This window comes from Asparagus officinalis, chromosome 9, assembly GCF_001876935.1.
Source record: "Asparagus officinalis chromosome 9, Aspof.V1, whole genome shotgun sequence".
NCBI classification, from domain to species: domain Eukaryota; kingdom Viridiplantae; phylum Streptophyta; class Magnoliopsida; order Asparagales; family Asparagaceae; genus Asparagus; species Asparagus officinalis.
This window is the reverse complement of record NC_033802.1, coordinates 10095852-10167940: the sequence shown is the minus strand read 5'-3', so window position 1 is coordinate 10167940 and position 72089 is coordinate 10095852. Positions and strand designations below refer to the sequence as shown.

Sequence of the window (72089 nt, the reverse complement as noted above, 5' to 3'; positions counted from 1 at the left end):
ATATAGTACAGAAGATGTGGAAAAAATTAAGCATCATATTTTGAATAAGTCTCAAAATTTTGAATTATAAATGAAATTATATTCTTTCGCTTAGAATCATACTCCCTTTAAAATAGGAAGTTGTAGAAAAACTGTCTATAGACTATATTACTCATATTTTTGATACGAATCGCTGAGCGAGCACCTTTGATCGTAGAATTATCAAAGGTGGGTTTGAGAAGAAGAAAGTAAAACACACAAAAATAATTCAATTGGTGAAGGAAAATACTTTCACTAGATTATGAAGAATTAAAAGATTATAAAATCTCTCCCTCACAATCTCACTAGAATAAAGAACAATCTCTATTCTCTCTAAACCCTAATCTCTTGATTAGAATCTCTCTTCTGTTAATCTGATGATTAGAAACCCTAAACAATCCCCATTTATAGGTTAAACAACGTGGATGGTAAAATCGTAAATAACTAAGTCAAAACCTAATTAGGATTCGTCTCAAGACAGAGTCCTACTCGGCCTAGGAAATTGATTCGGTCGATCGATGTACCAATACTGGTCGATCGGTCTCCCGCTGTCGGTTGACTGACAAGTGTGTCTCGGTCGACCAACCAGAGAACACGTTCTCGTCCTGTAGTGTGCACTAATCCGGTCGATCGGTGCTGAGTGTTTGGTCGACCGGTCAGAGACTTGTTGCCAGATTCCTAATTTTGTCGTTTTTCTACTTTTGACCGCTTTCGCCACCATCAACAGCTCCACTCACACCTCTATTCTCAAAGTCCCATGAGAATTATCTATCCTCAAGCTCCCATGAGGATCGCTAAGTTCCCAAAGTAGAGAAGAAGATACACACGTATCATGGCTCCCCCCTTTAGAAACTTGAAGTCCCGTTTAAGTTAGAACTTCAGATGAGGAAACTCTGGAGCTCCTCTTCTTTGTTGAACCACCTAGAGTTGCTTGGAACCTGATATTGACGTTCAACCAGAAATGACTCTATCGTCCCCCGTCTAGTCGTAGTCACATTCTGCTCTGATATGCAATCCTCTTTTAGTGGCTCATCGAAAGGCCTAATGAGCAGCGAGACAAACTTCTTGCTTGCATTCACTAGCCTCTTCGTTCGGTTCTGTAGGCGTCAAAAAATGCTGAAAGATATCCAAATACAGCTCAAGAGGAAATCATCCAAAAAGGCAAAAGAACACAAGTATAGACTGTCTCACAGGCGAGACAGTCTTTACTGTCTCACCTGGCGAGACAGTCTTTACTGTCTCGCCCGGCGAGACAGACTTTTACTGTCTCGCCCAGGCGAGACAGTTTTCACTGTCTCGCCCCCGCGAGACAGTTTTCACTGTCTCGCCCCTGCGAGACAGTATTTACTGTCTCGCCGTGCGAGACAGAATTTACTGTCTCGCACACGAGACAGTTATCAGTGGTTCAAGAAACTGTTTTGCAACCGTCGACACGTGGCCACTAACTGTTCAAGAACGTGGGAAACGTCGTGGGCGAGAATCACGTTGATAACTGCTAGAATAACGGAATTTAAAACGTGGGAGAGCGGTTACAATGAGAAACTGTATTTTCCGAGACAGTATTTACTGTCTCGCTGGGCGAGACAGCAAATTTACTGTCTGTCTCGCCCAGCGAGACAGCAAACTCCGCCCCCCCCGCCGAGACAGCAAATGCTGTCTCGCGAGCACTGTTCATCCAGAGGGTTATAAATACCCCCGAAGGCCATTTTCACAGGGGCGGCCAGCAGAGATCCAAGGCTGATCATTTTTGAGCACTTCAGAGCAATTCAGAGCAGAGAGAGGGCAGAGTACTCGAGCTTCAGCAACTCCTTGATATTCAGGCTTTGACTTTGTCTCGCGGGCCGAGACAGCAAACACTGTCTCGCCCGTCGAGACAGCAAAAGCTGTCTCGCGAACCTGTTTTCTGCCAACTGTTCTTGGAGGTTATAAATACCCTCCTAAGGCCATTTTTCCAGAGGCTGATCATTGTGAGTACTTCAGAGCAATCCAGAGCAATCCAGAGCAGAGAGAGAGCAGAGGTGCTGATCTTACGGCCAATCCTTGATAATCAGGCTTTGACTTGATTTCAAGAAGAACGACTATCTTACATCGATAAGATATCGTTTCAATTTCTCACTTCGATAAACGAAGTCAGAATCATAAACCCCTCACGGTTCAATCAGAATCTGTGATTTGGTGGTCCACGAGTCAAAGCGCTCCCGGCACAGGCAAAGATCCCACGAAAGCAGTGATCCAAACAACGATCCTGCGTTTATTTTCTCAAGAGTTGTAATTTTCTTTTTGTTGTGTAAAAGAGTCTTATAAAAAGGCTGTTTTCTTTGAATTTATTGTAATCGACCGAAGATATAATGAATTCCACAACGAAACCAACTTTTGACGCAAACAAGCTGGCGACCACAGTGGGAGCCAACGGTCTCGCTGCCGAGACCGTCGTGTCGCAGCCGATCAAGATTCCAGTTGAATCCATGGTCGAATACGAATTCGACCAAACCAAGTTTGAGGAATATTTCTCATCATCCTCTTCAAGATCTTCAGTATCTCGCAAGTACAAGAGGATCTCACAATTGAGGAAGACTTACATGCCAAAGAAGGCACAAAATGAAGACTCTCGCTTGATTGTTGCTGAGAATTTCACTCGCAATACTTCTGCTCACAATGGCTCTTATCTAGTTAAAGAGTCATCGAATCAAAGCCCGCCGGCATTGACGAAAAGAGCTCGTCAGAGACAACGCCAACGCTGTGCTCGCCAAATGGCTAAAGCCTTGGAACAAACCGACGGGGTTCGTTACCACGCGGACCTAGAGTCGAGGAGACATCGAGTGGTTCAGTTGTCTCAACAACCAATCACTCGTATCTCTGCTAAAACAACGACGGATGAATGGACTATTGTCAAAAAGACTCGTTCGACCCTCAAAGAACGTATACAAAAACGTCGTGCAAAAGCTGCTAATGCCCATGCTCTCTCACAACAAAGACGAGAAAAGAGAAAGGAAATGGTGACCAAAGAATCACCAAAACTTCGTCAAGTTTGGATTCCAAAGTCTGGACTTATGCAAAATCAGCATTCGGAGCCCGTTAAGACTCCATACCCACAAGGGGGTGGTTCTAAACGTGCGACTCCCGACATAACCTTGGATCGCTTAAAGACAAAAATAAATTGTCCTGAGAATGCCAACAAGGTTTTATACCCCCAGAAGAAGACGCATTCACCAAATGATATCGTCATACCTGGGAGATCATACCAACAGACGATACGATTTTTTGGCAATCATACCGATGAATCGTATTATCAAGTTGAAGTTGTGAATAATTTTCGAAAGAGAGTTATTCGAGAGATAAACTCTCGTTGTTCCTGTGCGCGACTCGTTAAAACAGCATTATCAGAATGTGACTGTTTCAAACGAGAAGTCATCCCACGAAAAGTCTCTGTATTATCGAAACCTAAGCCGAGACATTTCCGCAAAAGAAGAGCAGCTGTCCAAAATGATGAATTCCCTGAAGTCACCATCAACGTGGCTGATAGAAGAAAGTCTAAACAGCATTCAAGTGACTCAAATCCCGACTTTTCCCCGAAAGGAAAAGTCAATCCAAGAATTGCTCAAAGGATGTCTCGACTCCAATTAGGAGCTATCAGACGCAGAGACTACAAGAGAATGCAAGAAGGAATGTCCTCGGAGGATGAATTCTCGGACACTTATTCTGCAATCGCTTCTGATGATACAATGTCTAGCACAGGACAAATCAGAGAAGTATTCACAATCACTGCTGATCAGTTCACTCAAATACTTCAGGAAGCTCTAGCCAAACAACGTGAAGAAATTAGAGCTGAAGTGAAGACAGAAATGAAGTTGGCTATCCAACAAATGAGAGAACTGTTAACTCAACAGCCTCAACCTCCTGAGTCCAATCAGCGACTTGAATCCAGCCACCACACTCGGAATGTTGTAGAGGACAGTGATCCAGAGGTGGATGAAGTCATTATGGCTGATACACCTCCCAATGACAATAACGCTGGGGGTGGTTTAACGGATCCTCCCAATAACGATATTGGGGGTGGTTCAATAGCACCTCTCACTGGGGGTGGTCCAATTATCTTTACTCGACATCATTCAGAAAGAAATGAAGACGATGACGGGAAAATGCAAAAACTTGAAGACAAAATCAATGCTTTGATGACGGCTCAAGAAGTTAAGAAGACGGGTATTCCATGTCCTTATCCGAGGGAATGGGATTCAATACCATACCCGACCAAATTCAATCTGATTAACTTCACACCGTTTGAAGGGAAGAGTTCGCCGATTCAACACTTGATTTATTTCAAGTCTCATTTGGGCATAATCTCTGGAAACGAGGCCTTAATGATCCGGTCATTCGTTGGCACCCTTCGTGGGCCCGCCTTCGATTGGTACCGACGGCTCAAGCCAGGGAGCATCAATTGCTGGGATGACATGGAAAGTTTGTTCCTCAGCAATTTCTTCGATGATGACACCGAAGTGTCAATCGGAATCCTTTTGGATGAGAAGCAAAAAGACGGAGAGTCAGTCGACAATTTTGTCAAGCGTTTCCGTAACATGGCGATGAATTGCAGAGATCCTATTACAGAGGAGTTCATCCTGCAAACATGCCACAATAACCTCTCCATCGATGTCTTGGAAGCTCTGGGGGTTGAGCCGTCCACAACTTGGAAGGAGTTAAAATTTCGTGGCGAACAAGCTGAACACTTTCTTAAAAGAAAGGAAGCTGAGAAAGGCCAACAAATGACATCTGCAATCATTGGGAACGCAACTTTCGATCCGAAGTTTCAAAAAGAATATTCATTCGAAGAGGATGAAGCTCCAGCCATATTGGAATACCTCCTCGCTAATGACAAAATCGAGCTACCACCTATTAAAGATCAGGATGGTGCTAAAATGATTACGGATCCAAATTACTGTGCGTACCACAGAAGGATTCTTCATCCCACCGAAATTTGCTTTGGACTCAAAAACAAAATCCAAGCCTTAATTGACTCCGGCGTCATAACGGCGAAAGAAGTCGAGTAAAGACGACCATAATACTCCATCGGATACACGAGTTTAAACTGTTTTCCCTAACTCCATTGGGTACACGAGTATAAACTGTTTCCCCTCACTCCGAAAAGTATACGAGTATAAACTGCTCCTCGATACTCCAAAAGGTATATGAGTCTAAACTATTTCCTTTCCTTAACGGGAAGTTCCTGGAGAATCCTATATTCTTAAGGATAACCCGAACATATGACTGAGGTTAACGTACTCCTCGTTATACCCAGTTTTACAAAGAAAGCTGGGGGTCGATAATTCATGTAATGGGAAGTTCCTGGAAGAATGTTAAATATAATATTCTTAGGGATAACCCGATTATTATGGACAGAATGATAAATACTAAGCTCCTATTATGATTTTCGAACACTCTTTTGCTGAGATGAGATTCGATCACTTCGTTAGATCAATCTTCCCTCACAAAACCTATTTGGTCAAACCTTTAAACAGTTAGGACCGAAGCCAAAATCCCCTCTCGATTCGTTCCATGAACGAGAGGTCCACAAATTGAACGATCAAACCTTTAAAACAGTTAGGATCGTTTCAAATTCCCATTTGGTCAAACCTTTAAACAGTTAGGACCAAAGCTAAATTCCCCTCTCGATTCGTTCCATGAACTAGAGGTCCACAAATTGAACGATCAAACCTTTAAACAGTTAGGATCGTCTCAAATTCCCATTTGGTCAAACCTTTAAACAGTTAGGACCAAAGCTAAAATCCCCTCTCGATTCATCCCATGAACGAGAGGTCCACAAATTGGATGATCAAACCTTTAAACAGTTAGGATCATCTCAGAACTCCCACTTGGTCAAACCTTACTACAGTTAGGACCAAAACCAAAATCCCCTTTCGATTCCTTCCATGAACGAGAGGTCCAGCTTCGATTTGTGCAATCAAAACTATAAAAGTTAAGATTGCTTCCAATCTCAATTGATCAAACCTTATTCAGATTCTCTGAATAGAAATCCCAATTTAAATTTCCTTTGTACCAGGAGATAGAATATAAAATTCTTCCTCTCCATCATCGAGTTTATCTCTACCAACAAACAAGAGACCAGGAGATAGAATATAAAATTCTTCCTCTCCGATTCTGGGTTCATCTCTACCAACAAAAAAGAGACCTGATTACTCCAATAGGAATTCTTCCTCTCCATCATCGGGTTTATCTCTACCAACAAACAAGAGACCAGGAGATAGAATATAAAATTCTTCCTCTCCATCATCGGGTTCATCTCTACCAACAAACAAGAGACCAGGAGATAGAATATAAAATTCTTCCTCTCCATCATCGGGTTCATCTCTACCAACAAACAAGAGACCAGGAGATAGAATATAAAATTCTTCCTCTCCATCATCGGGTTCATCTCTACCAACAAACAAGAGACCAGGAGATAGAATATAAAATTCTTCCTCTCCATCATCGGGTTCATCTCTACCAACAAACAAGAGACCAGGAGATAGAATATAAAATTCTTCCTCTCCATCATCGGGTTCATCTCTACCAACAAACAAGAGACCAGGAGATAGAATATAAAATTCTTCCTCTCCGATTCCGGGTTTATCTCTACCAACAAACAAGAGACCAGGAGATAGAATATAAAATTCTTCCTCTCCGATTCCGGGTTCATCTCTACCAACAAACAAGAGACCAGAATACTCCAATAGGTATACGAGTCTAAACTATTTCCCTAATCTCAACAGGAAGTTTCTGGAGAATATTACTCAGAATATTCTTAAGAATAACCTGACTACCCCCAACACGGTATATTGCAGTATCAACTTGATGACACAAGTGATTTCACAAGCTACAAGTTCCCGCAGGGCTTTAATTCAAATGATCTCGACAATGGCTAAGCGATACAACGCGACGCCGGAAGAATCTTAGCTAATTCTAAGACAAAATAACTGAATAGATTGAGAGACAAAGAGGTATCAAGAGTTGAAGCCATCTACGGGTTCCATCTATATAATCCTACTAAGCAGCATTGAAGGGACTCGTAAGTACAAAGACTTATCTTATCAAAGTTCACCAGAACTCCTCTATAAGAATGAGTCTGGAATACTTTGGAGGGGGTATCTGTAAGGCGTCAAAAAATCTGAAAGATATCCAAATAAGCTCAAGAGGAAATATCAAAAAGGCAAAAGAACCACAAGTATAGACTGTCCTCACCTGGCGAGCACAGTCTTTACTGTCTCGCCCGGAGCGAGACAGACTTTTCTGTCTCGCCCAGGCAAGACACGTTTTCACTGTCATCGCCACCGTGAAGACAGTTTTCACCTGTCTCGCCCTGCCGAGAACGTATTTACTGTCTCGGCCGTGGCGGACAGAATTTACTGAGTCTCGCACACGAGACAAGTTATCTAGTGGTTCAAGAAACATGTTTTGGCAAACTCGTCGACACGTGCCACCTACTGTTCAAGAACGTGGAAAACGTCGTGGGCGAGAATCACGTTGATAACTGCTAAGAATAACGGAATTTAAAAACGTGGGAGAGCGGTTACAATGAGAAACTGGCCATTTGTCCGAGACAGGTATTTACATGTCTCTGCTCGGCGAGACAGCCAAATTTACTGTCTCGCTGGGCGAGACAGCAAACACTGTCTCGGCCAGCGAGACAGCAAACACTGTCTCGCCCGCCGAGACAGCAAATGCTGTCTCGCGAGCACTGTTCATCCAGAGGGTTATAAATACCCCCGAAGGCCATTTTCACAGGGGCGGCCAGCAGAGATCCAAGGCTGATCATTTTTGAGCACTTCAGAGCAATTCAGAGCAGAGAGAGGGCAGAGTACTCGAGCTTCAGCAACTCCTTGATATTCAGGCTTTGACTTGATTTCAAGAAGAACGACTATCTTACCTTGATAAGATATCGTTTCAAATTCTCACTTCGATAAACGAAGTCAGAATCATAAACCCCTCACGATTCAATCAGAATCTGTGATTTGGTGGTCCACGGGCTAACGCACCCCCGGCACAGGCAAAGATCCCACGCAAGCAGCGATCCAAACAACGATCCTGCGTTTGTTTCTCAAGAGTTGTAATTTTTATTTTGTTGTGTAAAAGAGGTCTTATAAAAAGGCTATCTCTTTTTTTTTGAATTTATTGTAATCGACCGAAGATATAATGAATTCCATGACAAAACTAACTTTTGACTCAAACAGGTTCACCATCACCAAGTTTGTCTCCTACGGAAGAGATGTCGAACAAAATATGAACTTCTCGCCGTCTTTGGTGAATGTGTACTTATGAGCCCGTCTTTCGTAGATTGTGTATCTACCCCACAAATACAGATTGCCCAATATAACCTGACAAACATCCAATAGAACTACATCGCATGTGACCTCGTTAATACATGACTCGTAAAGTGCAAATCTGAAAGTGCATTGATTAACCACGCATAGTACTGTCTCCTTCTAAATCCACCCTAATAGATAGGGCTTTGGATGCTTGACCGTCTTCAGACCCAGCTTCTGAACCAAGACCTCAGATATCAAATTCTTCTTGTTGTTTGAATCAACTATGGTATGAACCAAGCCGGTCTTCACCTACAACTTAAGAACAAAGAGCTGCTCTCTGGGGTCTTTGTCCTCCTTCGCGGCCTGCTTCCTTGCCGTAAGATTGAGACTGTTGTTGGGCTCCATCATCCCAGGAACTTCTTTCAGACCTTGTGCTATTACATATGGCTTTTTCTTCTCCTCCTTCTTCAACCCCTTCGGTTTGAGATGATAATAATTCTCCCAGCACCGATAGCAACATGTTCTGTCTTCTCGTAATGACTACAAATCAATCACACTTTCCCTGGATCACCCTTATCCGCCATCTTCTTCTTCCTTGATTTTTGGACCTCTCTTTCAAAGAAATAAGGATCTCGTCTAGCTTTTTGTATTACGATCGAGTAAGGACCATACACAGGACACCCCCTTCATAGTATCTGAAGGCTCTGATACCAACTTGATACGAGTCGCTGAGCGAGCACATTTGATCACGAAATTATCAAATGTGGGTTTGAGAAGAAGACAGTAAAACACACAAAAACAATTCAATTGGCGAAGGAAAATACCTTCTCTAGATTATGAAGAATTAAAAGATCACAAAATCTCTCCCTCACAATCTCACTAGAATACATAACAATCTCTTTATTCTCTAAACACTAATCTCTTAATTGGAATCTCTCTTCAGGTAATCTGATGATTAGAAACCTAAACAATCCCTATTTATAGGTTAAACAATGTGGATGACAAAATTATAAATAACCAAGTAAAAACCCAATCAGGATTCATCTCAAGATAGAGTCCAACTTGACCTAGGAAACTGATCCGATCGACCGATGTACCAATACCGGTCGACTGGTCTCCCACTATCGGCCGACAGGTCTCCCACTATCGATCGATCGAAAAAGTGTGTCTCGATCAACCGACCAGAGAACACGTTCTTGTCCTGTAGTGTGCACTAATCCGGTCGACCGGTGTTGAGTGTTCGATCGATCGGTGCTGAGTGTTCGGTTGACCGGCCAGAGACTTGTTGCTAGATTCCCGATTTCGCCATTTTCCTGCTTTTGATTGCTTTCGCCACCACCAACGACTCCACCCATGCCTCTATTCTCAAACTCTCATGAAAATCATCTATCCTTAAGCTCCCATGAGGATCATTATGCTCCCAAAGCAAAGAAGAAGATACACCCGTATTAATTTTTTAAAATATTAAATTTTAATCCTAACTAAACTAAATTAATTATTATTGTTAATTAATCATATTATATGCCACTTCAAGTTTGTCTAGCTTAGTCCCTAAATCTTTTAATATTATTGTAAAACTCTCTTATTAATTATTAGTAATGTTTAATAATATATTAATAGATTAATAAATTATTAATAGAAAGAGTAGAAAATATAGAATTATCCTAAAATTATATCATTATCTTCATATAGTAAAATTACAAATATCATTCTTACGTATAGAAGGTACAAACATGCAATTTTAAAAATATTAGGATATTTAAGTGAAGCAAGATACAAGTGGAGGTATGTAATTGAGACTTTTATAAACTATAAGGTATTTACTTTAATTAAGCCAATAAATTTTTAAAGCCTTTGTTAACCACAAGCAATAGTATGCGATCCCTTTGATAAATAATATTCATCATATAATATGAGACCAGAGGGTTACCTTATATTTATATACTAGAGGAGATGTGCGAAAATTAAATCATCATATTTTGGATAATCTTAAGATTTTGAATTATTTCTGAATTTATATACTTTGTTTAGAAAACTTTAGAAGAGACTTTCAAAGTACTACTACAAAGTGTTGGGTATCATATAAATACTGGACAAATAAAATCCATGACATTGAATTACAATAATCGGGCTTATGTAAAAAATATCTGGGTGTCACATGAGATAATCCTCATACATAATATAACATTGTAATCTATAATCTCAGATATTGATGAATTTTCAACATAAGAATTTTCGTCAAGATATATGCTTAAGATCTGGGAGAGCTGAGAGTGGAGAAATTTGAGATATGAATTGTGGCTTTTGTGACTTTTGCTTTAGTTTTGGTTTCCAAACATGACCCAATACCAAGCCCACAATCAAATTAAAAATGATCTAATTTTTTTATACTAGCCAATATTTTCGATAATGATCGATTTATGAAAATAATCCCCAAAAAAAACAATATAAAACCATAGTATTATCAAGATAAAGTATTTAACCTTTTATATCGGTCGATATAGCAATATATCGACCGATATTTCATATATTGCCTATAAGAGCAATATTTAAAGGTAATTTAGATATCATTTTCTTGATTTTAAATCTCCAATAAATTCTACATTATTCTCTTAAAATTTTGAAATTGCTTATAATTTAGGGACTAATATTGAATTATAAAACATTTGAGGGACAAATATGTAAATAAGCTTTAGGGACTAATATTGAATTATAAAACATTTGAGGGACAAATATGTAAATAAGCTAAATTTAAAAGAATAGTTAATTTTTAAAAAGAATTATAAAACATTTGAGGGACAAATATGTAAATAAGCTAAATTTAAAAGAATAGTTAATTTTTAAAAAACTCTCTCAACTATGGCACTACACGAAATTATATCTTTAACGAAGGGATTTTTCTTCGTTAAAGTGCTGAAAACCTTCGTTATTATATGCTAACGACAAGAAAAAATCCCTTTGTCACCAGTCGTTGAAGCCTTCTTCGCTAACGTGTCACGAAGGTTATAATACCTATAGTTATAGAGTCTACAACGATGAAACATATTACCGTTGTTCATATCTGCGATGGTAATTATCACCGTCGTTACCATCAGTAACGGGGATTTTTCCTGTTGTTACTGTAAAATGATGGTTTTTCATTCTCGTTGTTGTTATGTAATGATGATTTTGTGCGCCCGTTATTATTGTGTAACAATGGGTGACAACGACATCGTTGAAGGCTAATTAATGACGGTTGGATATCGTTGTAAAAATCCTCACTATGGGTAATTAGTAACCCATCAACGATGATGCTTTTCCTTGATTGATGTACTAAATACTGTTTATAAAATCGTCATTGTAGACTACAAATTTCTAATATACATTAATGATAATTTTTCTATTCATAAGCAACTATCATAGAAAACCTTCATATTATTCATAACATGACATAGAGATTCACAACACAAATATATTAAAAATACCCAATAATGAATAAAAGGAAAACAAAAACTTCATTCATTAATAACATCAATAAATAAAATTTCACCATCCTCAAATATTTAATACTAATAACAAGAGTTAATATCCCAACTATTCCAAAGAAAAATACGTGAAACTATCTAAAGCAAATTAAAGTAAAAGTCTGAGAAAGACACATCCTTTCATCTCTAATCATTGTCAAAAAGAAAACTCGAGCTATCCCCTATCCTAATCTTACATGGATAGCCTGAAAAATTAAAAAAATCACATAATTAATTACAAAATATTAATTAAGCAAATATTATCTTATTAAGTAAAAATACCACCATATGGCATTTGCAGGAAAATACCAACGCAAATATTATCAGCTAATAGGAAGGTCAAATACCACAATAGCATGTATAATTACATCTGAATACTATATAAGAAAATGTTCGAGAGCCGGACATACTTTAATTTGTTCAACTGCCTTGGGAACATCATCAATATCACCAACCAAGTACAATATGGCATTTGCAGGAAAATACCAACACTCATGAAATTTACGAATATTATCTGCATCCCATTTCTTAATTAATCTGCTCCTCTAGTCCAATTGAGAATCTTTTACTCAATTTGTTTTCTGAATGTAAGTGTTGTAGCAGCTAGTAGAAATGAAAATTTCACAAATCATTGAAGGCGCAATGAGGGACACCGGAGATAATTCAGTTGTGTTCATTATATGTAGTTCATAAAAGCATGGTTTTACCTGGCAATCAATACGATATTCAATTGCGTTCAACATCTACAGTTCAGAAAGTATAGCCAGTGTTTGTGGAAAATTTTGTAGTAAAAAGAATGAAAGAAATTTGATTTATATTCTCTCGATCTCGATTACAATTGGATTTCCTGGTTACAAAAGAGAGGAGAATTAATCTAGATTCTTCTCTTTGTTTAATTCTGGGTTCTTCACGGTAGCGATAAGATGCCTCCCTCGAATGCTCGCGTCGAGTTTGCTTCTCATTGACGATCCGACGTCTTGTTTCACTGGAACGATGTCTTCTCCTCACGATTTGACGTTGTGGAGAACTTGCGTGGCAAGTTGGAAACTTTGTACGAGTTGATTGATCTTAACCGTAATTGGTTAGACAAGCCAAGGATTTCTTCTTTGCTGCCAAGGAGAAGGATCTGAGCTCCAGGTCCCCAAAGATTCAACCTCAAAGATTCAGGATCCGCCCCCGAACTAAGCTGATTTCTTAGTTATTTATAAGGGATTAAGGGGTATAACCGCCCCCTTAATTCGCTCCTAAATGGGGCTAATAGGATGTAACCTCCCCTAAAATCACTCCTGAGTAGAGTTGTGATTCCCTCAGATCGTGGGAAACGGTTTTGAAACCGTTCAGCTCGTGTTTGAACGAGTCAAACGCAACTCCTGCATTCTGGAATGAAATCTGCGTTTGAACGCAGTGTTTGCGAGCTGCGTTGGGCAACAAATGGAACCTGTGTTGGCAGCTGTTAGGAGCTGCGTTGGCAGCTGTTAGAAGCTACGTTGGCAGCAATTAGAAGCTGTGTTGGCATCTTGTTGGAAGCTGCGTTTGACAGCTTAGAATCTGCGTTTGGCAACGGATGGAAGCTGCGTTTGCAGCTTTCGGAGGCTACGTTTGGCAACGGATGGAAGCTGCGTTTGCAGCTTTCGGAGGCTGCATTTGGCAACGGATGGAAGCTGCGTTTACAGCTTTCGGAGGCTACATTTGCAGCCGAACATGAGCTGCGTCCGTGGCTGTGAACGCGGTGCGTCTTGGTGCTGGTACGCGGGGAGGACTTCCACGTCTTGGTTTTAAGAGACCGTCGATTTGTAGTCTCTTTCTGTCAGAACGTTGCAAAGATCGTCGTTTTGTAATCTTTGTTTTAGCTCTTTGATATGTGAGAGTCGTCAGATTGTAACTCCCGATGTTGATTGTGGAGGCTGTTGATTAGAGCTTTCATCAGTTGTTGCGAAGGTCGTCAGATTGTAACCTTCATCAATCTACGTGAAAGTCTTCAAATTGTAACCTTCTGGAAAGCGTTAGAGTGTAACTTCCATCATCGGTGTTTTGATGGGGATCAGCTATCTATTGTGATTTTTAGACAGCCTACAGTCCGCCTCTCCTTCTCAACTCGAGATGCAAGAAACTTGGGGTGCAAGGCTATTTGGAATCATAAATATTTTTCAAACAATAATTCTCCTATAACTTAGCATGAAGATCTGAAAAGTATAAGTCTACAAGATAATCAAGAAGGACTGCATAAGTATTCCATAAACGTTACGATTTGTTGCTCATATGTGAAACCAACTGGCAATCTATTCTCATCTCCTCCCAGTTACACTCATACACACACATTCATGACTACATGAATCCAAGCATAAGATTGACTAATCAATCATTCACTATTCAAAATAATAGACAACTATAGGCACCCACACATGAGAATGCCTACACACTCATAAAGTGGTTCATCCCCAAATGTTATGGTTTGTTGCTCATATGTGAAACCAGTTGGCAATCTATTCTCATCTCCTCGGTCACATCCATTCATATACATGTTAGAAATATTAGCTGTTTAGACAATAACGAAAATCAGTTTAAGCAATTTAATAATTAATAGATAATCACTATTATAACACAGATATAAGAAATATATCAAATGAAAAGTAAATAAAGTTAGAAATACGGCCTGATGGTCGAGGCGTGCAAGCACTGTCCCAAGAATCTAATTTCCCCCTCTCGTACAGGGCTACGTGGCAAAAGTTCCCGGAGATACAACGACCCTCGGTCAGGTGACCTCCTTCTCGTCGGCACGAGCTTCAAGAAGGCTTTGCGAACTCTTGTAGACTTTCAGGGAACCAACAGAATATAATAGCAAATATTTTGAAAGAGAAGAAGAGGAGAAATTCGTTTGTAAATCTGTGTCTTTAGCCTTCGGCAGGTGTTGGTTTTTATAGGGGAAAAAACAGCCGTTACAAATCCCGCGGATTTAATTCTCATAAAAACTCGATTCGGTTTTAATTACCGATTTAATAAAAATCCATTTTTATTTTAATTACCGATTAATTCTCATAAAAATTCTTTTTCCGTTTTGATTCTGATTTAAATCTCATGAATATTACCGTTTCAAAATTTAATTCTCTTAACCGTTACAAAACGTTTATCACATGTTAATTGTTCAAAAATAAATATTACATTTTAATTATTATTTTAATTATTTAAAAATAAAAATGTAGCAGATTAAAGGCCCATTAATCCGGAGCGGCATTCGTGTCCGCAGGTCGTGTGCGCGCGCCACCCGACCCGAACCCAAGCCCGAGCCCGGCCCGGCCGGCGCGCGCGTGTGTGGTGTGGAGCATAACCTTTGTTTTCTTCTAGGCATAGAAGAGAAATGGAAGGCTTATAAAGAGTCTATCTTCCCATCTCTTTTCCAATGTGGGACTAAAGTTTTCCTTTTTTCCTCTACAAACCCAAGTTTTAAGTTACAACTCCAACAATCCCCCACATAAATTAAAACTTAAAATAACTCAGAAATAAGAATAAAAGAAGAACTTAAAAATAAATAAGATTGTTGGTTCCCTTATACTATGTAATAGGTGGAGGTACCTTTCGGTTTGAACCTTCACTTAGTGACAGTTGTATAGATCCGTGAGAGCTTGGTGGACTACGCCTTGAACCAGTCCCAATAAAAATAAATAAGATTGTTGGTTCCCTTATACTATGTAATAGGTGGAGGTACCTTTCGGTTTGAACCTTCACTTAGTGACAGTTGTATAGATCCGTGAGAGCTTGGTGGACTACGCCTTGAACCAGTCCCATTTATCAGATTTCTACAGAAAGCACACATAGTACAGTTTTGAAGAATTCTAAACGGGTTGCGCTATTATCGGCCTTGCGCAGGTATCTTTCATGTGTGTTACTAGGGAGCAGCCCTGATCCCATAGTCGTGGCCTCACAACTACACACATATAGGTGAATCCTAATAAGGATGCGAGCAAGTAAGCATCCTGCCTCATGGGTCTTGGATTCATTAAGAGTTAGACTCAACCTTTCACTTGCTTTTTATGAGCACTGATCACCCTAGGGATGGGAGCAAATAAATTCAGTGCTCCTCACAATTAATCACTCATTCAGTTTGTTTCTACCCATTGAACCTCTGCGAGGTTGGGTTGCCACTGCAGTGATTTTTCTTATGGGCTTAACCCCATCCCCCTCGATGATTCTAGGACCACTGCCCTAGATAAGCCTTTAGTTAAATGATCTGCAAGATTTTTCTCTGATCTTACAAAATCTAAGGCTATTATATGGTTTTTCATCTTATATCTCAAGGACTTATGTCGCACTTTCAAGTGTCGATTCATCTTCACATTTGCATTCTCTTGATGGCATTTGTCAATCGCTGACCTGCAATCACAATGAATAGAAATGGCTGGTAATGGTTTTTGCATTAGTGGAATTTCAGTTAGTAAATCTTTCAACCATTCAGCTTCTATACTAGTAGTATCAAGAGCTATCATTTCTGATTCCATTGTACTTCTAGCCATTACAGTTTGTTTAGTAGATTTCCAGGACACAGCTCCTCCTCCTAAAAGGAACACAAATCCTGTGGTGGATTTTACATCTACTGAGTCACTAATCCAATTTGCATCTGAATAACCTTCTAGTACAGATGGATAACCTTTATAGTGTAAACCATAATTCATAGTTCCTTTTAGGTATCTCAAAACTCTTTCTAGAGCATCCCAGTGACTCTTATCAGGATTTGATGTATATCTACTAAGTCTATTTACTGCATAAGCAATGTCAGGTCTGGTGTAGTTTGTTAGGAATCCTAGTGATCCAATTATTTGTGCATATTCTCTTTGTAATTGAGGATGACCTGTATTTTTCTTTAGATGTACATTAGGATCATATGGAGTGGAAACAGGTTGACAGTTTGGATCATAAAAATTCTTAAGGATTTTCTCTATGTAGTGTGATTGTGATAGCACATATCCATTCTCATTTTTCATGATTTTAGTATTAAGAATTAGGTCAGCTTGACCTAAATCTTTCATGTCAAAATTTTGTGATAAAAAGTGTTTGATATCATTTATGATTTGTATGTCAGAACCAAAAATAAGAATGTCATCAACATATAGGCATAATATCACAATTTTGTTGTTTTTATCTATTTTATGATATACACACTCATCTGTTTGATTAATTACAAATCCATAAGATAGTATAATTTCATCAAATTTCATATGCCATTGTTTTGGGGCTTGTTTGAGACCATATAGTGATCTAATAAGCTTGCATACTTTCTTTTCTTGTCCAGAAGCTATAAATCCCTCAGGTTGATCCATATAAATTTCTTCATCTAAGTCTCCATTTAAAAATGCAGTTTTAACATCCATTTGATGTATTATTAATTTGTGAATGGATGCTAGAGCTATGAGGACTCTAATGGTAGTAATCCTAGCTACTGGAGAATAGACATCAAAATAATCAATACCAGACTTTTGGGTATATCCTTTAGCTACTAATCTGGCTTTATATTTATCTATTGTTCCATCAGGTCTAAGTTTCTTCTTAAACACCCATTTACATCCTATGGTTTTACATCCTGAAGGAAGATCAGTTAGTTCCCAAGTATGATTTTGAACTATAGATTGTATCTCATTATTTATAGCTTCCTTCCAAAATGGAGCATCTACTGATTTCATTGCATCTTCAAATGTAACTGGAGAATCTTCTACAAGTAATGCATAGAAATCTTCATGGACCTTTTCTATTCTAGTTCTTTTACTTCTCCTAGGCTCCTCTGGACTTTCTAGTGGTCTAATTTGTTTAGAACTAGTTTCACCTTGATTAGAACTAGGATCTGAATTATTAGAGCTAGGGCCTGTGTTGTTTATTCTGGTCTTGTAAGGAAAAATATTTTCAAAGTAATGTGCATCCCTAGCTTCAATTATGGTGTTGTTGGCTATCTCATTAATGTCAGAGTTGATTATTAAAAATCTATTTGCATTACTATCAGAAGCATAGCCAATAAAAATTCCATCTACAGTTTTAGGTCCAATTTTCTTTCTCTTATTCTCAGGTATTTTAACTTTTGCTAAGCACCCCCACACTTTCAGGTGATCCAAATTAGGGTTTCTATTTTTCCAAATTGTGTAAGGGGTTTTATCAGATTTCTTGAATGGAATTCTATTTAGTATATGACATGCAGTCATGAGAGCTTCTCCCCATAAATTTTCTGGCACACCAGAATTAATTAACATTGAGTTTACCATGTCCATTAGTGTTCTATTCTTTCTCTCAGCTACTCCATTAGATTGAGATGTATATGGAGCAGTTATTTCATGAATAATTCCATTCTCTTCATAAAATTGTTTTAGTTCATTAGAAGTGTACTCACCACCTCTATCTAATCTTAGTATTTTAATTTTCTTATCCAATTGATTTTCAACTTCTGCTTTATTCCTATCCAACTGATTCTCAACTTCTGCTTTGTATATTTTGAATTTGTTTATGACTTCATCTTTAGTCTTAATTAAGTAGAGGTAACAATATTTAGAGCAATCGTCTATAAAAGTTACAAAATATTTGTTACCCCCTCTAGTTGTTCTTCCTGAATCACAAACATCACTATGGATGAGTTCTAATATCTCAGAATCTCTATCAATAGTTTTAAATGGTTTCTTAGGAAGTTTGGCTTCTACACATATTTCACATTTTTCATCATCTTTTATATTAAGCTTTGGAATTATATTGAGATGCATCAATCTTTTAATTGAATTATAATTCACATGTCCTAATCTTTGATGCCAAGTGATGGAAGGTTCAATATTCAAAGCTATTGGAGATGCAAGAGTAGAATTCTTAACATTCAATTTAAAAAGACCATCACATAAGAAACCTTTTCCAATGAAGTTCAAACCCTTAGTTATTACAACTTTATTTGATTCAAAAACAAGCTTATAGCCTTGTTGCACTAACAAAGATCCACTAATTAAGTTTCTCCTAATGTCTGGTACATGATGGACATCCTGCAGGATCAAAGTCTTATCAGAAATCAGCTTTAGGTTGATCCGACCTATTCCGGATACAGGAGCTACATTATTATTTCCCATTGTCACAGTTCCTCTACTTGAGACCTGATAGGTGGAAAACAAAGATTGATTAGATCAAACGTGAATATTAGCTCCAGTGTCAATCCACCAATCATTTGCTTGAAAGGGCATGTTTACTTCAGGAGTGAAGAGAACAGACCTGAAAGCAGCCTCAGCTGGACTGGAAGTCACCATGTTTACTTGTGACTTATTAGGTGGAGGTCCTCCCTTCCTAGGCTTGGGTGGTTCAGTTTTCTTGAAAAAGCAGTCCTTAGCAAGATGGTTGGTTCTTCCACAAACGAAGCAGGCTCGACGTTCAGCTCCTTCCTTCTTTTGAAAGTGGACAGAGTTCTTATTTTGATGAAAGGATTTCTTCTTAAATGTTTTATTTTGATTTTGGTGGAAGGGACGTTTCTTGTGTTGGGGAAAGGGTTTGGATTCAACATTGTTTACTTTGGGTTCTTTGGGTTCGGATTTTGTCACATTTTTCTCCCTGAGTCTATGTTGCTCTTCAATTCTAATGGAATTCAACACTTGTTCTAGTGTAAGATCTCCTTGGGTATGGTTAAGGTTTTTGGCAAAATCTGACCAGGACTCGGGAAGTTTGTCTATAAGACAGGCTATCTGAAATGTTTCATCTAGGATAGATCCATTTACTTTTAATTGGTGAACTATATGTTCGAATTCATGAATTTGCTCATTCATTGGTTTAGAATCTACCATTTTAAATTTGTTAAAATCAGAAGCTTTAAATCTTTTAATTCCCATATCATCTAAACCATACTTTTTCTCTAGGGTTTCCCACAGAACTTTAGCATTAGTGATAGTATAATATATATCATATAACCTATCAGATAAAGCTCCTAAGATTCTGTGTAGACAATGATACTCTATTTCTTGAGGTGTTCTTGGGATAGGAATGGAATCTGTGGAGGAAGATGAGGAAGATTGCCTAGTAACTGGTCTAGATGAAGATGGGTGTTCTGGTTCTATGGCAGTTATTAGATTTAGAGTTGTTAACCAAAATCTCATTTGGTTTTGCCAACGACGGAAATTGTTCCCATCAAACTTCTCTGGTTTAGCAGACATAATTTCACTTGTAGCCATAATCTGATGATGAATGAATAGTTTTGTTATTATAATGCAACAGAAATATATAAAGCATTCATTCAACAGAATTATCATGCAGTGTAATATTTCGTTTTTAAGAATTGCAGACAACATTAACATAAAAAGCAGAATGCTAATCATGATACTATTCTAAACAGCACTAATTAGATTCTTGGATTGTTAGGAATATTAGCTGTTTAGACAATAACGAAAATCAGTTTAAGCAATTTAATAATTAACAGATAATCACTATTATAACACAGATATAAGAAATATATCAAATGAAAAGTAAATAAAGTTAGAAATACGGCCTGATGATCGAGGCGTGTAAGCACTGTCCCAAGAATCTAATTGCCCCCTCTCGTACAGGGCTACGTGGCAAAAGTTCCCGGAGATACAACGACCCTCGGTCAGGCGACCTCCTTCTCGTCGGCACGAGCTTCAAGAAGGCTTTGCGAACTCTTCTAGACTTTCAGGGAACCAACAGAATATAATAGCAAATATTTTGAAATAGAAGAAGAGAAGAGAAATTCGTTTGTAAATCTGTATCTTTAGCCTTCGGCAGGTGTTGGTTTTTATAGGGGAAAAAAACAACCGTTACAAATCCCGCGGATTTAATTCTCATAAAAACTCGATTCGGTTTTAATTACCGATTTAATAAAAATCCGTTTTCATTTTAATTACCGATTTAATTCTCATAAAAATTCTTTTTCCATTTTGATTCTGATTTAAATCTCATGAATATTACCGTTTCAAAATTTAATTCTCTTAACCGTTACAAAACGTTTATCACATGTTAATTGTTCAAAAATAAATATTACATTTTAATTATTAATAAATATTACATTTTAATTATTCAAAAATAAAAATGTATCAGATTAAAGGCCTATTAATCCGGAGCGGCATTCGTGTCCGCAGGTCGTGTGCGCGCGCCACCCGACCCGACCCGAACCCGAGCCCGGCCCAGCCGGCGCGCGCGTGTGTGGTGTGGAGCATAACCTTTGTTTTCTTCTAGGCATAGGAGAGAAAAGGAAGGCTTATAAAGAGTCTATCTTCCCATCTCTTTTCCAATGTGGGACTAAAGTTTTCCTCTTTTCCTCTACAAACCCAAGTTTTAAGTTACAATTCTAACAATACACGCGAACATCTACAACTGCATGTGTCCAAGCATAAGATTTACTATACACTCATTTGGAGTATGCCTCGATAGTGAATCTAACAAAATTATTACAAACAGATTACCATAGGCTGACTACAAAGTATTTCAGCATGCACTTTGCATGAATTAGCAACAATTTCAGTGAACAAAAGTTATACCACAAAAATCCTGATAAAAGCTTCCTGCATCATCTGGCCATGAACTGTGAGCTAAAAAATGACGACTAATAGTTACTGTAGGCTATCTAAAAATTACTACAGATAGCTGATCCTCATCAAATACTAATAATGAAAGTTACAATTTGACGGCTTCCAGAAGGTTATAATTTAAAAACTTTCACGTAGATCGATGAAGGTTACAATCTGACAACCTTTACAACAACCGATGAAATCTCTAATTCAACAGCCTTCACAATCAACATCAGAAGTTATAATCTGACGACTCTCATATTTTTAAGGAGCCAAGATGAAGGCTACAAGATGTCGATTTTTGCAACACTCTAATAAAAGAGACTACAAATTGACGGTCTCTTCAAATCAAAACGCAGATATCTCTCAAACCGTAAAGAATTTGGCAAAATAGACGGGAGCAAACCAAACCCTTAGGGTCAGTTTGGGCGGCTCCGTCTCATCAAGATAGTCAATTTTTATATATAATTCGTCCGATTCTGACTTATGGTTTGAAAGTTATGATATGTTCTTCGCAGGAAGTTATGTTCTGAAGCCCGTCTGCAAAACTAGACTTCGCTTGAACATTAGACTTTGTCTAAAGCTCGCCAAGCTCTTCTGAGGCTCACCTCTATGTTCTAGAGTTAAGACACAGAGTTTATCTCTGCGTCCCAACAACAAAACACAGGGTTTATCGCTGCGTTCCAGAACGATACGCAAAGCTCAAAAGCTGCATTGCAACATCAAAACGCAGAGGTCCTCCCTGTGTTATAACATCAAAACGCAGAGGTCCTCCCTACATTATAACATCAAAACGTAGGGGTCAAACCCGTGTTTTTTGCGTTTGACTGGTTTAATCAGAACCTGAATGGATTCAAAATTGTATCTCCACTTAATGGGGTCAGTTACACCCTGTTATAGAGAGATTTTCTTATGCCATCAGTATATATAAAGGTAACAATAAGTGTCACGCCCCGCTTCACAAAATACCCGGGAATCGGAACGTGAACAAGCCCGCGACGTATTAGATTGAGAAGAAATATACACTATCATTTTTTTATCTTCTTTTCTTCTCAATCCAATACGTTAAGCGTCTGGAAATAAATACAATGCGAAGTCACAGGTCCCCGATCATAATTAGCAAGAATATAATAGACGAACCCAGGATAAAATAATACATATCACAAATGAATATTATCCAAGATATAATATTCGGGTCAAACATACCCTTATACATATCTGAACAAATGAATACTGGAGAAATGTAAAATACAATGATCAAGAAGAAAAGAAATGCTACAAAAGTAAACTAAGATCATCGAACAACAAGAGGGAATAACTAAACTTTGGCTTCTTCTGCTCGGTCTGTAAAGCACTCCTGCTGAGAATCCTCTGGCTTTGGCGTATCTCCAAGCTGGACCTGCTCTTCCTCTAAGTCTGACGTACACCAGAGTAAACAGGTGTACGTCAGGGCGCATGGCACACGGCAAGACCCCACAAAACAAATAGAACAATGAAAACCAAAACGAAAAACAATACAATAACAGAATTGATAAAAGAACGTACAACTGGAAATCCAACAAAATCATCATACAAATTCACTACTAAAACACGATAGACATAAAACATCTAAAATCGATCAGGTAACAAGATGATGCAGCTAGCGATCAGAAATAATCATACAAGTCACAAGGTCATACAACTAGATGGAATTAATACTTAAAAATCTATAACTCGAGACGTAGTACGTCGAGTGAAATAATCCAAATAAGGAAACCCTCATATATACCATATGTCTCAAATTATAAATGATTAAATATTAATCCCGATCTATGTATGAAAAGAAACACAACTAGCCTATATCTCACAAGAACTCATACTTAGCTAAGAAACGAGACCATGTAACTAGCCATCTTATAACAGGTTACTGGTTCACATCTCACACGGAGTCAAAGTTCATATTCTCGGATAATCGGTTGTTCACAAATCATCTACATGTAATGTTTCACTGCTCCCCTCAGACCCACTCCAACGCTACACAGGAATATCGCTGGTGCAAGCCTGGAAATAATCAACAATCACATATCACAACTCCTCGGACCCACCCCGGTGACTACACAAACTTCACTAGTGCGAGTCCGGAATACAACCACAAGCACAAATATCTCAACTCCTTAGACCCACCCCGGTGACTACACAAACTTCACCGACGCGAGCCTGGAATACAACCACAATCACAAATATCTAAACTCCTCAGACCCACCCCGGTGACTACACAAACTTCGCCGGCACGAGCCTGGAAAATACATCAACAATCACAAATATCTTAACTCCTCAAACCCACCCCGGTGACTACACAAACTTCACCGGCGCGAGCCTGGAATATACATCAACAATCCTAACCGCTCACATGGACCAAGACTTCTCATCCCAATTCTCGTAATTCCAGGTCAACTAGACAACTACACACGATATTCTAGATCCTAACTGTGTCATACAGGTCACTATAGTCATAAATTCCTAATAATTCTCAATCACAACATGGAACAATCAATGCAACTAATCATGTGCAATAATATCATAGCATATCAGATAATCAAAATAAAAATTATAAATCATAAACAGCATCTACATAATTCAGAAAATAATCTTTTTCTAAATTAATTTATTTTAAATTATTTCGCTTAACAATTAATCTAAACTAATTCATTTTCCAAAATAAATTCTTTTAAATTATTATAATTATCTAAAAATGATTCTTTTGCCGAACTAAATTCTTTTAATTCCTTATAATTATTCTGAAAATACTATTTATCATATTACTATAATATATTTTAATATTCTTCATCAAACAATCCACGCAGGTAATTATATTACAAACTAATATATACAGACAACTCATAATAGATCTGAAAATGTAAAGAACGACAAGCTGAGTAACGGGATCTTACCTACGAGACCGTGGGGTCTGATGATGAGGCTATGATGCCGATGCGGACGCGACGTGTGGCGATCGAGACGACGTAGCGGATGGTGGCTCTGCAACTAGATGTACGTTGGCATACGATCGAACAGACTGCAACTAGGTGTGCATTGGCATACGATCGAACAGATGGCGTGTGACGACACTGAGGTGACCGAATCTGATCGAATCTGGACGATGGATGACGAGGTCGATGTCGGGGTCAGCGACGTCGCTGGGTGGCTGCCGTAGTACGACGACAGCGACGAAGGCGACGAGTGCGCGATGGACAGCGGTGACGGGTCTGCAGGCCAGAAATTCGGGGAGGAGAGCTGGGATTGCTGGAGTTCGGCCTGGTTGAGGATGAGAGTTGAGGAGGCTGGCGTGGTGCAGGGAATCGCGTGGCGGGCGCTGCAGGTGGTGCGGCGACGACGGCTCAGGGCGCGGGGGCTGCGCGTGTCGGGCTGGAGGAGGAGGCGCTGGGGATCTGGTGGTGATGGGCGAGCGGTTGGCTGCGACTTCGAACGGCGGTGAGAGGCCGGAGCAGCTCAGGCGGAAGCAGCGGCGGGCTCAGGCGGCGTTCAGGCAGTGGGTTGTGGAGGCGGCGAAGGCCTGGGGCTGAGTTTTTCGACGGAGGAGAGAGGAGGTCGGGGTGGGGCGGCCGAGGGGTGCTGCGGGGTTCGTCGCGGAGCTGGCGGGGCGGAGGTTGGGGCTGTAGGCGGTCGACGAGGCAGTGGGGAGGTGTGGCGGCACTAGAGCTGAAGCTCGCAGTGAGAGAGAGAGAGAGAGAAAGAGAGAAAGAGAGAGAGAAAGAAAAAGGTGATCACGAGAGGAGAGAGGGGTGAGCTTTAAATAGAAAAAAAATTAAATAAAAAATTAAAAAAATAAAATAAAATATTAAGAGATGATGCGCGTGGAGCAGTTTTCTTGGAAAAAAGAGGAGGGAGAGAACGTGACGAGGGGGTAGCTATTGGGGGTTTGACGCGGGAAGCAAAATAATTTTGGATTATTTTCAAATAGTTTCAGGTATTTAAACGAAAATAATTAAATAAATAGTTACGGGTATAAAAAAATTAAATCAATTACAAATTAATTATTTATAAATAAAAACGTACATGTTGTGCTAATACAACAGTTGATACGAAATAGTCAAAATATACACATATTGTATAATTAAACGAGAATAAATAATAATAAAAATATATTTACTTACATTTAAAATTAAATAATTATGTGACAATTATCTACACGATAAAACATACCAGTTATGCTAATATGATAGCTAATACATAATAATTAAAATAATATAATAATTTACACAAATAATACATAATTAATAATTTAATATAATACAAGAATTAATATGTAATAGTAATAATAATACGACGTATTATTTAAAATAAAACGTAATAGTATCAGTAACACAACGGATAAATCCTAAAAATTTTCATTGCACTAAATTAATTTATAAATATCAAAACCATTTAAATAGATATATAATCAGATTTTTAAATCATAGAAAATTCTAGAAAATCAAGAAAAATACAATACTCTTTTAAAAATAATATTTAAAATACCAAAAATTTATTTTAACTAGTATCAAAATTTTACGGTCATTACATTAAGGAGCAAATTAAGAGGACGGTTACACCCATTAATCCCCTTTAAATAACTAAAATTTCAGCTTAGTGGTGGGCTCTCTCTTTTTGGATTGGCTTTTGAGGATCTTTCATCAATCCTTTAGAGATCGATAGAGGGTTTTTGAATCTAAAATTCCTGGAGATCTTTTCTGATCGAAAGTTTGTTCGGCATTCTTCAACTAAGAGCATTCTTCAGCAACAAAGATCTTTGGTACTTGGCTTAAAACCGATTTTCGGTTCAAATCAACTATGTTACAGAGTTTAAACTCGCTCTGAGTTCTAAAACTCGCTAAAAGTTCTTTTCAAACTTGTCACGCAAGTTCTCCTCGACATCCATCAGGAAGAAACTGTGTTCCAGTGAAGAGAAACATTCGGATCGTCAACGGAAAGCAAACTCGATGCGAACATTCAAGGGAGGCATTCCATCGACATCAAGAAGAACCCAGTTTTAAACAAAGGGAAGGATCTTCGTCGATCTTTCTCTCTTTCGTAAATCGGGAATCTGATACAAGAAGATTGTAATTTCTTTTTCTAAGTTTGTTAGAGAGAAATTACATTGAGAGAGTTATAATTAATTCTTTTTCTAAGTCTGTTAGAGAGAATAATACAAATTCAATTCTCCAATTATCTTCTTTAATTTTTCTCATCAAACAGTTACCATCGGATATAAATGAATAAACTTAAATGTTATATTTCCCTCTTTCCTATCCTGCCTTTTACTTATATGTCTCACAGATTCATAAGCTAGAGAATTTTACATTATGAGAAATAAAGAAGGAAACTACAGAAAAGGCATTAATCAGAACATACCAAACCAGGTTCACTTATCACTACAGGCAGGCTGAAGAGCAAATCAGTAAGAATGCTTGAGATGTATTTAATGCTTTATTTAATGGTTAGGATAGATGATAAGTATGCATTGTTGACCTTAGACCATATTAGCATAGAGATGATCTATTTAGATCTGTTGATGACTAATATAAGTATGCATTGTTGAGTACTAAATGGTTTATTGGAGATTTTACATTGAATGGTTGTCTTTAATCAGCTTATGCTGGATTGTCATGAGACTCCTAAGATTTGTTTCTTCCTGTTCTATTTTTATTCCTGTGAAAAGCACAAAAAAATCTATCTACATTTATATAAATACTACTAATGATGATGATAAACTTAATGGTGGCCCCTTTCCTTCCCTGTTGAGTGTGCTGGGCTTGCAGTACCTACGAAAATTCAAGCAAGCATTGATGTATATAATCCTTTAAAGCTATTAGAAATGCATGAGATAAATGTTTGATCACATACCTTAAACAAAGCACAATTTAAGACACATGTGACATTAATCTTATAAGAGTGGATTTATAGCAAGTCTATTAGTATCTCTGAAAATATTTTACTATAAAATTCACAAAGAGAAATTTAAACTTTATTTGGGATGGCTATGTGATCTTTATGGTTCTCCTTATCTTTTATGATTTGTAATAAATTATTTAATAAAATAAATTAAGTTGTTCAATTTATATTGTTGGTCTTCTTGTTTTGATGATAATTTAACAAACAATTTACATCTAATATTATTTGTCTAGTATTTGTATTTTTTTATTTATTATAAACAAACAATATGTTGGAGGTTGGATGGATTGCGCCATAACGATCATATCAAATGGAGGTTGGCGGATATAGTGGTTGAAGCAATGCAATTCAAGTTCAAGATCCAAGTTCAAGCTTCATCCGCAAGATTACCAAGTCAAGCTATTGAAGATCAAGATCAAGCTTAAATATATTTAGTTTTAGGTTTTATATTATGTGTGTTAGTACTTTAAGCTTAATCATATACACACATACACGTTTTTAGTTCAATGAAATCATATTTACTTTTGAAATGTTTGCAAAATATGCAATTTTATGAAAATATTGTTTTATTGGTTTATGGACTTAATAACAATCGTATACATATTTTATTAAGTCTATATAATCATTTTGTAATATTTCAAAACATGGTTAAGCTAAAATGTCAAAACTCATATGTTTACATTTTCATGTTTTGGACTCTTTTTGTAAAATGATGATATTTTACATTTGGGAGGTCCTTTTTGAAAACCAGTTATTGTAGTATGTTTATTATCATGTCTACAATCATTTCCCAAAATTTTATATTTTTCTGAATTTGTTTGATATTTTTAAACAGAGTTTCAAAATCAAAAAAGAGTTTTCAAACCTGTATTTTCATGTATCAATTCACGGTCGACCGTCACGGTCGACTGCGCCTATGTTTTTTCCTCAGGAGCCAGTAGAAACTTTCGCAGTCGACCGTGATGGTCGACCGTCAGTCCTTAAGTTTCCACGGTCGACCGTAGCTTTCTCTGGAAATTTTCTCAGGTTTGAATATGCCTCGCGGTCGACCGCGAGAATTTCACGGTCGACCGCCAAAGTATCCGTTGGCTTCCAACGGTTATTTTCTGTAGATGTTTTCTATGAGCTTTTTGGTCTTTTGTTGGGTTTTGACTGAGATTTTGGGAGGCTATAAAAACCCCCTTGCTCTCATCTTTCAAAAGATCCAAGTTTTTAAAACAAAAGTTTAATAAGGGTTTAAGCTTGGTTAGTTTGTTTTAAGTTTGGGGTTTTACAAAGAGGAGCTTACATCAGTTATTGAAGAGTTCATCTTTAATATTTCATCATCCTCTCTTTGTGTTTATAGAAAAGTTTCCTTAACTCTATTTCCTAGCATTTTTACTATTGTATTTTATATCAATTTTATTGCTAGTTCTTCTTGAGTTAAGTCTTATTTATTTTCATTTTTACACACACCCACTTTGAGCTTATAGTATTTAGATATATAGTATAATTGGGGTTGTAAGAGTTTGTAACACTGAGTTGTGCTTAATTGAGTTCTCATCCATTATAGAGAACAACTATTATTGTATTCATGCTTAATTTGTGAGATCACTTTGTAATACACTTGTATACCGAGAGAAGTGTGTGGTGTGAGTTGGGGATCATCCTAAGAGGAGTGGGGTAGGTAACATATCCAGAGAGAGGTTGTAATTCCTAACACTTGAGGGAGACACGTATATGACCAACACTTGAGAGGGTGTAGAATGGGATTGCAAGAGTGGTGATTATAAAGTTTTCGATTAGCTAGAAAACTAAGTGTGAGGTGTAAACGTTGTTCGGGTAAGCGTAGAAAACCCGATTGTGATAGTGAATTTCTCCCCGGGAGTGGGGAACGGAGACGTATGATGGAATGTCCGAACTCCGTGATCATATTATGTGTTTGCATTGTTTATATTGTCCTATCACAATTGTATCTTTAGTTTAGATTGTTTACCCTTGTGTTGTTTATATATCCTTACATATATTTTACCATATATCTCATTGCTAGGATATATCCCTTTGTTCATATTGCTTATTCTTACTTGTAACATATTGTATATCTATCTTATAAGAATAATTTATTAATTAATTTTAATTGGCATAAAATCGAATTAGATTAGCATAAGACCCTAATCGCCCCCCTCTAGGGTCTAACATATATCTCTCACCTTTATGAAGTATATAGTTTGGATATGAGTGTTAGTAGATTCTTTTAACTCTTTAACCTAAACTTTTGGATATTATTCAATATTTGATATATCTAAATTATCTTGTTAAAATACAATCCATATGTGTACAAAATATGTTTAAATCATTCTTAGGTTATATTTTATAGTTTTATGAAATTAGAGAATAATCATTTTGAGAAATTAGTTAATTAATTGAGAAGATGTAGGAATATTATAATATCAGATTTTGGAGTTGATCACATAATTTATAGTTTCTTTCTTGATTGAATTTGCACATTCTAACTCTGAAAATTCTAGAAAAAAGTTTTTAAATATCTATAATACTCGGTCGCCAGATAATAGAAAGTGGAAGTAGACATTAAGTGTGAGTGATTTCTTTATAATTAAACAAAATCCTCTATGACCAGATAAAATCTATCATTTTACGTTGATGAATTCAAGATTTAACTTTTCATTAATAGTAATAGTTTTTTAGATATTGGTGCTTACATTATTAATATTTTAAAATTAGAATTCCAAATTATTAAATTGCTCTTAGATCATTAATATTTTAAGACTTTAAACCTTACTAATTGTGTGGAAGGTAAAATATTAAAACCAACAAGATTTTATATATTGAAATATCTAAATTTTTTTAATATAATATGATAATCATAAACGTTTTGCAACTATGTTATAGTAAATGTTGATGATGGGTAACCAAACAATCAAATATATGTAATGGTGAGGTTGATGAGGGGCCGCTCACTTCTCTGAATATCTAGTCTTGAGTAGAGTGACTTTCAGCCTGCACAAATAGAAATTCGTGAGAGGACAGTGCTTGGTTACCCTGTTGTAGCTCCAACGATCAAGTCAGCTGGTGAACTTGAGTGTGTAAGATAAATAACTGTGAGAGTTCTTATGTGTAGTGCAGTTATTGCTTATTAGTAAAAGATCTAAGATCAGATCAAAAAGCAGAATCCTCCTTTAGTAAAGAATAGTAGCTCTATTTATATTGGTAATGGAAGGGTAGAATGGACACTTCGGTTGAGCACATGATGGCGGTGAGTAAGTATGAGCCGGCGGCTGCGTCAGTACTTACTTTACATGTGCCGGTCGGCGAGTGGAGGAGAGATCAACTCAGCATTCAATGAGAAGTGATTGGAGACATGACGGTGCTGACGTGGTCCGATGAGTCATGAAGACTACCGAGGCTAGAGGTATGATGCGCCTGACAAGTATTAAATGCGACGCTAACATGTTGTCAGTGGGAGAGGCTCAAGGTTGAAGTCGTCCTTTAGCTTCGCCGAGATGTAACGCATTTCGAGTCGACCTCGCGAGGCGTCGAGTAACTGGTCGAGTGAGCTCGCTACGACTTGTCTTCGACAAGAGGATCGACAAGTACTGGCATTCGTGTCGACATAAGGAGATGTCGACTCGACGGGTTGGCTACGTCAGGATCATTGGTTGCTTTGACCGTCAATCTGATTTGAGCGGTGCATGCAGGGGGGACACCTATCCGTCGTTAACAAAGGGCCACACTTTGGTGACTGAAAACACCATAATAGTAAATACATAAAATAAAAATCAACAATTATAAATTTTGACCATGGGCATTGCACGAGCATTCCGCCTAGTATTAGTAAAGGTAGGAGAAAGTTTAGGAGGATAAAGTTTAACCCACTTTATCCTTGTAACAAACAAGCCCCAATTGTTGTGCGTTTCTTTCAAATTAAGTGTTGTTTGGTTGATTTACCCAAAAAAAATAAAAATAAAAATAAATCGTGAAACCTATTTCATGACTTGAAATCCGTTTGAGATGGTTTAAGGCTGAAATGGATTTCATAAAAAATCTAATAAGAGGGAGCTTTTCAAAACCTCTTTCACATAAACTTATCAAGTAAACTAAACAGAATAAATGTAAACCTTTTTTGGACTAAGATTTCCAAAGCTGACGTGGCAAGCGTGGAAACCAATTTTATCTTTTTAAAATACCGACCGAATAGCCCTCAACACCTGCACATGAATCTATCGCAGTTCTATTATTGCAGATAGATTTCTTGATTGAACTTTTTTTTGAACTCTTTTACCCGAGGGTAAAAAGAGCAGAATAATTTCTCTGTCTCCAAGTTTGGCGATAGTATAAGGGCTCTATCCGGAAAAACAGATTTGGGGTTGTCCGTCCACAAAACGTGTAGAGCGTAAAGGGTCTACCAACAAGAAACCTTCTGGTTCTGAAACAGGCTGGAATCTGCTTGAGGCCCATTCTATCCGGGCCCAAAATAAATTGGGTTAGGGCGACGCGGGGCCCGCGACAAGTTCAGGCCGTTTTCTAACGTAAAAGTCCAGAGATCCTAAAATGTTCGATCTGTTGCTCTCACCTCCAAAATCCTTCAAAAAAACGTCGAGAGAGATCGAGCGAGAGAGAGCTTCTTCAATCACTCCCCAAATCTTCCAACGTCGATCAACTTCGATTTCTTTGATCCCGGATTTCGAGCAGAACTAGGGTTTGGTATCAAGTGAAAAATTTTCTTCTTGCAGTGATTCGAAAAGAGGTAATTTGACTTGGAAGATCAAAAATTTTTGGCTGAGTTTTATGTCCCTGCCACTGGAAAGATGAAGTTTTAAATAAATTAGTGAAAGAAATGTTATTATGGATTATTATGCAGGTAGTGTAATGAAATCATATTTGGGGTTTAGTTTATGAAAGTTAAAAATCCTGGACTTAGTTGCAAATCTGCATCATTTTAGGGTAAAGCTGTGCAATCTCTTTAGACAAGCAATCTAATACTATTATAAAAGTGAGTTGCCATGTTAAAACATTTCTACCAAAATGCTCTTCGGCACATCCATTCATACATACATGCTTAATTTTTTATAACCTCCTCAATGCTTGCACATCCATGCATACAGACATGAAGGCATACATGCTCAATTTTTCATAACCTCTCAATTGATTGCCATCAATTTTTCAATTAATCACCCACTCATAACACTCCTCCACTAACTCATGATACACTAACATAACTTTATGTGCACTAATGATAAAAAAACGTTACAACTATTCCTCTCCTACCAAATCACTGTAAATAACAAGAAACTTTTATCAAATTTCTCCAATCAACATTCCAATTTGTAATTAAAATTTAGATTGAGAAGAAAAGAGCCAAATCTAGCTCTCTTTGCTGCTTACGACTTTGGTATTTTCGAGCTCACTTTCTCTACGATCTTTATAATTTTCATGTTCTTTTCTTGATCAGCATTGCTACACACTAAGATCTATGGTGTTCAATTATTTTTTGCCCTTTTTTAGAGATGATGTAAAAATAAGTGATTCATTTAATGGCTAAATACCCATATTGGTATTTTAGTTCAACCTCATTTGCCAAGAAGGTATTTTAAATAAAAAAATCGGCGTTAAGGCATTTTAATTGATTAAAATTACTAATTAGGTCCTTTTTCTCGTCGGCGACCACTTTTCCGACGAGAACTCGTCACATGCGTGACACGTGATGACTTAATCTGTATAAATACCCATATTGGTATTTTAATTCAACTCAATTTGCCAAGAAGGTATTTTAAATAAAAAATCGGCGTTAAGACATTTTAATTGATTAAAATTACCAATTAGGTTTTTTTGCTTGTCGGCGACCACTTTTCCGGCAAGAACTGGTCACGTGCATTTTAATTCAACCGGTTTTCTGACGTGGTAGTGGCAGGAAGAATAAGAGTCGATGCATTTTAAAATCCCCCATTTCTAAAATTGGTAAAAAAATTAGCGAAAAATTCGTGGAGAAATTACCGTATAAATAGAACCTCTTTCTCTTGCATCGATCCATGGCCGCGCCGGCGGCAATCTAGTCTGCAGTGATCTTCGTCTTCTCACTCTCTTCTCTCCGAATTCCCATGGCGTTTTCTTCTAGAAGTTCCTGGAATCGGGGGTTTTGGCTGCTTCTGTTAGCGGTAAAGGTAAGATAATTGAGTTGGATCTGAGATCTGGAGTGAATGCGTGGAAGTTTGATCTTTGTTTTGAAATTTTTAGGGTTCAGGTTGGTTCGTTTTGGACTTAAATTGTGATTAAGCCACATCAGCAGCTAAAACCGAGCCACATCAGAAAACCGAGCCACATCATCAACTAAAACACAGATTAAGTCATCACATGCCACACACGTGACGAGTTCTCACCGAAAAAGTGGTCGCCGACGAGAAAAAAGACCTAATTGGTAATTTTAATCAATTAAAATGCTTTAATGCCGATTTTTTATTTAAAATACCTTCTTGGCAAATGGGGTTAAATTAAAATACCAATATGGGTATTTATACAGATTAAGTCATCACGTGCCACGCACGTGACGAGTTCTCGCCGGAAAAGTGATCGCCGACGAGAAAAAAGGACCTAATTGGTAATTTTAATCAATTAAAATGCCTTAACGCCGATTTTTTTATTTAAAATACCTTTTTGGCAAATGGGATTGAATTATAATACCAATATGGGTATTTAGCCTTCATTTAATAAATAATAATTAAAGTTTCTATACATTGTCGTATACTATTTTGTTCTCTAACCATAATCATGCAGCATTTTGTTAACAAAGAAAAATAAGAGGGAAATGTACTAACAATTTTGAGTCAATAAACTAGCATTTCAAAACAAATTAGAATAAGTTATTTGCTAAGTAAGAAATTTTTGAACTTGAGTTATTAGGTTTATTTAAAAAAAAATTCTCTTCTATGTCAATGTTGTTTACTGTAATCCATTAAACTATTGCGAATATCGATCTAGAAAAAAAATTCTCTTCTATGTCAATGTTGTTTACTGTAATCCATTAAACTATTGCGAATATCGATCTAGAACAATAACTAGGTAATGAGAGGAGAGATATAAGACTATTTTTTCACATATATCTACTCATATCATAAATTTTTCGGTACAATAGCAAGTCAAGAATACTTTGATTACTAAATTGGCTATCAGTTTAGTAAAATTATGCGAATAATGAATTAATAATAAAATTCGAAACCCTAAAGTATCATCTCAAAAGGCTAATGAATGGCATGGCCATGGGGGGCGAAGAATTAGGTCATACATCTCTTTGGATTTATCAAAACAAATTATTAGCTAATTAAGATTTCTTAACCCGTGTTATAAGTTTCTTTTTTACCAATGTTGTTTCTTGTAAAATAGTTAAATCATAGCTCAACTTCAATTTAGATCAAGAACAAGGTAATGAAGGAGAAATATATATATTATTAATACCAATTTTTTCTATTAAAATTTCTAAATTGAGTTAAATTTTTTGGGTTAAGACCAAATTACCCTTGGCTGAAATTAGCCTCCTCTCATTATAAAAAGGTAGGTAAAAATATAAATAAAAAAATCAATTAGGGTAAAACAAAGCCATAATTAACATGTGAGTAGAACATGCGAATACTCAGACATTCAAGTCACATAATATACTAATTTGCCATGTTTAAACAGGCTGGGTATGTAATTGTAAACTTTTACAATTTGGGGTGTATAAGATTAAGAAAGATGAAAATATAAGGTATTTAAGTGTTTTTTTAGGCTTTTAGAAAACCCCCTTAAATTTGGTCATTTCTTAGATAAAACCATTAACTTACAAAATGTCATAACCCTACCCCCCAAAAAAAAAGGATCTTTGGCGATCTCAATCCCCTTAAACTTTCAACAATTTTCAAAAAATCCTTCTTAATGACAATAATCCTTGCTTCGTACTTTTTCACACATGAGTAAAATTATGCAGGTTGATATTTTTGCCAATGAAAATTGTGTTTCACGCTTTTGAGGTTTGAATGTGGTTTTCTGAGAACCTTAAAACTTAAAGAGTTTGTGACATTTTAAAAATTCGAGGGTTTTATCTTGGGGCATTTGTGAAATTTATCCTAAATAAAATGTATAAATTTTATGATTGGAAAAACTAATTTGATATCTAATAAAGTGTTAATGCAAATCAAACTAATTTGAAATACTATTATATAATAAAACTATACATTAGATACATAAAATTATCATTGCAATGCGCACTTATAGCCTACATATAAACATGAAAATGGACACACGTGCAAAGCACGTGCACCGTACTAGTATTTTAAAAAGCGCATAGGCCTAAGCCGTACCTTGGCCGCCTACCTAGCGCCTAGGCAGTACCTAGCCTGCGCATCTTGGTTGTGAGAGCGCCTAGGGGAGTATGGTCAGCTTACTTGGATTGCACCCTTTAGGTATTGATCGTGATTTTGAGAGGTCCTGGAACCTCTGTTGACTTTCCTAGCTCCATTTCTGGCCATGTCTGAGATCGCAACTCTATTGAGAAGGAATTGTAGAAGAAATTGAGGAAGGATGTAGGCAGAGATTGAGAGTTGAGGAAAAGAAATTTCTATTTCATTCATAACCTCCATGATGTTCCCATTCTCCTATTTATACAAAGCGTCTTCTTACAAATCAGATCCTAGAGAGTTACAGAAACGTGCACAAACAGTTACGTGCACAAATAGTTTGTATCAGAAAAAATAGAAAACAATTTAATCGAACAGGAAACAATTATTACAAAGACCCCGTGTTTAAAAGTCTTTACATATCTGCCCCTCTGCGTCCAAATGCTTTGCGTATCTGTCCTTCGCGTATCAGCAATCAGTCGACTGATTCTCAGTTCCTGCAGTCGACTGACCCTCAGTTCCTGACAAATTCTCTCCCCTTAATTTGGACCTTGTCTCAAGGTCAAATGTAGGAAACTTTTTAACAAGATCCCGGTAAGATTCACATGTGAAATCCAATGGAGTGCGCTGCTTCCATTTGATGAGAACCTGGGATATCAAGCGATTCCCCTTGACGACTGATCTTCTGTCCAAAATTGCTTCTGGTTCATCAACTATTTCTATCACATAACTAGGGAAATCAGCTTGAAGGACAACATTAGATCCCATTCTCTATTTGAGTTGAGAGACATGAAAAACTGGATGGATTTGAGCTTGTGCTAGAAGAGCTAATTTGTAAGCAACCTCTCTTATCTTTTCTAAAACCTGATAAGTTACATAATACTTGGGAGAGAGCTTGTGAGGTTTGTACGAAGACACACTGATTTGCCTGTAACGTTGGAGTTTAAGGAATACCTAGTTCCCTTACATTAAAGCTTCTGTGACTTCTATGTATGTCAGCAAACTTCTTCATTTGTTCTGCTGCACCCTTCAGGCTTGTGACAACAGAAACATCCTAAATTTTTGTTAGTTACCTCAGTCTGGCCATCACTTTGAGGATGATATGCTGAACTGAATTTAAGTTGACTCCCTTGCAACTTGAATAATTCTTTCCAAAATAGATGGGTAAATAAGGGATCCCCGTCACTTACTATAAATTTAGGCATGCCATGGAGCTTGAATACTCCCTCAAAAAACACTTGGGCCACTGATTGAGTAGTATATGGATGTGATAGTGCAAAGAAATGAGCATATTTTGATAGCTTGTCAACCACTACCAATATAACAGATTGAGTCCCACTCTTTGGCAAATTTGTGATAAAAGCCATTGACAAATCTTCCCAGATATACTTTGGAATAGGCAGAGCCTGCCTGGAGATGCAATATTTTCCCCTTTTGCCCTTTGACAAGTATCACAAGCCTGAACATACATTTGAACATCCTTTTTCATCCCCTTCCAATAGAAAGCCCTTCTTAGCCTGTGTAATGTTCTGGTAAACCCATAATGTCCCGCAAAAGAACTATCATGGTGTTCTTTAAGTAGAGAGGTCTTCAAGTATTCAGTAGTAGGACTATTCAAAAGCTTGCCTCTGTAGTAATATACTCTTTCCTTCTTAGAATACTCTTTAGTTTCCAGTTGGCCTTGTTGTAATCTTGCATCAAGCTCTTTGAAAAAAGAGTCTGTAGAACACATGTGCTTAATATCTTCCAACCAGCCACTACTAATAGTAGATATAACTAAAATTGTAATGGTCCTGACTGAAACCTCCACTTCATCCTCATGGACTCTGGATAATCCATTAGCGGCTCTATTCAGTCTCCCTGGCTTGTACTCCATAGTGTAATCATAACCATACAGTTTTGTCAGCCACTTATTCTAAATGCCTGTATGGATCCTCTGCTCAAGTAGGTATTTTAAACTTTGATGGTCAGCTCTGATCACAAAGTTCCTCCCAAGTAAGTATTGCCGCCACCTTTTTGTAGACAGGATGATAGTAGTTCTTTTTCATAAGTTTATAGTGTGACATTTTTCCCTTTTAAGGCAAAACTAAAATAAGCTATAGGTTTTTCTTTTTGCATTAACACAGCCTCAATTCTAGAACCAGAGGCATCACACTATCACAAAGGGTAAATTGAAATCAGGCATGGCTAGAACTGGGGAATTGGTTAGGGCAAGCGTTAAAGATTTAAAGGCATTTTCAACGCTTGCATTCCAAGTAAAATTTTCCTTCTTCAAGAGATGTGTTAAGGGTTGAGCTATTACTCCAAACCCTTTGATGAATTTCCTATAATATTCTGCTAGGCCTAAGAAACCTCTCAACCCTTTTAGTGTCTGAGGTATTGGCCACTCAATGATAGCATGGATTTTATTAGGGTCTACACCAACCCCTTCTTGTGACACAATATGCCCCAGATACTCCACTTGTTTCTGTCCAAAACTGTATTTTGACATTTTAGCAACCAGTTGATGATCCTTCATTAGCGGAAACACTTGCATCAAGTGGGTTAAGTGATCCTACCACGTCTTTCTATACACCAAAATGTCATCAAAGAAACCAATACAGACCTCCTGAGTAGACATTTAAAAATAGTATTCATGAGAGCCTGAAATGTTAAAGGAGCATTTATAAGGCCAAATGACATAACCAGAAACTCAAAATGTCCACTATGTGTTCTGAAAGCAGTTTTTAGAATGCCTAACTCACACATTCTAATTTGATGATAACCGGATTTCAAGTCAAGCTTAGTGAAGAACTGTGTTCCATGAAGCTCATCTAACGACTCATCTATGATAGGAATGAGAAATTTGTCCTTGATTGTAGATTTGTTTGGGGACCTGTAATCTATACACATTTTCCAACTGTCATTAAATTTTTTAACCATCACTACTGGTGAAGAAAAAGGACTGTTGCTAGGTCTAATGATTCCTTTATGTAGCATTTCCTCAATCTGTTTTTCAATCTCCTCCTTCAAGAAGTGGGCATGTCTATAAGGCCTAATGCAGACTGTCTTAGTTCCTTTTTCTAGTGAAATTTTGTGGTCTATCTCTCTGTTAGGAGGAAGATGAGGCAATTCTTGTAGTACAACATCAACTTCTTGTATCAGTTTGTGCATATCTGCAGGTAGCTCTCTATAATTAGCGTCTGCTGCTGATTCTTGTAAGCTCATACTACACAATTGAATCAAATACCCTTCTGCCTGTTCTCTGAAAGATTTTACAATGTTTTTTTCATTAACCAGCTGCATTTCTCCTGGAATTACTCCCTGTAAAGTTCTTTTAACTCCATCACACAAAAATGTCACTTGCAGTTTCTTGAAGTTCAATGTGATATATTCTAAAGTCTTCATCCAATTTGCTCTTAACACAATTTGACTACCTCCCATAGGCATAATCAACAAGTTAACTTGAATATTCACCTCTTGGCAATCTAGTGGCACTTCTTGGTGTTAGACCCTAGAGGGGGTGATTAGGGTCTTATGCTAATCTAATCCGATTTTATGCTAATTAAAATTAATTAATGAGTTATCCTAGCAAGTATGAAATACAACAAGTTATATGAGCTAGGATAGGTAATATGAACAACAAGATATATCCTGATAGAAGGCTGAGTCAATGAAAGGACGAATCCTGATAGAAGGCTCATTTGAAACATCGACATCGAAATGCTTGAATATAGTGGAGAGGATGGCTCCGAAGGGTAGGAATTTTGTATGAGAGGAGGCCATGAAGTCAAAGATGATTTTCCCCCATAAGAGAGTTTTAGAACCTATAATCCCATAGATGGCACAAGCTAGGTCTTGGGAGTAATGATCATAACCCCCAGTCTTGGGGATCAAGTTATAGCTAAGGATTCTCCCAATAACCTTTGCAAGGAAGGTGGTGTTGTGGGGGTCAAGAGGAGGATGACGACCATGAAGGAGAACTAGTGGAACAATAGCTGGGTCGGCAAACTTGATTTCAGAAAGATGAGTGTCCCCCCTAGGAATCCCGAGAATCTCTGCAAGCTCGTTTGCGGTAAAGGATAGATGACGACCCTTAACGACAGATGTGATAATAGGAGTGCGAGGGTCGGAAGAGATGACTTGTAGATTTGCATAAAATAGCTGTACGAGATATGGATAATATGGTAGAGCATTTGTGGAGTCAAATAAGTGATATAAGCCAACATCCTTAAGAACAGTATTGACTTTTAGATGTTTACACATCAAAATTAACATATCTGACGGGAAACATTTTTAAACGGCAGAGGTCACGATATTTACCAAGAAGAGAGGGAGAGAGTAATTGATTTTCATAGATCACAACATTTTCAGTTGTAGGGTTTGGGACATTAGGGTTTGGAGCAGGGTTTGGAGCAGGGTTTTGAGAGGATGAAGCATTGCTACGATTTGACCTAGGTCGTTTATGGCTTCGATTCATGATAATAGATAGATAGAGATTTCAAGAGCAGATAAAATACCTGAGAAGGAAGCTCCGGCCACGAGGGGACAGAGAGACAGTGATCGTCGGAGGAGAGAATGGGGGTTTCGTCGACTGGAATAGGGAGAACTCGATCAGTTGAGGAAGAATTGGGGATGATGAGGAGAGATGAACGGTCGAGATTCAATCTCTCAAGGAGATGAGTGGACATGAAAGCTGGGCGAAGCGGGTCAGATTCAATCAAAACAGCAAAATTTTTAACCGCAAACCTAACTCTGCTTTAGCGAGTTCGTTAGTCGACATACCAGTCGACTGATGTCATCAGTCGACTGATTTATCGACTGAAGTGCTGAAAAACAGTTATATAGACTATTTTAAAAGAGTTTGTAATAATTTTTTTTAAATGTTTAAAGGCCTATATGATATTAATTATTCCTATAAAACTACATATCAACCATATCTCAATAAACATAAAAAGTTTTCAAAAAAAATTTATGTGTATAGTAATTTTACAAAACAATTTGAAACATATCCTATAAGACAAAAATCATAAAAGAAACTCAAATTAATTTTGTAAAGACACTCAAGTATTTTTGGTGCTGAAAGAATTTGGGACATGACTCCCATCTTTTAAATCCAAGGTCCTAGGGTTATGAACCCATTGGGGTGTGTTTTGTGCACAGATACGGTCAAAACAAAAATTGTATAAATGACCTTTACGATTGCAATTTGTGCAATGATAAGGTTGAAATAATTTGCGTTGACCAAATGATTGTGCACGGGAAATATTAGAAACATTTGCAAACATAGATGAATTATTTGAAGCTTTTTGCAAATGTGAAACATTATCAAAACAAAACTTTCCTAAGTGGTCATATCTACCACAAACATCACATTTAAACTTTTGTGGCTTAATAAAATCATTTGGCAAAGGAGATTTCTTTTTCAAATCATAGCAAAATTTTACCAAATGGCCAAAACGTCCACAAAGATCACATCCATACACATGAGCATGCTTATGATGAACAATGGGTGCATGTGTGTGTACATGTGATGAAGAAGCTACATGAGATGCACAAGGAGCATTGACATTTTTATGTTTGTGTGCATCATAGCAAAATTTAGCTAGATGACCTTTTCGGCCACAAATTGAACACTTATAAACTTTGCTATATATGTGTGCATGATGAGTAGATGATGATTTAGACTTGACAGTTGACACACATTTTCATAAGCCTCTTATGATTATCAAAACATATTTTTAAAGTTGAATCTAAAGATGAAATGTATTTTTTCATAAGATTCAAGTCTTTATTTTTAGGCACATATGCACTTTTAGAAGTAGAACATAAATAATCATTTACAAAAGAAGCTGTATCATTCTTTATGTTCTCTACTTCTAACATGGCATCAATCTTAGCATGAGATAGGCTAGCAATAGATGAGATTAAATTTTTATTTTCCAAATTTAATAAGTCATTGCTTTCTTTAAGCATAGTATTTTTATTTTCAATGACATCAAATTTGAACACTAGCTTCTCATGATCAGATTTCTTTATGCAATTTGTTATAGGCATGCAATAATTTTTCACTAGCACAAGCAAGTTCATCATTAGGTAAATCATTAATGGTTTCGAACTCACAAACCTCACTAGGGCTATCGCCTAGTGGCCGTGTGCATGAAGCTCCATATGAACTTGAAGCGGGATCCTCCAAGGCTTGTCGGATCACCTCCAAGTCCCCTTGATGTGCTTCTATAAATTTTTAAAGTTTGTAAGCACTATCAAAATGAACAAACTTGTTAGACATAGATGAATTAAAATCATTTAGCAAATATTCTAATAAAATATTGTTCATTGTAATCATACGATGATCATTCTTATTCCATTTGGATTTCTCCAAAGTGTGCACAATATAAGCATCATCTATAATTTCCCATAAATCAAAGTGTTTAGATTGAACAAAAAGTTTAAATCTAATACACCATTGGGTATAGAGGAAATTATCTAATCTAGGAGCAATATCATAACCTAAACCATGCATATCCATAATATAAAAGGCAAGCAAGATACAAATAAAGCTCAAAATTAGATTAGCACAATAAGCTAACTTGGATATTTAACTCAAGACGATTAGACCTTAAATCAAAGAGCACCAAGCTCTGATATCAATTGTTAGACCCTAGAGGGGGGGTGATTAGGGTCTTATGCTAATCTAATCCAATTGAAATGCCAATTAAAATTAATTAACAAGTTATCCTAGCAAGTATGAAATGCAATAATATATATGAGCTAGGATAAGCAATATACAATATGATATATCCTAGCAAAGATATGATATATGCGAGGATATACAACTTAACACAAAGGTAATATAAACAAAACAAGAAGTGTACAAAAAAAAAAAACAATGCAAACACACAATATGATCACGGAGTTCGGACCTTTCGTCCTACGTCTCCGCTCCCCACTCCCGGGGAGAAATCCACTATCACAATCGGGTTTTCTACGCTTACCCGAATAACGTTTACACCTCACACTCGGTTTTCTAGCTAACCGAAAACTTTATAATCAACACTCTTGTAATCCCACTCTACACCCACTAAGTGTTGGAACTAGACGTGTCTCCCTCAAGTGTTCGGATACAACCTCTCCCTAAGTTCGTCAACCGACGCTACTCTTCTTGGGACGATCCCTGACTCTCGTCACACACTTCTCTCGGTGTACAAGTGGATTACAAAGTGAACCTCACAATAAGCACAATTACAGTAATGGATGTTTTCTACAATTGATGAGAACTCAATGAATCCCAATATCACTAAATCACACACTACTATCCAACAATATATTGTATGAAACACTATAAGCTCAAATGTGGATAAGTGTGATAAAAGAAAATAAATGAAATCTAACTCAATCAACAAACTAGCAATAATAATATATAAATAATCAAGGACAAATTGCTAGAAAATAGAGTTAGAAAAGTTCTCTATAAAACACAAGAGAGGTTGAAGAAGATTGAGGATGAATTCCTCAATTTGAAGAGCAAGCCACCTCTTGTTAAACCAAACTAAAACTCTTAAACAAACTTTGATAATCTTTTAAACTTTTGTTAAAAACACATGAAAAACTGCATTTGCTGAAGAAGACATTGGGGGGTTTATATAGGAAGAGAAAACAGTGTACAAAACCCAATGAAGACCAGCAAAATATCCTAAAAATCAAGAACCAGATTTTTCTCAGAACTAGCCGTTGGAGAGCTTATCAGTCGACTGACGGGCGCCGCCAATCGACTGATGAGCTGGTCGTTAAGTTCAAATGCCAGCTTTTCAGTCGACTGATGAAAACTTATCAGTCGACTGACATGGTCAGTCGACACATCAGTCGACTAAAATGGAGCAGAGGCTAAATGAAGATTCCAGCCATATTTTTTAGTCGACACATCAGTCGACTGGTCACAAGAAATATGCCAGAATTAGTTCTGAAGATGATTTTTGAAGCTCTATTAAAAATAGAAAATAATTTCTAAAAAATGTAAAACTTTGGGGAAAGTTTATGAACATGAATATGAACATGTTGGAAAAGGAATTTTTCAAATAGCTCTTCTCATTTGTAAAAACATTTGAATATGCAAAAAGTCTAAAATACATGTTTTTCAAAACATGTTGTTTTTGTAATTTTGGTTCAAATCAACAAATGAAAACTTGTATATACTTTATATGGGCATAGTAAATGATATTAACATAGTTTATATGACCCAAAACATATTTGAATGTATTTTGCATAAAAACCTTTGTTTTAATGAAAAATTCATAAATGATGTATGTGTGTGTATTTGAGCTCATAGAATGTCACACAATATATAAACCTATACTAAGTATACCAAGAAGAATTCTTCTGAAGCCTGGGCTTGAATTGACTAGAGATGTGCATGGCTTCAATAAATGAGTTGTATGTCAAATTCTTGTATATACCTGTATATGCTAAAACAGCACTAAACAAGATACTGAAAACAAGATCAGTGGTAAATTGTTTGTTAAAGCATCATCAAAACAAGAGGACTCAACACTTGGCACACTCCAGCTCCTTTGATTAGCTCTCCACTAGCTACTAGGACATCAAAATTGTCATATTTTGTCACTGTCAACCCAAGTTTCTTGACCAATTTAGCATTAATGAAGTTATGTGTGGATCCAGAGTCTATCAAAATGCTAATTGCTTGGTTTTTATAATAGCCTACTACTCTAATAGTGTGAGAGGCTGTGATTCCACTAAGAGTTTGCACTGATATAGAGGGAGTTCCCTTCACTAAACTTTCAGCTAGCTCTATTGTGTCTACCATATAATCATCTATACTCTTCTCTACACCTCCTTCTAAGATCCCCTCCAAAATGAATAAACGCTTCTCCTTACACTGGTGCCATTTGTGCCATTTTTCATCACATGTGAAACATAAATTCTGACTCCTATTTTGTATCTCTTCAGGAGTGAGTTTCTTGAACTGAGAAGAGGAACGATGGTTCTCTCGTACAGGAAAATCATGAGAGGAATTTGTTGAAGGACCCCATTGATTAAAAGCATTCCGGTTTCCTTTTAATTTCCTTTCATTTTTTTGCTTATCCTCAAGCAGTTTAGCTAAAGACACTGCTCCTTTCAAAGAAGATGGCCTGGCAACATCTACTTCATATCTCAACTCATCTTTTAACCCTCCTATGAATTTTTTCAGTATGCGTCTCCTAGAAGGTTTGGTCATCTACCATGCCTAATGCTTGTTCAAAAATTTCCAAATACCCTAACTGTAGAGGTTTGTTTCATAGTGAAAAAAACATCAAAAAAACATCATAGGGTCTTAAAAGCTCACTAGGTTCAAACCTTGTAATTATCTCCTCTCTGAAAACTTCCCATCGATTGTAACCTTCAAGATTTCTTGTAAACCATCTATACCATTGTAACGCTTCATTTCTGAAATAAAAAGAGCAAACCTTAACCCATTCATCATTCTTTATGTCATAATAGTCAAAGATTTTGTTCAGTTTGTTCTAACCAGGCTATTACATTCTCAGTACCAGAAAAAGAGGGAAAATCTAAATGCAAGGACTTTGGTTGAACCAATTTTTGATTACTGAAGAAAGAATTCTTCTGGGTTAAGGGATTACCAAGATTGTGAGCTGATTGAAAGTCACCAGTGAGATCAACCTTTCTCTGAGATTGAGGGGTATGTTCATTGACTTGATCATCCTTGCTTGATTCCTTAACGCCTGATCCCAAGATTCCGCGGTCATCTCTTGATCTAGAGCTCAAAATTCTCTGATCATTCCTCATTCCAGATCCTGAGATTCCTTTTTCCACATCCTTGAAGTTCTTGAGTTCTTGAACAACAATTTACAACTAAGAAGATATCTCACTCATTCTTGCAGTCAATTGCTGATTGAGTAGGCTCTGTTGAGTTATTGCATCCTCCACACGAGCCATTCTTTCATCTTGAGTCATCTCGTCAGCAGAAACATCATCGAGATCAGTCATGAATTCTTCAGCTGCTTCAGATCCAGCTGGCTCTAATACCAATTGAGAGGTCCTGGAACCTCTATTGACTTTCCTAGCTCCATTCCTAGCCATGTTTGAGATTGCAACTCTATTGAGAAGGAATTGTAGAAGAAATTGAGGAAGAATGTAGGCAGAGATTGAGAGTTGAGGAAACGAAATTTCTATTTCATTCATAACCTCCATGATGTTCCCATTCTCCTATTTATACAAAGCGTCTTCTTACAAATCAGATTCTAGAGAGTTACAAAAACGTGCACAAACAGTTACGTGCACAAAAAGTTTGTATCAGAAAAAACAGAAAACAATTTAACTAAACAGGAAACAATTATTACAAAGACCTTGAAAGTCTTTACATATCTGCCCCTCTGCGTTCAAATGCTTTGCGTATCTGTCCTTTGCGTATCAACAATCAGTATACTGATCCTCAGTTCCTGCAGTCGACTGACCCTCGGTTCCTTACAGATTTCCTCCATTGTAACCGCTACGTCCTGCAACTCCTTCAAACTCTAATTATGAACACCTTCTCTATCTCTTCCGACCTTTAGCAAAACCTCCTATATCACCACTTAAGAAATCTGTCTCGGTGTCAGTTTAACACCTAAACTTTCTATGACACTGACATTTACTATCAGTAATTATAATTAAAAACTAAAAAAAATAGGAAAACGCATAGTCCCTGCGTAGGCTCTAGGCGTTGTGTCCAACTCTTAGTTCGCCTAGCGCTTTCAGTAACCTTGTAGACAAGACAATCATCCTAGTATATTAGCTCCAGCCCACCAGAAAATAAAAAAGAAAAAAAAGAACAATATATGAAATGAATATAGTCAAACTTAAGACATGAGCAAAAGATAAAAGAAATATTGCATTCAAATATAAAAAGGGGTTTAATTATCGAAGGGTACCAACCATCCGGAAAGTGCCACATTGCACATTGGATATGTCATCGTGCTCATACGTGTGCTTCCTTTCCCTCTAGACGAATAATTGTTGCAATCCATTTCGCCATGTCCTAGAGTTTGGAAGTTGTCGTAAGCTCATTTATTGAAGTTGATGCACCTTCACAAGGAAGTGGAAGAAAGCTGACATGTACTTTAATAAGGAAATAGGCAAAAAAGGCTTTTTTTTGTTTGTCTTTTGTGCTCATGTATTCGAATTTTTGGCGATTTTATGAAAACTAGCATTATTGCTTGTGCAAATGCACGTGATTTTTATATAAAAAAATAATTATAATACCATAAAGTGTCATAGATATTTCAATAATGGCGTAATTTTCCTAGATATATTATTTAAAAGAGTTATTTTTCATATTTCATTTTCAGAATGTTTTATTTAGTAATTTTAAAGCTGAGTGTTTAGATATCCACTTTCTATAATATTTATAATGGAATATATTGAAATTCTAATTGTTGTTTTTATTGTATTTATTTACAAGAACTTTATCTTTCATATTTATATATTTTTATAGTATACAATGTAATAGATATTTAATTAGTTAGCTCTATTACATGCTTTAGTAAGTTCTAGAAATAAATAAAGAAAAAAGAAAAGAATTTTTTTTGTGAAATGACCAAATTGTCGTTATGTCTTAGTGAGATGAAGGACATTTTTTTCATATCTTTCAAACTCCTCCTATCCTCACTTAGTATTGATATCTTATGTTAAAGCGATGCAGAAGCCAGGTATTTTTTATGTTGGATATTATGTCCTAATAATGTATATACAGTGACCAGTTACTTTTTAAGGCTTAGGTATCCTTCAATACATTTAACCCCCTCTCAGTGATTTTGTTGTCTTTGTGAGATACTTAATAGTTTACTGCTTCGTTACCACAGAAAAATCATGTGGGTTCTCTCTCTCTCTCTCTCTCTCTCTCTCTCTCTCTCTCTCTCTCTCTCTCTCTCTCTCTCTCAGAGTATTGGTATTTATCTGAATCTAAAAGTCTCGCGAAAAGATTAACTTTCTTTTAACTTAGCAGTGTTCCTTTTGTTCCCTTCAGAGGAGTTTAAAGGTTAAGATGAATCTACAACAGAGCACACAGCCCAGATCTTCTATTAATGGGTTTGGTCGTCGAAGAGTTGATAGAGAAATTGGCCCCAAGATTGAGAGTAAGACGCACACTGGGAAGGCAGCCTCTTGCAATTTTGGTAATGCAGGTAAAGATTGCAACTTCTAAATGGCGGGCTTTTCTTTTCATCATCTAATAGTATATACATGCTTAGAAAATGGTGGAACATCAGGAGATATGATAAATGATTCTCGTGATCGGTTGATATATGTTATTTCATATCTTCTTGGCCTCCGTGTGGAAGTCCATGTGAGGAATGGATCAATAATATCCGGAATATTTCATGCAACAAATACTGAAAAAGACTTTGGTATGTTTGAGCTCTGTTGTTGCATGTTATTTATTTTCCTTTTAATTGAATGTATATTGTTACATTCATTTTCTAAATGTTTTGATTCTACTTGCAGCAATTGTTTTGAAGAAGGCTCAAGTCACTAAGGATGGTTCTGTCAGAGCACAGAAGCCTATGTCTGAGGCTGTGAAAAAGCCCATGGATATGATCATACAAGCAAAGGATCTTGTTCAAGTTGTAGCACAGGTTCTACCCTCTCCTTAAATATATTGATCTGTGAGCATATATTTAGGATTTGCATGCTAATATGTCAACCCTCATCTTGCATGTGGTCTATTTCTTTGCACTTTCGCAAGATATTTGTATCTTTACTCTTAATAACATTCAGACCATGTAATTGCTATCTTTGCACTAGTACTTTCACAAATCTAACTGATGAAGCCATTTCCCTTTGCCTGCTAGTGTTTTTTTTTATTGTTATGCTTTCCAATAGTTGTACTCAATTTCAGGATGTGCCTTTAAATATTGAGGAATTCTCAAATGCATATCCCCATGAAAAACGGAAGGATCTAATGATAGACTTGGCCATATCAAGCTCTCGTCATCTAGAGGCAGAGAGAGAACTGGAACGCTGGACCTCTGATGCAGGTGACGCGGACTGCCCTGAACTGGAAGATATATTTGATGGAACTTGGAATAGGTGGGTCATAGTAGGTTTGATCATGTTAAATATTATTGTTTGGTTAGATATATTGCGATTTCAAGTTATTTTTGGATGATAATGAGTATTTGCATTTACACAGTTCTATAAAAATAGCTGTCAACTTTAGTATTTACATATACCACCTTTATTAGTTGTTAAAGTCAATTGACATCGGCTAAACTAAAGTGCATTTCTTGGAGGATTTCTTCTTTCTCGAACATGTTTATTTATACTGAAAAAGGTCTACCTTAAACTTCTATAATATATGTGTTTACAGTTTGCTTAATTTGTATTGGTGATTTAAGATTTTCCTATAATCTTTTTTCTTCATGAACTGTTCTTGTTAGGCATTTGTTCTTGAATATGTTTCTGGGCACCATCTATATTTGACGTATTCACATGTATAATTTCCTTTTTAAAATATAACCTGGTTTAGTTCGTATAAATCACCATATTATTTTCATCTGTTTTGATTAGCTGTTCATTCCACTTAGAAAATGGGACCAGTTTGAGACAAATGCAGCTCTCTTTGGAGTGAAGAGTACATTTAATGAGGAACTATATACAACAAAGCTTGAGAAAGGTCCCCGAATGAGAGAATTAGAAAGGGAAGCTACAAGAATAGCTAGGGAAATAGAGGGAGAGGAAACCCGGGACCTTCATTTAGCTGAGGTAAAACTTTTGCGATATATGCACCCATTATTCTAGTATGTTGTTGTTTAAGATGCAGACGTTTTTATGCTAACCCATTAAACAGGAAAGAGGCATTCAGTTGGATGAAGATTTCGACCTCGATGAGGAACTTAAATATTCAGCAGTTCGAAGGGAAATTGATGATAACACTTTTGGAGAAAGTCGAATTTCATCTTCGGATACCTACAATACCGAAACTTTTGGTAGCTCCCATGGTGGTACAATTCCTAAATCATACGCAGATATCTCAAGAAGTAAATTCACTGATGGAGCGCATGTATTATCTACCTGTTCATCTGTGGTACGGTCTTATCTCTTTTATTCTTTTGGGCTATGTTCTATTTATTTAATATTGAATTCCTTTTGTTATGTTCACATATAAGTTGACCACATATGTTTCCCTCACAGTTAGATGGTAGAATAGTACTATGTTTACAATCTATTTTAACTAAGGGGTTGCGTAGTTGCAGCACTGCAACCAAGCAAATATGATAACCTTATGGCTAACTTCATTTCAGAACACAAAAGAAACATGTCCGGAGGTTGCAATTAACAATACATGTTGGAGTTTTTTTTTCTGGCTCTTTGGATTCTCTGCTATAGTATCATGTCAAAGTTAAAGCTTTTACTATGTCAATATCTTCTCTTGATCTTCCTCAATCTTACAAAGTTTCCCCCACAGTAATTACTTCTTGAATAAGGACATTTGTAGTTGTCATAGATATCATATATCACCAGCTAACCAAATTTTGTGGATCACCCATTTGACTCAGTAAAGATAAAAAATTACTTAATCTTAAATCTTTACGTGCTCAGGATGCAGGAGCTTCTTCTGAAATTCATTCTGGTAAGGATGCAGATCCTTATAGTTCTGAAGACACTGACATATCTTCTGCTGACAACATTATAGCCAAGAAATCTGCAGCAATCAATGATAAGAGCAGGTTTTTAGCTCTACATGTTTATGCTGATATTTTCCTTTAGGCTTGAATTGCATGTTGTTTAGCATTTTACTGCCGGGAAATATATTTGTTTGTGGGTTGTTATCGTACCTTGGATCTAACATGCTGAAATGTCTATTAGGTTGGGCGAGAAGCATATAAAGAATCAAGTCAAAGAAACGAGTATCTTGAATGAGGGCGCTGAGAGAACTGTTAGTTATATTTGAATACTCTGCTTTTCTACCTAGATAACTGTTTTATCTCCTGTAGCGATCTTTGCTTATGGCTGACCCATCTGTTTTACTTTGTGCAGGCACTCGAAAAGGCTCAAACATCGCAAGATAAAGGTTAGTAAAAAGTGAACCCATTCAAGACATTTCTGTTTGATTTTTGTTATAGTGGACATCATGATTTTCTTGCGTATGAGCATTTATTTTTTTGTATTGCTCCGAAGAAAATGGTACTTGAAAATAGAACTGTACTCTATTTTGTTATATACTCTATTTTATTTTTTGAGAAGGCATATTTGACTATCCTGGATGGATTTTGGAATAAAACCTGAACATTTCTCAGGATCTTTTATTTGTACTAGTCTATTTTATCTTTGCTCGTCATAAATTGGAAGAACTTAAGGGGCAATGGGTTTACTTTAAATACATTGAAGCTTTGGATAATGAGCAAGTTGTTTAATTTTGAGCAAGTTGTTTAATTTTGACATCTTAAAATTGTGTTTAGAACTTTAATTAGGTAGTGATACTCATAGTTTGGTTGAAACACTTACATTTTTTTCCTTTTTTGCCTTGTTCTATCTTTTGGCCATTTCACGTGTTTTTCATAAATTCAAACGTTCGGTTTCTTACTTGGATACTGCTATATATTTCTCAGCACTACAATCCTCAGCTGATGCTAAGGATCTTTCTTCTAGTACTGCTGCAAATGATCAGTCTTCTTCTAGTCAAGACAGCGAACGATCTAATTGTGGACATTCTGAACGTGTAACTTCTGCTGCTAACGAGCTTGTGAATCCCTCTCTTCGTTCTGGAACTTCTGCACCATCTACTTCTGAGCGTATTTCTGCAGGCTTAGTTTCAAGTGGTCCTGGTCTATCTCCAAGTTCTTCTATGGGATCATTATCTTCAGAAAAGTCAACGTTAAATCCCAATGCTAAGGTTTGTCTGTTGACTTGCTTCCCAGTTAACACACTGGACATGTTAGCTTTCATGAACCTATGGCCCTACACATATACAGGTTAGATTGTGGCACATCTATAACATGTGTACGAGACCTATAAATGGCATGGCACTCACTCAAAATGTTCTTTGGGTTGCCATGCTTTTCTACACATAAGCAACTGTCGTGACTATTTTTTGTTATAATCGACAGTATCAGAACTAACTTCACTTATGGGCATAGTTACTGAAATTCCTTATGAGACTTCATATGTTTAAAAAAACTGTTTGGTTCCATCATATTTGAAACTCCATTTAAAAGAAAGATTGGTGAAAACTCATTATTCGACAAAGTGCTCTAAACTATTTTAAAGACTTGTTTTGGCATTTTCCTAGTCTTTAAAAAAAATTCAGTAACTTTTTGACACTAATTTATTTATACTTTAAATTTGAATTGTGATTTAGTCACAAATGTCTTTTTAAAAGATTTTTTTATTCATCAAAGCAATTTAAATAAGCTGAAATATAAATTTTTTTTCAGTTTTAGTTATTTTTTAAATTCTGTGTAAACAAATTGGGCAATTGACATTTAAATTTGGCATATAATAATATAGCTGTTATCATATCCATCTTTTCTGAACCAATTGCCTAAAGTATGATTCACATCAATTTCCGGCGCTTCAATTATTTTTCGTCACTTTGAATATGTATTTTTGCTTATATTAAGCACATATAGTTTCTGTTCCCTTTTCTGTCATATCTTCTTCTGCTAACCAAGGGTTTTAAATGTCGGATGTCGGGTTTATGTTAGACGGTTAAAATTCATGTCGGATAGCGAAAATCGGGGATATGTCGGGGGACATGAAAAAAATATCGGATTGCCATACCGGATGGTGTGCATATGTGTAATATAAATATCATAAATAAAATCTAAACATAATAAATTCTTTTGTCTAACATATAAAAAAAGTAAATAACTTGTGATGCTTAAGGTTGATGTTGAAGACAAAAGGTGAGAAAAGAGGAGTCAGATGTTGGTAGTTAAGGAGAGAAAAGATCACCCAATATTGATGTGGAAGGAACAACTCAAAGTAGAGACCAATGAGATGTCGAAGAGAGAGAGAGAAGAGGAGCAACGGAAGTGACTTCGGTCTTTTTTTATTAACTAATCGGGTTTTGTCTTTGGAAGCAATATTAAGATAATAAGGAATTTAAACCCAAACCTGATTAGATAAACATAACTAGAAAAAAAAATAAAATAAATCAGCCAATTTTCAAATTGAAAAATCGACCGACATAGCTAACATGTCCTCCTATATCTGCCTGATATATCCGACATGTCCCTCGATATATCCGACATGAACCCTGAAAATACAATACGCACTGAAAAACTCCATATCGTGTCGGTTGACCCTTAAATCTGACATGGTGGCTGACATGTTCGAAATGACGGCCGACATTTAAAACACTGCCGCTAACTATGTTTAAGTTTCTGTTTTCAAATGTACTTTTGGCAATTACACATAAGTCCATTAGGCAACTCCAAGGAGTTCATTTTTCATATAATATTTTTCTACATGTGCAATAAACTTTGTTTTTAATCATCTACCTTAGGCAATCATTTAAAAGTCATTTTAGGAAACTCCAGTGTGTTCATGCTTTACAGGGTTAATTGCGAACACCTCCCCTGTAATATCACTAAGTTGTACCTACTATCTCTGTAGCATTTTTGTTGCAAACACACCCCCTGTGCATGTGCAATAAACTTTGGTTTTTTAATCATCTACCATAGACATTCATTTAAAAGTCCGTTAGGCAACTCCAATGAGTTCATTCTTTTAGGGTTAATTGCGAACACAAGACCCCCTGTAGTATCACTAAGTTGCACTTACCATCCCTGTAGTATTTTTGTTGCAAACACACCCCGAGAAACCTAGCACTATGTAACCCAAGTTACCTTTAGACTACACTTGTTTTAAAATACCTAAATGCCCTTATGTGAGTTAGACCCTCTCTCTAAGTTTTTCATCATGAGGACGCAAACCTCCCTGAATCGAGAATTGAGAGTTTGGTGCAATTAGCATGAATGGCGAAAACGAGGGTGAAGTAATTGGCTTGTGCGATTGGATTTTAGAGAGGGAGAAGAGGTTGAGGAGGTTAACAAAGTGGTTGGCTTTAGAGTAGGTTGAGGGTGTGTATGGCAACTCTTCAAAATGGGGCCAGGTTTAAACCTGACCTCATTTTGGGAAGAAAACCTGTTTGGGTAAACTGGGCCAGGATTGACCTAGTTTTCGAAGGACAAAGTTGTCCTTTAAATGTTTTGTTTTGGATCACCTCCCCTTAGTCCAAAATAAAACCGTTTTGCTTAAAATAGGGCCAGTATTAGTCTTGGTCCAATTTTGGAGTGGTTGCCAACCACATCCTAAGAACGGAGTTGTTGGAGGAGAGGAAAAGATTAAAGAAGAGTAGGATATTAGAATACACATGAGTATACATAATAAGAGATCTATATTTTAATTATCGTGATTGTTAGCATTGTTTTAGCTTGGCACTGTGAGGCAATTCATTGTTGATAGCATAGATTAGACCTGGCAAATTGAGGGAGAGTTACTATAATAAAAAATCTATTGTTGTTTGCTTTGGCCAATTTTGTTTACTTCTTGAGGAGGGGAGAGAGGAAGGGAGGGAGGGCGGGCGAGGGGGGGGACCTTGTCCTATTCAAATGAAGCCCTAATAGGTTGTATTAGCTTCTTCCTAAGAGCTAGAATGAGAGCCTAATGAGAGAGAAGGGTTAAAATGAAGTCTAACTCATATAAGGTCATTTTAGGTATTATGAAATAAGTATGACCTAAAACTAACTTGACTTAAACAATAATAGGTACCCAGGGGGTGTGTTTGCACCAAAAATATGACGGACAATAAGTGCAACTTAGTGATACTACATGGGTAATAAGGTCATTTTAATCTATAAGCTTAGTAGATTTAAAAATATTTGTTAATTTTAATTTATTTTTTTAATTTTGATTTCATAAGGGTGTAGTGTCAAATGGTCGGAGAGAAGGGGACAAATTGGAGGGGGTTGGGGTTAAGGAGGGGGAGGGGTAATAAGGTCATTTTAATCTATAAGCTTAGGAGATTTAAAAATATTTATTCATTTTTATTTTTTTTGTCTTTCTAAATTTTGATTTCATAAGGGCATAATGTCAAATGAATCAGAGCAGTAAGGACAAATTGGGGGGGGGGGGGCTGGTTCGGAGGGGAGGGGGCATTTCACTATAGCACATAACTTGGTTTTTAGTATAATAGTATAGATTTATGTGCATGTGCAACTGTACATGTGATTCAATCCACGTGTTAATGATACATAGGGTCAAATGATTGCAGGGAAGGGGACAAAATTATTATTTTTTTTGGGGGGGTGGGGGGTTACATTTCACTGTAGCAACTATTAACGTGGTTTTTAATATAATCGTATATATTTATGTGCATGTGCAACTGCACATGTGATTCACTCCAATTGTCAATGCTATATCCTTACTATTTCCACTTTTCAAGTTTGCTAATACCACACCTCCCTCTTCATTAATTTACATAAAATTCTTTTCCCCACGTGCAAAAAAGATGTCCAACATGCTCCTTCTCTCATCAAATAAAGTATGTGTGTCTATGTAAACTGCTTTCATAATCACATGGAGTAACTGGCTTATATGCCCACTCTTTAGAACACATTTGATGGAACAAAGTTGTGTAATCCAGTCTATCTTGATCTGCATGTTTTCAAAGCTCTATAATAAATCACGCGTTTAAAGGTCATTTGCCCATGTATTGAGTGCTTGCACAATGAACAGTTACTGACAGTACAAAAGTTTATTCTGTGACTTGTGAGTTTAGTTATTTTAAAAGAAGGGTTCATTACATTCACCTAATGCATTTAGTTATTTCATGGAACAAAGTTTTGTTGTCCACCCTAGCTTCATCTGCATGTTTTCAAAGCGCTATAATAAATCATGCATTAAAAGGTCATTTGTCCATGTATTAAGTGGTTGCACGATGAACAGTTACTGACTGTTTAATTAAAGCGTAATTTTATTGTGAGTTTGGTTATTTAAATGAAGGGTTCATTACATTCACCTAATGAGTTTAGTTATTTCATGGCACAAAGGTGTGTAGTCCACTCTATCTTGATCTGCATTTTTTTAAGGCTCTATCATAATCATGCATTTAACGAGTATTTGTCCATGTATTAAGTTGGTTGCACAATGAACAGTTACTGATGGTAGAAATATTTTTATGACCTATGAGTTTAGCTCTTCAATGAAAGGTTCATTACATTTACCTTGATCTGCATCTTAAAGCAACTAAACGAGCAATCATGTGCAATGTTTTAATAATCGGCCGATTTTATCGATTTATTGCTAATATATTGGGTTTGGGCCCTAGCCGATACGATTTCTGCAAAAATTTACGGCATATCATTTTTAGTCGATTTTCCCGATATATCAGTGTAAATCCGATAAAGTGGCCGATTTTTTGTGGGCTAAAAATCGCCCGATTTTCTACAATTTACATTCTAAGTGAACTGGTTCAGGTTTGGAGACAAAAGCCCCCTTTTTTTCCACACACAATCTGCATCCACTAAATGAAAACAAGCTATCCTATTTTATTCCACATCCACTAAACAGAAACAAGTGATCCCAAGCATTTGTCATTTACATAGTAGTATGCTTATATTTCATTAAATGCGCTTAGATTATATTTTAGGACATTATATTATATATGCTCACCGTCCGATATGACACTCCGATTTTTACTACCTATCCTTGATATATCCCTGATAACTAGGATTCAATATGAATTTTGGCCATCTGTTATATTTCTGATAGCAGATATTTAAAACCTTAATTATGTGGTTTGAGAACTCCTAATCCATGGGTCATTTAATATCATTTTAATTTTATTGTTGAGAGATTGTTCATTTTTCAACTACTTGATGCATGGTTAAAGAACCTTCAAAATGTATGATCTCTTGTCTGTAGAGTTTAAAAAATGCAGATCAAAATGAGCAGAATAAATTTCCATAACGTGCACTATGATAGGTGGACATGACTAAGCTAGTGATGGCCTAGGAATATTAATGCCTCTTGTTGTGTGAGAGAATGTTTACATGCATATTTACATGTGTTACACATACGAGAGTGAACATTCATAGTTTCATACATATGTTCCTTCATGTGTACACATAAAAACATATGTATCTATGAACAAGGTATGTATGTGTACATGTGTGCGCATATATAGTGGATACTTATGAAATCAGACTCTATGTGCAGGCATAATTTATGTTTATATAGCGAACAATGAAAAATATGTGCTAAAGCACTTAATCATCATGAATTTTGTTTTATAGATATTTTGAGATCTTTAGATCACAATGAATGAAGCAGATCATCAATTGAAATAGTTTAATTTATGAATAAAGAGGCGGTACCATAGACATTCATTTAAAAGTCTGTTAGGCAACTCCAATGAGTTCATTCTTTTAGGGTTAATTGCGAACACAAGACCCCCTGTAGTATCACTAAGTTGCACTTACCATCCCTCAGTATTTTTGTTGCAAACACACCCCGAGAAACCTAGCACTATGTAACCCAAGTTACCTTTAGACTACACTTGTTTTAAAATACCTAAATGCCCTTATGTGAGTTAGACCCTCTCTCTAAGTTTTTCATCATGAGGACGCAAACCTCCCTGAATCGAGAATTGAGAGTTTGGTGCAATTAGCATGAATGGCGAAAACGAGGGTGAAGTAATTGGCTTGTGCGATTGGATTTTAGAGAGGGAGAAGAGGTTGAGGAGGTTAACAAAGTGGTTGGCTTTAGAGTAGGTTGAGGGTGTGTATGGCAACTCTTCAAAATGGGGCCAGGTTTAAACCTGACCTCATTTTGGGAAGAAAACCTGTTTGGGTAAACTGGGCCAGGATTGACCTAGTTTTCGAAGGACAAAGTTGTCCTTTAAATGTTTTGTTTTGGATCACCTCCCCTTAGTCCAAAATAAAACCGTTTTGCTTAAAATAGGGCCAGTATTAGTCTTGGTCCAATTTTGGAGTGGTTGCCAACCACATCCTAAGAACGGAGTTGTTGGAGGAGAGGAAAAGATTAAAGAAGAGTAGGATATTAGAATACACATGAGTATACATAATAAGAGATCTATATTTTAATTATCGTGATTGTTAGCATTGTTTTAGCTTGGCACTGTGAGGCAATTCATTGTTGATAGCATAGATTAGACCTGGCAAATTGAGGGAGAGTTACTATAATAAAAAATCTATTGTTGTTTGCTTTGGCCAATTTTGTTTACTTCTTGAGGAGGGGAGAGAGGAAGGGAGGGAGGGCGGGCGAGGGGGGGGACCTTGTCCTATTCAAATGAAGCCCTAATAGGTTGTATTAGCTTCTTCCTAAGAGCTAGAATGAGAGCCTAATGAGAGAGAAGGGTTAAAATGAAGTCTAACTCATATAAGGTCATTTTAGGTATTATGAAATAAGTATGACCTAAAACTAACTTGACTTAAACAATAATAGGTACCCAGGGGGTGTGTTTGCACCAAAAATATGACGGACAATAAGTGCAACTTAGTGATACTACATGGGTAATAAGGTCATTTTAATCTATAAGCTTAGTAGATTTAAAAATATTTGTTAATTTTAATTTATTTTTTTAATTTTGGGAGGGGGCATTTCACTATAGCACATAACTTGGTTTTTAGTATAATAGTATAGATTTATGTGCATGTGCAACTGTACATGTGATTCAATCCACGTGTTAATGATACATAGGGTCAAATGATTGCAGGGAAGGGGACAAAATTATTATTTTTTTTGGGGGGGTGAGGGGTTACATTTCACTGTAGCAACTATTAACGTGGTTTTTAATATAATCGTATATATTTATGTGCATGTGCAACTGCACATGTGATTCACTCCAATTGTCAATGCTATATCCTTACTATTTCCACTTTTCAAGTTTGCTAATACCACACCTCCCTCTTCATTAATTTACATAAAATTCTTTTCCCCACGTGCAAAAAAGATGTCCAACATGCTCCTTCTCTCATCAAATAAAGTATGTGTGTCTATGTAAACTGCTTTCATAATCACATGGAGTAACTGGCTTATATGCCCACTCTTTAGAACACATTTGATGGAACAAAGTTGTGTAATCCAGTCTATCTTGATCTGCATGTTTTCAAAGCTCTATAATAAATCACGCGTTTAAAGGTCATTTGCCCATGTATTGAGTGCTTGCACAATGAACAGTTACTGACAGTACAAAAGTTTATTCTGTGACTTGTGAGTTTAGTTATTTTAAAAGAAGGGTTCATTACATTCACCTAATGCATTTAGTTATTTCATGGAACAAAGTTTTGTTGTCCACCCTAGCTTCATCTGCATGTTTTCAAAGCGCTATAATAAATCATGCATTAAAAGGTCATTTGTCCATGTATTAAGTGGTTGCACGATGAACAGTTACTGACTGTTTAATTAAAGCGTAATTTTATTGTGAGTTTGGTTATTTAAATGAAGGGTTCATTACATTCACCTAATGAGTTTAGTTATTTCATGGCACAAAGGTGTGTAGTCCACTCTATCTTGATCTGCATTTTTTTAAGGCTCTATCATAATCATGCATTTAACGAGTATTTGTCCATGTATTAAGTTGGTTGCACAATGAACAGTTACTGATGGTAGAAATATTTTTATGACCTATGAGTTTAGCTCTTCAATGAAAGGTTCATTACATTTACCTTGATCTGCATCTTAAAGCAACTAAACGAGCAATCATGTGCAATGTTTTAATAATCGGCCGATTTTATCGATTTATTGCTAATATATTGGGTTTGGGCCCTAGCCGATACGATTTCTGCAAAAATTTACGGCATATCATTTTTAGTCGATTTTCCCGATATATCAGTGTAAATCCGATAAAGTGGCCGATTTTTTGTGGGCTAAAAATCGCCCGATTTTCTACAATTTACATTCTAAGTGAACTGGTTCAGGTTTGGAGACAAAAGCCCCCTTTTTTTCCACACACAATCTGCATCCACTAAATGAAAACAAGCTATCCTATTTTATTCCACATCCACTAAACAGAAACAAGTGATCCCAAGCATTTGTCATTTACATAGTAGTATGCTTATATTTCATTAAATGCGCTTAGATTATATTTTAGGACATTATATTATATATGCTCACCGTCCGATATGACACTCCGATTTTTACTACCTATCCTTGATATATCCCTGATAACTAGGATTCAATATGAATTTTGGCCATCTGTTATATTTCTGATAGCAGATATTTAAAACCTTAATTATGTGGTTTGAGAACTCCTAATCCATGGGTCATTTAATATCATTTTAATTTTATTGTTGAGAGATTGTTCATTTTTCAACTACTTGATGCATGGTTAAAGAACCTTCAAAATGTATGATCTCTTGTCTGTAGAGTTTAAAAAATGCAGATCAAAATGAGCAGAATAAATTTCCATAACGTGCACTATGATAGGTGGACATGACTAAGCTAGTGATGGCCTAGGAATATTAATGCCTCTTGTTGTGTGAGAGAATGTTTACATGCATATTTACATGTGTTACACATACGAGAGTGAACATTCATAGTTTCATACATATGTTCCTTCATGTGTACACATAAAAACATATGTATCTATGAACAAGGTATGTATGTGTACATGTGTGCGCATATATAGTGGATACTTATGAAATCAGACTCTATGTGCAGGCATAATTTATGTTTATATAGCGAACATTTTGCTTTCTAAGTTTACATACATCTACCACGTTTGCATGAACATGAACAGTCACGTGTCTTTGCTTTGTTCTAAGGTTTGAGAGAGAGAGACCACTGCTAGAAAATGAACTATTGCCGACGGAACTTTAGCGACGGAAAATTCCGTCGCTATAAGTCACATTATAGCGACGGAATTTACCGTCGCTAATTTTCCGTCGGCAAAAAAGTTATGCCGACGGAAATTTCAATATTAACGACGGAAAATTTCCGTCGTCATTAATTTCCCGACAGAAATTTTCTGTCGGAAAATTTCCGTTGCTAAAAGGGAATTTAGCGACGGAATATTCCGTGGCTAAAACTCAAAAGTGGGAAATTTTTTTGGGCGCGGGCGTTTTTCTCTCCGTTCTCCCCAAAAAATTCATCCCACCGCCAAAAATTCATCCCCGAAAATTTCGTCCCACCGCCAAAAAATTCATCCCAAAAATTTCATCACCCTCTCAAATCCCTAATCCCCTCCACCCCGCACCCTCTTCGTTGTCATCTCCTTCGACCGAGTACCGCGAGAGAAGCAGCAGCAGGAGGAATGGCGGGATCTCCGCCATCATCGTCCTCCTCCTCCTCTTCCTCGTCGGCGAACCCATCGTCATCTTCAGGTCTTCCCCCGCCTCCTCCGTCTCCCCCCAAGCCCTAACCGTAGCTCGCCTCCGCGACCCCGCCTCCTTCCTCCGCCGCTTTCCCGCCATCTTCAACCCTCGATCCTCTGGTCGCCCCTGCTCCCTCTCCGCCGCCGCCCTCCGCTTACGCGAGGAGGAGGTACGAACCCTAACCCTAGGTGAGCCCGTCTCCCCCCAAGCTTGTCGTGCATGATATGACTGAAGCCTAACCTTGATTAAATTCAGTTAAAAACTTACCGAGCGCGAGCTTCTATTTCAACTCTTTAGGTTCAATAAAATGTGGGCAGATGTTTCATAGCTTTTATTCTACTGGCCCTTAATATGTAATATGAAGACAAATTTGATCATTTTGGTATTTCTGTGCTGAAGTAGAGCAATCAAATACACCTGATTTGGACTTGCGGAAGAGTATAACAAAGCAGCAGATATGAAATATAGCATATTTCTCCCTTCATCAAGGTTCCAACATAAGTTTTTCTTTAGAGTTTGGATTTCTTTACTTGTACAGAGTTACCAGGTCTACTTATATTCATCTCAAGAATACACAGTAATCAGACAATCATTGCCATCCTGCTGTGTATTTATTCAATGGAGTCTAGGGATCAACCTCCATACACCTGTTGGATCACCAAAAAGTTACATGGCTAATGTAAGATAAAATTAAGGAAGTATTCATATGCCTGATTGAGATGGTGGAGATAGAGTAGAATATTGGGTCAAGTCCAGTGCACTTGCTTGCATATCATCATAATTAAATATCATTGCATTTTAAATAGGTAGCAAAAATTACTTATGCTGCCTGATTCAAGTAGACTGATGATTACTATAATCTTGTTATGGACCTTATAGGTACTGGATCCACAAAGGAGTTCTGAAATGTCAACCGAATGGATGCTTGTCATTATCTGCACTGCTATCTAAAGTTTTTAGTAATGGGTCAAGCTGGGAAAATTAGATGATAATCAGGAGCATTCGTTGGCTATTTATTATTTGACATTGAGGTGCTACTGTGAAGTTGGATGAACTTATCTGTTTTGATTAGAAAGTTGTAGCTGGAATTGATGTATTTATAGGAATCTGGGGGACCTCTAAAGAATGCATACTTGAGAGCAGTGTTGATTCCAGTAGATTTGGCAATATGGATACATTTGGGCAAAAAAACTAGAGACTGAAAGTGATGTGCGAACATGATTGGGAATTTTCGAGCAGCACACTTGGCCTTAGGTTTATATTACAGTTTGACTTCGACTATATTTACTGAAAATTAAATAAATAGCATCTTTCATGTGATATTTCGCTTCTAATTGCAGTTCACAACTTAGCTTAAAAATCAATATGTTCTGCCATTTTTCCTTACTAGCCTAAATCCTAGTGGTACATATCAGCTAGCGAGTACTTTCCCATGGCTTTTATGCATTTAATGGAGATCTAATTTTCAGAAAAGTTATGATTAACTAGCTGTGATCCTATGTCCTCAGTACTCAGCGAGTTGCATGCTTTATTTGAATTTCATATTCATCTTTCAGCTTATTATTAAAGTAAAATTATTACTAACTGTTTGAAGCTCTTTATTTCTTCATTTAGTAGTTACTCCAATATCTTCATGTGTGCCAACTGTCTACTCCTTTATTTCTAGCCAAAAACTGTTTTTCAGATTATTTTCCTTCCATTTTGTTACTTCCTGCATTTTAACATGAAATAATGTCTGTAGGTTGGACCTTCATTTGGTGGGCATCAGCATGTTTTTAACGCACAGTCTGCACAATTACAGTCTTCCCAGGCATATATCCATCCTAGTGGTCCACTGGTACGCTACTATCCATTATCTTCAGGATCAGTTTCCATATTTTAAGCTTAAGCATTTTAATTTCTTATTCTTTGAGATTGTATATCTTCTCAAGTGGTTTGCCCTTTTGTAATTATATCGATGTCATTTCATTGTCATTCACAGTACGGTCAGCAGGTGATTCTTGGACAGCCACAACCTGTTTATTACATGCCAACATATCCACCCGTAAGTCATCTTTTGTCATTTAGTTGCTTTAAATTTCTCGTTTTAATTCAACTGTAACTACTCCTTTTTCGAATTCAAGTTGCGGAGAAAATGTTGCATAAACTTTCTCCATATTGCACTCTGATTAATCTTCTATACATTTTTTATATATGGCAAACGATGGTTGCAGAGAGGCATAAGTATTTAGTGATTTGCAAAATATATATACCAATTGTCTTTTTCTTTTTCAAAACACAAAATAGTATTATTGCTAAGTTCATGTAATATGTTTATTGGTCCACGTACGACATGCTCCTTGCTTTATTTGAGGTAAGCTTGGTTAGAAATTCATTTATTGTGGATAGCTGCCATTGTTTGAGATCAATTTCTATATAGAAAAATTTTGTAGCTAGTGTGAAGTTTCTGAACTTTTAAGAACTTGGAAATGGATATACGAATGCTGTTAAAAAGATTGACCGGATATGGAATTGTTTGAAAAAAGTGTTGATTGCAGGAGGCACCTAAATTAAATATGTGAATCTGGAGGTGTGATTTTGATTTTAAGCTGATCAAAATTGATGGCCGTTTCCTGTTGGGAATGTCATGTTCATGAAATAAGGAAGAATTCTCTGTAGTTGTCTTTTCTTATTTTCTGATATTAGTCACACTTGAAAATGATAGTTATCTGTGAATTCATAGCGTACATTCATGGTGCAGAAAGTTTTTATTAAAGTGTGCTCTATGTTGTCCATGAATATACACCGGTCTATTATGTTGTGCGCTGCGGAAGCCTTCTAATGCCAATAAATCGCACACACAAGAACCAAAATAGATCACAATAACACAAGCAAACCACCAATCACAGCAAGAACACAAATTTACGTTGTTCGGCAAGTTGCCTATGTCCACGGGGCAAGGAGGGGGGAGTTTATACTATTAGAAATCAAGAGAATACAAATAGGGTTACAAATCTTGCCAAAACTCACAAAATATGCTCTCTAGATCTCTCTCAAAGTCTCCCACAATGGATGCAACAACAACATCTTTTGGCAGCTCAAAACCCTCCTTACATAACCCTAAAATTCGTGGTTAGGGTTATATACAAGCTCACAATGAAACGGGTCTGGAAAACTAAACCTGACCCAAACCCGCATCGTGGTCGACCGGAGAGCACATATCGCGGTCGACCGCAAAAACTCCAGAGAGTTTCCCAACTTCTGGGTTCGGTCGCGGTCGACCGCAGAACCATGTGCAGTTGACCGTCAAAAATCTAGAGCCATGCTACAGTGCTGTGCACGTTGCGGTCGACCGCAGCATCATGTGCGGTCGACCGTGAAACTTCCTGCTTGTTCCCTCATGGATTTTGACGCCATTTCTACATATTAAGCTTTAGACTCCTCACCGCTATATGATAAGTATGCAAAACTGCTGGTAGTTTCTAGTTGCTATCTTTAAGCTGTTCTATTGGCACCAGACTATTAAGCTTTAGAATCCTTATCACTATATGATAAGTACACAAACTGCTGCTAGTTTTTAGTTGCTATCTTTAAGCTGTTCTATTGGTTTCAAGGTTGCTTTCGTGGGACACAATGTCCCCATGATGCTAAAACATTTGAAGAGTAAGTGTAAGAATTTAACGGTGCTTAAAGTTCATCTTTGTAAAAGAGTTCACTATTGCAAAAATTCTGTATCTTCCAATGTTTGTTATGTTCAAGGAGTATTGAGGGCATACTCTTCAAGTTTCTGTGTAATGGCACTAAGTTTTGTTCTACCTTGGACACTTTCTCCAAAGTCAGCACTATATTCCCTCGTAATTAACTCAGTTTTCAACCATCCATTTGTTATTCCTTACTTTTTAGTTTAGTTAAGCCATAACTAAATGACTTAATTATAGGGTTAGTAAAAATTAAATTGGACACATCTAGAAGGTCTCAAATATAGGGCTTCAGTCTGCTTATGGTGGAGATGGATTGGTTGATGTGTTTTCGATAACATTGAACTATGGAGAGTCTTTATTCTCATCTAGGTCATTTGCCGAAGTGTAGAAGGCAAAGTGCGTGCTTATTTTCATTGTTAGCATTGCCAACACAAGCATCATCTAAGCCTTCTCCCATCACTACGGAGTAGACTATTGGCACATAGTTCTATTAAAGATTGGCAAAATTTTATGTCCAGCTTTTAACATTGACATAAATTCTTGATATTGGCGCCAAAATTTTAGTCTGAGAAAATGTCTACAGGGGGACTTCCTTAAATATTAGAAGGCTAGATTGCAAGGAGACCTTATGATGGTGTAATTTAAATGTGTGCCAAGACACCCTTCAGATTCATTCCAGTTTACGAATGGATTGTAGAAAAGGAGTGTAGATGGTATATGTGATAATGGGGCTATTGTTTTGACTACAAGGCATGTCTTCAGCAATACAGATTTAAGTGTTGGTCTGTGAATGTTTTAAGAATATCTTTAATACTAGTGTATGTTCAGAATATTGGGGAAACTTAGACCAGATATGAAACTTGGAAAGGCTGGAGTACCTATCTCTGGTAAGGCATTTGTGTACCTAGATGAATTCCCAAGCTTCCAGTCATCCATAAGAGGACAATAAATAAATAAATAGCTTGAATTCTTTTCATAGAACTAGAAAATTTTGTAGTGCCAGCGGATTGTGTATTTTTCAGATTGGAGGAGAGAATAGGATCATAGCCCAAAATATGCTGAAGAAGCTTAATTAGGCATAACCTATGTTGCATAGACACAGCGAGTTGCGGTCATTCATAATGTGAAAAAACCTATGATATGGATGTGGGTGCATAATTAAACTTGTTACAATGTATATTAATAACGTACGGATTTTGGATTTTATATTGTTTAGGTGTCCGTGCACTTGGAAAGTTCTATAGTCAGTGATGTGATCAACTTTGTGATTAGGTCCTTTTTGTTTAAGCAAAGCTCAGATGAATAATGTTTTTGTCCTATGGACACATCATAAGGCTGCAAATTTTCAGTCTAACACGGTATCATTGTTATGTTCGGCTAAAGCCTGCACCTCCTCTTAGAATGCTTTAGAATTGCATCTTTGTCAACTTCTTCCATTTTCCTACCCCAATTTACCTGGCACATTAGACTGAACTATTTATAGTACTGTTCCGTAACATTGGTAGTCTTTCGTTGTATCTTCCTCACCGCAAGCCTTTATAAGCTTAATTCGGACAGACATCTTGTATATCGCTTTTTTTGAAATTACTGGCCGTCTATAGTTTTATTGTTACAGTAAATCCCCTGAGTGAATTTTTTTTACTCTTTTACACTTAAAGGAAGAAAACTACTTTCAATAAACAGATCCCTGAGGTTCAAAGAGTAATTAAATAAAATCACTCAGGGGTCTATCTGCAAAAATAAAACTAAAGGGATATCAAGTGCAAACAATGATAGTACAGGGAATCTATCCACATTTTACCCTTGTTTGTAACGTCAAACCTTTTAGATCTTCATGTCATACTTCAATTATTGTACAGGAGATGCCATACAAAGGAAGAAATTTCTAGCGCGATCGATGCAGCCGTTTCTGAGATGGAAGATGGCGATGTATTCATATGGCAATTGAACTATTTCGAAGACACGAGACCTTTAGTCCATCATATAAAGATGCAGACGGCCAAAGAAACACCCACCTCAACTTGATATGGAAGATTGGCCTCTCTATGTTCTGCCTGGGTTCTTGTTGGATTCTTCTTCTGAATACTTCGAAGATGTGATTAGTGGTTGCTCACCCAGAATTTTTTTTTTATAAATTGGAAATGAAATGAGAATGTTATAAAGTTTATTGGGTAGCTATTAGAGAAGACTCGAGAAAATGTTGTGTACTTACATAGGCCGGGGCTCTCTTGTACTAATGTTGAACTATCAAATTTAGCTTGCTGGGCATCCAGTCTGTTTTTATTTTTATTCTTTTGTAACTTTGCTTATATTATGTTTGATTTCAATGGGCAGGATAATCAAATTGTATTCTTGTTCTGTTTTTGACTTGGGTTTATTCTATATATGTATTGATTCTGACAACAGTAAGACTTTTTAGTCCCATGTGCTAGGGTTGTTTTGTTAATCTAATGAGAATTTTGAAAGGTTACTTCGTTTGTAGTTTTTTTTACCTATCAAAGTGTCATTTCACAGTTTTGCGCGCGCGCACACACATGGCAAAAATGTTCATAAGGTGGCATCTTAGATGTAATCTAAAACAGTGTCTCCTAAAAACTACATTATATAATATCAAATTCATGTTGATTTACATACTTTGGATTGTATACAAATAAAAAATAAGCCATATTGGGTTCTAGTTAATCATACATCAAGTGATTGTTACATTAACGATTTACGATAATATAACTAAATGAACAATGAAAAATATGTGCTAAAGCACTTAATCATCATGAATTTTGTTTTATAGATATTTTGAGATATTTAGATCACAATGAATGAAGCAGATCATCAATTGAAATAGTTTAATTTATGAATAAAGAGGCGGTACCATAGACATTCATTTAAAAGTCCGTTAGGCAACTCCAATGAGTTCATTCTTTTAGGGTTAATTGCGAACCAGCCCTGTAGTATCACTAAGTTCACTTACCAATCCTCCAGTATTTTTGTTGCACACAACCGAGAACCTAGCACTATGTATACCAAGTTACCTTTAGACTACACTTGTTTTACCACCTAAATGCCCTTATGGAGTTAGACCCCTCTCTCTAATGTATTTTCATCATGAGGCACGCAAACCTCCCTGATCGAGAATTGAGAAGTTTGGTGCAATTAGCACCGATGGCGAAAAAAGAGGGTGAAAGTAATTGGCTTGTGCGATCGGAAATTTAGAGAGGGGAAGGTTGAGGAGGTTAACAGTGGGTTGGCTTTAAGTAGGTTGAGGTGTCGTATGGGCACTCTTTCAAATGGGGGCCAGGTTTACTGACTCTTTTGGGAAGAAAACCTGTTTGGGTAAACCGGGCCAGGAATTGACCTAGGTTTATCGAAGGCAGTTTCACTTTATGTTTTTGTTTTGGATCACCTCATCTTAAGTCCAATAACCGTTTGCTTGCCAGTATTCGTCTTGTCGCATTTGAGTGGTTGCCAACCAACAATCCAAGAACGGAGTTGTTTGGGGAGAGGAAAAAGATAAAGAAGAGTAGGAAATATTAGATAACCACATGAGTCATACATAATAAGAAAGATCTATATTTTAATTATCGTGATTGTTAAGCATTGTTAGCCTTGCAGCTGTGAGCAATTCATTTTGATAGCGATCAGATTAGACCATGGGCAAACTTGAGGGAGAGTTAACTATAATAAAAAAGCTCTATTGTTGTTTGCTTTGCCAATTTTGTTTAACTCTTGAGGAGCGGGAGAGAGGGAGGGAAAGGGAGAGGGGCGGCGAGGGGAGGACCTTTGTCCTATTCAAATGAACCCTAATAGGTTGTATTAGCTTCTTCTAAAAGAGCTAGAATGAGACGTCCTAATGAGAGAGAACGGGTTAAAAATAAGTCTAACTCATAATAAGGTCATTTTAAGGTATTATGAAATAATATGACCTAAAAACTAACTTGACTTAAACAATAATAGCGTACGCCAGGGGGTGTGTTTGCACCCAAAAATATATGACGGACAATAAGTGCCAACTTAGTGATACTACATGGTAACTTCAAAGGTCACATTTTAATCTATACAGCTTAGTAGAATTTTTTTTAAAAAAATAATTTGTAATTTTCAATTTTATTTTTTATTGATTCATAAGGGTGTACCTGTCAAAATGGTCGGAAGAGAAGCCGGGACAAATGGAGGGGTTGGGTTAAGGAGGGGGAGGGTAATAAGGTCCATTTTAATCTATAAGCTTAGGAGATTTAAACAATATTTATGTCATTTTTATTTTTTTGTCCTTTCTAAATTTTTGATTTCATAGGGCATAATGTCAAATGATCAGACAGAAGGCGGAACAATTGGAGGGGGCCAGGGGCCTGGGGTCTCGAGAAGGGGGAGGGGGCCCATTTTCACTATAGCACAATAACTTGGTTTTTAGTATAATCAGAATAGATTGTTATGTGGCATTGGTGGCAACCTGTACATGTGATTCAATCCGACGTGTTACACATGATACATAGGGGGTCAATGATGGCATGGAAGGGGACAAAATATTATTGTTGCTTTGGGGGGGTCGAGGGGTTTACATTTCACTGTAGCAACATTAACCGTGGTTTTAATATAACGTATATATTCATTGTGCATGTGCAACTGGCACATGTGAATTCACTCCACCAATTGCAATGCTATATCCTTACTACTTTCCATTTTCAAGTTTGCTAATCACCACCACCCTCCCTCCTTCCATTAATTTACATCAAAATTCCTTTCTCCCACCGTGCAAAAAAAGATTCCAACATGCTCCTTCTCTCCAATCAATATAACGTATGTGTGTCTATGTCAAACTGGCTTCATAATCACATCTGCGAGTAACTGGGCTTATATGCCCCACTCTTTAGAACACATTTTTGATGGAAACAAAGTGTTGTAATCCAGTCCTATCTTGATCTGCATGTTTTCAATAGCTAAATATAATCAAATCACCGCGTTTAAGGTCCAATTTGGCCCATGTAATTGAGTGCTTGCACAAATGAACAGTTACTCGACAGTACAAAGTTTATTCCTGTGACTTGTGAGTTTAGTTATTTTAAAAGAAGGGGTTGCATTACATTCACCTAATGCATTTAGTTACTTTCATGGAAACAAAGCTTTTGTTGTCACCCCTAGCTTCATCTGCATGTTTCAAAGCGCTATAATAAATCATGCATTAAAAGGTCATTTTCCAATGTATTAACGTGTTTGGCACGATGAACAGTTACCTGACTGTTTAATTAAAGCGTAATTTTATTTGAGTTTGGTTATTTAAATGAAGGGTTTCATTCATTCACCTAAGAGTTAGTTATTTCCATGGCCACCAGAAGGTGTCGTAGCTCCACCTCCCCTTATCTGATCTGCATTTTTTTTGAAGGCTCTATCATTAATCAAATGAATTTAACGAGTATCATTGTCCATGTATTAAGTTGGTTGGCACAATGAACCAGTTACTGATGGTAGAAATATTTTTATGACCTATAGTTTTAGCTCTTCAATGAAAAGGTTCATTAAACATTTACCCTTGATCTGCTCCTTAAAGCAACGTAAAGCACGCAATCAATGTGCAATGTTTAATAATCGGCAGCGCGAATTTACCGATTTACTTGCTAATATACTTGGGTTTGGCCCTAGCCGATACGATTTCTGCCAAAAATTACTGCATATTCAATTTTTAGTCCGATTTTCCCCATATAATGCAGTGTAAATCCGATAAAGTGGCGAATTTTTGTGCTAAAGAATCGCCCGATTTTCTACAATTTACTTCTAAGTGACTGGTTCAGGTTTTGGAGACAAAAAGCCCCTTTTTTTCCACCACCACCCAATCTGCATCCACTAAAGAAAACAAGCTATCCTATTTTATTCCCACATCGCACTAAACAGAAACAAAAAAGTGATCCCAAGCCATATTGTCATTTACATAGTAGTATCTTATATTTCATTAAATGGCGCTAGATTATATTTTAGGACATTATATTATATATGCTCACCCAAACGTCCGATATGACACTCCCGATTTTACTAGCCTTAATCCTGAATATATCCCTGAAACTAGGATTCAAGTATGAATTTTGGCCCATCTGTTATATTCTGATAGCACATATTCAAACCTTAATTATGTGGATTTGAACTCCTAATCAATGGGTCATTTAATATCATTTTTAATTTTATTGTTGAGAGATTGTTATTTTTCAACCTACTTGATGGCATGGTTAAAGAAGCTTCAACAAAAGATGATCTTTGTCTGTAGAGTTTAAAAACATGCAGATCAAAAAGCCAGTCACTACAATTTCCTAAACGTGCACTATGATAGTGGCACATGAATAAGGCTAGTGATGGCCTAGGAATTTAATGCTCTTGTGTGTGAGAGAATGTTACATGCAATTTACAAATTGCTTACACAAGGAGTGAACATCTCATAAGTTTCATACATATGTCTTCATGTGTCAGCACATAAAAAACGATATGTAACTTATGAACAAGTATGTATGTCGTACAATGTGTGCCATATAATAGTGATACTATGAAATCAGACTCTAATGTCAGATAATTTATGTTATATAGCCACATTTTGCTTCTAAGTTACATACATCTTTTACCCTTTGCAGAAAACATGAACAGTCAGCCGTGTCTTGCAATGCGCATGCTTGTGTGTGGCTTAGTTTAACCATGAATTTCTGACTTGGTGGGATCAGTTAATGTAGTCAATTACTTTTTACATCTCTTTATTATTATTCTTTTGATAGGCTCTCAGTGCCGATGTCTGAAGGCTCCTTTTATTATGGTAATTCACCTGCGGTGCCACCTATGCACAGTGTATCTATGAACGTGGGGGTAAGATTTCAATTCACCCATACAGCATCAATACCTTGTGGTTTCTTGCTGTTTCTTTTTCTTTCTTTTTTGGCTCTGACCGTATCGTACCAAAATATTAAACAAGTTGTATTATACTGCTTATATAAGTTTATTCTCTGCATTTATTGTTTAATTTTTATTAATTCATGCGTAAATATATCATTCGGACTTCTTCCTCTGAAGCATAGGACTTTGTTGTACTCTAGCAGATTCTTGAATATTATCTTTTTGTCTCTACTTTAGAATTCCTTGTTGACGTCACTAAGCAGATCACAGTGAGTAAAGACAACGAGGATGATTGCATTCTACTTTCTTCCACGAGTTTAGAAAGTCCTGTTTAGAATGAATGATTAACGAACCATCAACCAGAAAATGCTTCCTATTGTAATCTAAACTGTGACCTTTTGTCTGTCACAAGTCACTTGATCTATGTTTTCGATTTCAAGAGTGAAGTTATAGTGCTGATCGCTGATTAACTGCTAGTGATGCAATTTTGAGTGAACTATCTGGATGAATGTTTGCATGATACTTAATGTATAAAGGTCTTGATCCATGCTGCTACTGGCGTAACCTTCTCTATTTTGAGGGTGAAAAGGGTACTCTCCAATGATTTTATA

At 36.7% G+C, this 72089-nt stretch overlaps 1 protein-coding gene across 1 annotated transcript; it reads left to right on the top strand.

Moving 5' to 3' along the window:
• Positions 31811-67023, top strand: LOC109823181 (polyadenylate-binding protein-interacting protein 4-like). Its single transcript, XM_020389466.1, has 15 exons — positions 31811-32008; positions 47626-47782; positions 47849-48004; positions 48102-48232; positions 48496-48686; positions 49184-49361; positions 49447-49683; positions 50199-50326; positions 50466-50535; positions 50637-50670; positions 51209-51571; positions 51707-51765; positions 62682-62777; positions 62922-62984; positions 66480-67023. Exons 2-15 carry the CDS (start codon positions 47644-47646, stop codon positions 66507-66509), a joined length of 1875 nt encoding a protein of 624 aa, XP_020245055.1. The 5' UTR covers positions 31811-32008; positions 47626-47643; the 3' UTR covers positions 66510-67023.

What these genes read in the sequence shown, in the direction of transcription:
- LOC109823181 (XM_020389466.1), top strand. Translation starts at nt 47,644, where the DNA reads ATGAATCTACAACAGAGCACACAGCCCAGATCTTCTATTAATGGGTTT. An exon ending in TTGTTCAAGTTGTAGCACAG is followed by an intron (nt 48,233 to 48,495) that starts GTTCTACCCTCT and finishes ACTCAATTTCAG; the next exon opens with GATGTGCCTTTAAATATTGA. An exon ending in TTCCTTATGAGACTTCATAT is followed by an intron (nt 51,766 to 62,681) that starts GTTTAAAAAAAC and finishes TAATGTCTGTAG; the next exon opens with GTTGGACCTTCATTTGGTGG.